General features: G+C 36.8%; 3 protein-coding genes and 1 non-coding gene across 7 annotated transcripts; 1 reads left to right on the forward strand and 3 right to left on the reverse strand.

Moving 5' to 3' along the window:
- Positions 1-28,688: 28,688 nt before the first annotated feature.
- Positions 28,689-31,656, reverse strand: LOC126606952 (uncharacterized). Its single transcript, XM_050274361.1, has 2 exons — positions 31,536-31,656; positions 28,689-31,283 (listed from the first exon to the last, which is right to left on the reverse strand). The coding sequence occupies exon 2, from the start codon at positions 30,604-30,606 to the stop codon at positions 29,206-29,208; it is 1,401 nt and encodes a 466-aa protein (XP_050130318.1). The 5' UTR covers positions 30,607-31,283; positions 31,536-31,656; the 3' UTR covers positions 28,689-29,205.
- Positions 31,657-33,720: 2,064 nt separating this feature from the next.
- On the reverse strand, positions 33,721-35,615 carry LOC126606956 (uncharacterized). 2 transcript variants are annotated; one of them, XM_050274366.1, is made up of 3 exons: positions 35,036-35,615; positions 34,562-34,774; positions 33,721-34,302 (listed from the first exon to the last, which is right to left on the reverse strand). In XM_050274366.1, exons 1-3 carry the CDS (start codon positions 35,453-35,455, stop codon positions 34,153-34,155), a joined length of 783 nt encoding a protein of 260 aa, XP_050130323.1. In that variant the 5' UTR covers positions 35,456-35,615; the 3' UTR covers positions 33,721-34,152. The 2 variants fall into 2 exon arrangements, with proteins under 2 accessions (XP_050130323.1, XP_050130324.1); XM_050274367.1 differs by having other exon boundaries at positions 33,721-34,293; positions 35,036-35,612.
- Positions 35,616-35,739: 124 nt separating this feature from the next.
- Positions 35,740-35,812, forward strand: TRNAK-CUU (transfer RNA lysine (anticodon CUU)). Its single transcript has one exon. It is a non-coding gene; the product is annotated as a tRNA-Lys (tRNA).
- Positions 35,813-35,921: 109 nt separating this feature from the next.
- On the reverse strand, positions 35,922-39,190 carry LOC126606957 (haloacid dehalogenase-like hydrolase domain-containing protein At2g33255). Of its 3 annotated transcripts, XM_050274369.1 has the most exons (6): positions 38,747-39,189; positions 38,047-38,089; positions 37,712-37,772; positions 36,950-37,084; positions 36,648-36,703; positions 35,922-36,476 (listed from the first exon to the last, which is right to left on the reverse strand). In XM_050274369.1, the coding sequence occupies exons 1-6, from the start codon at positions 39,096-39,098 to the stop codon at positions 36,464-36,466; spliced, it is 660 nt and encodes a 219-aa protein (XP_050130326.1). In that variant the 5' UTR covers positions 39,099-39,189; the 3' UTR covers positions 35,922-36,463. The 3 variants fall into 3 exon arrangements, with proteins under 3 accessions (XP_050130326.1, XP_050130325.1, XP_050130327.1); XM_050274368.1 differs by having other exon boundaries at positions 35,922-36,703; positions 38,747-39,187; XM_050274370.1 differs by lacking the exon at positions 35,922-36,476 and having other exon boundaries at positions 36,506-36,878; positions 38,747-39,190.
- Positions 39,191-50,503: the final 11,313 nt, after the last annotated feature.

Here is a 50,503-nt window from a genome sequence, read left to right on the forward strand (position 1 = left end):
AGAATGCACAAATTTACAAGGAGAAAACAAAGGCGTTTCATGACAAAATGATTCGGGGAAAAACATTCTCAATTGGACAGAAAGTGCTACTATTCAATTCCCGTCTACGATTGTTCCCTAGTAAGTTACGGTCTAAGTGGATTGGGCCATTTGTTGTCACTAATTTTTTTCCCCATGGTGCAGTCCAAGTTAAAAGCTTAAGGAACGGCGACGAATTCAAAGTGAACGGGCATCACCTGAAGCTATACTATGAGAGTGGTGTGGGGCAGATTGTGGAAGAAATCCCACTCAGTGCCGTAGGCCCCATCCAAGCTTAGAAGGAAGTTTCGTCCGGCTGCAAGACATTAAAGCAAGCGCTTCTTGGAAGGCAACCCATATTTTGCGTTCCTAAAAACCTTCCCTTTTTCTGCAATTTTATTTTACCATGATTGTCATTTTTATTTGTTGCTTGTTTAATTGTTTTTTGTGTGGGTTTATTTTTGAAACATTGACATATATGCAAGGTATTTTACATTAAAATTCGTTGAAAATGAACAGGAGGCAGAAAAATACAAGAGGGAGCCTTCACAAAGGTTGCTTAGGAGAAGTCTCAATAGTCGGCGGAGCGCCAGAAGGATGAGGTATCGAAGGTTGATCATTTGGAGCTTCATTACGCGGTACAGCCCCAGAAGACAAAGGCAAATGATGTTGGAACAAACCCACAAACCTCTGATGATCAAGTAAAATCTGACCATCAGATTCCTGCATCTGGTCAATCTTCCTCTCCATGTTTGTAGCATAGTTATGTGCAAGCTTGTGCAACTGTTTATTCTTATGCTTGAGCCCTCTAATCTCCTATTTGAGACTCATCACTTCAGCCGCCAATGATTCAACTTGACGGGTTCGAGCAAATAGACATTGGGCCATATTAGACACAGAACCCGCACACTGCACACTGAAAGCCCGAGAATCCTTAACAGCCAACTCATTAGACCGTTTGGAAAGTAGTCTGTTATCTTTGGGAGTGACAAGGTTCCAGGCCACCACCGCAGTGGTCATATCATTCTTCATCATCGAATCCCTAACGGTAAGAGGACCAGTAAGGGATATGAAGGATGGGCGCCATATGTTGTCTAGAGAAGGCATGGATGCCTCTTCACCAAGGTTCAAGTTAAAACGACGGTCAGAGGGGCCAGACATTTTCAAAGGTGTTGAAGAAAGAAGAGGTTGGACAAATCGAAATCTTAGAAGTGCAATGAAGAGAGTTTCTACGGGCAGAGAAATTCAAATGTGCTTAGAAACGAACTGCTTATCCTCTATAAAAATCAACACTTGACGGGATTTCAAAGATCGAAGAGGCGAGCTCAGAAATCGAAGAGGCCAATTCAAAAATCAAAGAGGCGCTAGCTTTCTCAAAAGCTAGGCTTGCTCAGAAACCACGGGCCATCCTCTATTCCAGATTTGTCCGCACTTGTCACATGCAACCGCTGCACTCGACGAAGCTCAGATATCGAAGAGGCAAGCTCAGAAATCGGAGAGGCATTTGCTTTTCCAAACGTGTCAGCATCTGTCACATGCATACTCAGCTTGCAGAAATTACGGGCAATCTGTCGAAGATTTCTGGTGATGTAGAAAGCACGTGAAGATTACTATTCAATTATCCAACAGTTGCAGACAAGAGTGAAAGAATAGTACCGATTATTAATTCATATAAATGTCGACCTTCACCCTCCATTACAAGGCAAACATACATAACCCTTCTTCATCTCCGAGAATGCCTTCCTAACAAAGCCTCTCGAGTCACTCAATCTTCCGATCTGGAACCGACTGCCTGGAAGCCCTTCCTGATTGCTTACCTAGCCTTGCTCTCGAGTACTCATTTTCAACATCTTATGCTTCCTCAAGCTACCACATCTGCCTGGGGAACAGATAAGGGAAGTGAAAATGATACCTCGAAGCATGTGGAGACAATGTGCTAATTCATCCTCAACTAAGGACAAGGAGAAAGAAAGCAAATGGTCGACACTTGGAAAGATTGAAGAAAGAAACAGACCATCACCTCTACTTCGTGCCTGCCTACCGTGCAGAAGAAACAAGCAGAGAAGAATGCAAACTGCACAACCAAGGAACTCTAATATTCCTCACTCAGAATTCCAAACCGGTTCGAGATCAAAGCTGTGGAAGTCAACAAGATCATCTATCTCCAAAACCAAATTTGCGTTCTTAAACTCTACTCTGTCTGGTTTTTACTTTGCTATACTTGTCATGTTTATTCGTTGTTTGTTTGTTTGCTTGTTTTTGTGTGAGTTTATGCTTGAAACATTGAGGACAATGTTTGATTTAAGTGTGGGGGGGGGGGTAACCATTGTTTTGCATGAAATTCGTAGGAGTTTATCACCCATTACTTCTAGTGTTGTTCCTTGCTGTTTTAAGTGTTTTTAAGCTGTTTTGGAGTGTTTTAGTGTGTTTTGACATAAAAATCTGAAAATCTCATAAAAATTTGAAAAATTGTTTTGAAAAACCCAAAAAAAAAAGAGTTGTTTTTGTGTGTTTATTTGTGTCTTAGGGTACCTTCCAACATAATGATGAGGATTTGGTTTTTAATTACATGACTGTTAAAGAGAGTTACAAACATGGATGAAAATTTGATTTACTCTTTGGTGTATGCTTGGTTGTGGTTATAATTTATGAATTCACATGCAATCATAAAGGAAAAAATCAGTTTTTGTAACATGCTTGAAGGAAGGAACTCAAATGAACGTTACAACCTTGTGAGACTTAAGCCTAAACGTTTATTTGAAGAGTTAATAATCTGTGCATCATTGTTTTCTAAAGTCGTTGCATGATCTCATTATTCTTTGCTTGGTTGCTACTTAGATGGCGTTTCATCATTTAGTTCCAAATGCTAGAACTCATGCCTATTTCATTCAAAGCATGCTATTGATTTGCATAACACATATTCAAGATGAAGTTGTGTAGTGACCACCAAAGTCAAATTGTCGTGCCCCTATTTCATTATGTGTTTAAGTTTAACCCCGTTGAGCCTTGTTAAGCCTATGTTCTTTGTTAACCCACACTATCCTTACCTAGCCTAGTTTTAGGATCATCCATACCCTTATTCTTAAAGCATAGTAAAGCATGACTTAAAATGAACTCCTTTTTTATCAATGTATTGCAGAGAGCAAGTGTGGGGGAAGTGATTCTTGTGTGTGTGTGTGTGCCAAAGTCCTTAATAAGGCACAGGTAGAAAAGAAAAAAAAAGAATTGAAAAGAGTATGAAAAAGAGCTCTAAAGTGTTGTTCGTTAAAGAAAGGGTCCAAAATATTGAATTCGGCCCTAAGTGTTGCATGAATCTTCCCTTTGTATTTAAAAGTTGATTCTGCATTCTAAAGTGATTTTCAAGTGTCTATTTCATTGCTTTTCTTGATATCGCTTTAAGAACGTTTGTTATCCCTATCCTTTCTTTGTTAGCCATTACCCCCAAGCCCTGTTACAACCCTTGACTTCAATCTTGAGTGTTGTGTGTTTCAATTTGTGGAGTTCGAAATTGGTATGAGCATATGGTGTCACTGGTTCTCGCATCTAAGTAGTAGCATTCCATTCATGAGATCATATCTAAACATGCTAATAACTCCAGAAAATTGCTTTCTTTGTTATAACATATGTGAGTCCTAGTCTTTCGTGTTTACATCAATCTTCTCACATATAACTAGTGTAGGGTGTGTAGTCAGAAAATATGTGAAAATAGAGAGTATCTTGTAAGGAATTGAGCAAATTCTCTAAGGCATGTTACTACATTCAAAACATCCTTTTAATTGGTTAATTGTGAACTAGTAAGTGGTGACTGTGATTAAGTATGTGCTCAAGTGTGAAGATGACCAAAATCTATGGGAATGATAATTTTTAACATGCCATGTTTCATTAAAAATCCCTGAGGCAATTGTTGGAAGGTCTAGATTTTGTTTTGTTTTGTTTTGTTTTGTTTGTTTTATTTGTTTTGTTTTTTTTTTGTTTTTTTTTTTTTGTTTTTTTTGTTTTGTTTTGCTCGAGGACTAGCAAAAGCTAAGTGTGGGGGAATTTGATAGGAGCATATTTATGCGACTTAGTTAGCTTGTTTCTTGGCATTTATGTTGTTAGTTCGTAGTTATTTTAGTATTTTAAGCTATTTTCGTGTGTTTGTAGGTCCAAAGGGTTAATGTGGCCAAGAAGTGCATTTTGGAGCATTTTGGAGCATTTTTTGGCATGGAATGGATAACATATGCTTGGAGCAAAAGGAATGGATGAAATTTGAAGTTTGTGCATCATCCTCTCCCTATAAATAACCATTTTAGCACACTCATTTCACCCAACACATTCACCTACCACTACATCCACTCATTTCACCCAACACATCCACTCATTACAACCACCCAACACATCCACTCATTACAACCACCCAACACATTCACCTACCACTACATCCACTCATTTCAACCACCCAACACATTCACCTACCACTACATCCACTCATTACCACCACCCACTACATCCTCTCCCTAGCCTATAAATACATTCATCCACCCTTCATCATGGGAGATAGATCAATCCAAAACACACACACACATCATCTACACAATTCTCCACTCTTTGCCGCATTCAATACAACCTTCATCCAAACACATCCATTTATCTTCACATCCACTCCTCCATACAAACAAAGCTTAAAACACTTACCAACACCTTGTGCCGTAGCAAAGGAAGGGAAGGAAAGTGCTTTGATGTGCTCGCTGTCCAACTTGGATCGTTAGAGCGTTTAGGTGTTTTCTTTCTTTTGTTTCCAATGTTTAAATTCATTTTCTTTTGTTTTGTTGTGAATATAAGTGGCTAAACCCCTCTTGGCTAGGGGTGATTTCAAAGCCATGATTATGTGTGTAATATGATTTGATAAATTCCAGTTATGAACTCTTGAATCGTAAATGCAATTGGCTTAACTATTTGATTGATAACTTATTTGTATTTGTTAATTAAGGGTCGACACTTAATTGGCATGCATAAATCCGTTGCTAGAATATAAGGAAGTTTCACATAATCGTTACAAACTTATATTCACATGTAGTGAAGGTCGCTTATAAACGATCGCGTTAAGTTCAATTCCTAGCATAAGCAACATGATGTCATAGTTGCAAGTGCTTTGTCAATGCTTATGATTTTCATTAAACGTAATGATCTTTGATTGTATCTCTATTATGATGTCATGTAGGGAACTTTTGAAGAATGTTTTGGTTGTCGAATGATGTCATCCAATCCAATAAAACAAGGAAAATCTGAGAGTTAACTAGTGATGTCACGGTTAATTTGGAGCATTGTCGTTCATAATTCAATGAAGTAGTAACTGAAAATCGAGTTATTTGCATACATGTCATGTGTGGAGAAAAAGCCTCTAGCTATCTCATCCATCATCTTATTTCTCAAATTTATTTTACAATCTATCTAATTTTTCATACTTGTTTGTTTGTTTCAACTTCATCCAAATCAAAACCCCCCTTTTAGTTTCTTGTTTCAAAGTGTTTCAAATCTATTTTAGTTTGTGTTTTTAAGTGTTTTGATTCAAGTAAAAGTCAATTTTCGTCCAAAGTCATTCCAAGTGTCTAGTTTAAGTTTATTTAGTTGTTTTAAGCTGTTTTGATTATTTTAAGTTTGCTTTGAGTCTTGTGAGTCTTGTTAAGTGTTTTTAAGTTTAGTTTTTTGTTTTTGAGTTAGTTTAGAGGTTATTAGCAAGCCCTCCTAATCCCCGATTCAGAACGATCTCTACTTATACTTATACTACAATTGTCAAAAGAGAGTTAAATTTGTGTGTTAAGTTAATTTTCCCATCAATGGTTCATCATTTTTTGGTGACTAGAGACCAGCTCCATCAACAATTGAAGATGGCTACTCGAGAGAAATACTAGGTAAGCAATCAGGAAAGGTTCCAGGCAGTCGGTTCCATACCGGAAGTTTGAGTGGAGGAGGTTCCGACATATTGCTTTCTTTATCCTTGTCTTTGTAGGTAAGAATAAGGACAAAGGAAAGGACAGGGAGATTGCATGATATGAGATACTCTTGCTCTCGTCCCTGATGATATAAGGTATTCTTGCTCTAGTATGTCTTGTTTTGAAGAGGTATTCTCAAACAGAAAGAAAACTGAGTATGTTGAGAGGTTTGGTTGCAGATGCATTTTCGAAGAGGAAGAAGAGTTTAGATACTTTTGCAGGTCCACCTTGTTATGGAAGATAGAGGTCGACATATATAGGAATTTCTCAATAGCAGGTAGTGGTGTGGATGCGGCTTTGTCATCCACGCTTGTCGGCAATAGTGTTGTAGTTGGAATAGTAAGATTTACACGTTTTCAACTTTGTCAGAGATCTTTGACAAAGTTGCACACGATATCCGAAAAAGCTAAGATTGTGTCTGAAAAATGCCAACGAACTTTATTCAAGAAAATCTGGCTTTTGAAATTCAAAGAGTTGTGCCTCTTCAATCTCTGAACAAATGGCTCTGTTGCCTCTTATTTTATAGAGGTATTGATTGTATTCAAATTTGCACACTTTGAAGATTTCCCACTTGTGAAAATTGTCTCTGCTGTATTTCTGATATTTCACTATATCCAACCTTTTTCTTTCATCAATTTCTGAAAATGGCTTGCCCATCTAACATTTGCTTAGATTTGAGTCTTATGACTAATACAGGTGAGCCACATCAGGATAATATATGGCACCCATCTTTCTTATCTTCAAATGGTCCTCTTACGGTTGGGGACTATGTGATGAAGAATGACCTAACCGCTACATTGGTAGCTAGGAATCTTCTCACTCCAAAGGATAACAAAATCCTTTCAAACCGGTCTGATGAGTTAGCCGTTAATGACTCCTTGGCTCTCATTATTTAGTGTGCGGGCTGTGTTTATAATCTGGGTCAACGCCTACTTGCTCGAACTCACCAAGTTGAATAATTGATGGCTGAGGTCGCAAGTCTTAAACAATAGATCAGAGGGCTCAAGCACGAGAATAGAGTGTTACACATGCTTGCAAATAATTACTCAACGAGCATGAAAAGAAAGCTCGACCAACTACTGGAATCCAAAAGTCGAACTCAAAGTGACAATCAGAGGTTCGATGCTTTATTCCAAATGCACCTATTGGCTTCGTCATCCGGAGTTTTACCAAGTATTGAGACTCCAAATAATCAACATCTGGTGCCTCCCCCTTCTGGGGTACTTTCAAGTACTAAGGTTTCACATGAGCAACATTTGTGAAGGCTCCCTTATGTTTTCATGTATATGTACATGTCTGTAATTTATCGGAGATATCAATAGATAAGCTTTATTTCATTCAATGTATTGTGTCAAATACAATAAAGCATATACTTCACTAAGATGTGGTACTTCTAGACCAAATATCAATTCAACTTTTCCCTCACAAGGATGAATGATTTTTCTTAGTGTCTAAATATTAATAACCACTTGAGTGTTCAACTCATGATCTTCAATCCATATGATTCTTTAAAATCATAAACATCATGGATAAGATTCATGTTGGCATATTGTTCGATATGCAGTTCGAGCCAATATTTCTCTCAACACTTTATAATCTTTCTAGACTCTTTAGGAGTCCCAATTTAATGTCATCGACTCTTCAGGAGTTCTAATTTAATGTTATTGACTCTTGCAAGAGATTTTAGTATGTTGCAACAATATTATAATGATAGTACTCACTAAGGCAATTTATACCATGCATTGGTATTGAGTAAATAATTCATGCTTTACCCTTCCGAGGCTTACTTCAAGCAATTTGAATCTTTCAAGGATTTTCTACACTTCATGACACATTTTCCTTTGGAATATATACAGAGCAATTTGCTCCCATGTATACTTGAGGGATTTACTTATGGAGATATGATGTGGGCGACTCACAACCCTTTGTATATAATTCTCCATTCATATGAACTCGTTTACAAGAGTATAATTTCAGGTTTCAATTAGTAACCTTGTGTCATATCATGTGAGTGTATTTTACTGTATTACAAATGCCCATGTGTAACCTTCTAGGTTCAACATCTTTTGGCTATTTGTATTGTATTCAAGTATATAGGTCTATTTTTCCACGTTCTTACAAAATTGCAATGGAATTGCCTTTCTCCATCTTTGGCCAATAATTTTTCCTTTCACGAAAAAAAAAGGGACTCAATATGAACACAGCTCATTTGATGAATTTAGTAGCTACTTGTAAAAACCAAAATTATCATTGGTTATCATCAATCTGTGATCCCATATTCTCATGTGCATGCGCATGCATAAAAACTTTTCATTTCTTTAGATATCCATTGCCTCTTGAAGGGCATTAGGCTATCTCTTCCAGGATAGTCATAATTTAGAGAATGAGGATCATAACCTCTTCTTGAGTGTTATAGAGCTTGGACTTTAATCTCCACTTCCGGGAGTTGAGTCATTTAGAACCTATACGTCTATCATGTTTCATGCATGAGACATCAACATTCCCATGTCCGCGGATTGTCGTTTCTGGGACATATATCCATGCGGCGACTATCATGCTTCTGGCATGCAACAGTTATACTTCGGGAATGCAATAGTTTAGGAGTGCCATATTCTTCCTCTTTCGGAAGACTGAACCTTTTTTAGTCTGAGGGTCTGCCACACTTCAAGCGTGCAACAAATAAATCATTTGTTGCCTCATTATTTTATCCAATAGGGATATCAATTCTTGTAGGCATATTTGTAGCAAATATATGTGATTTCATCACTTTCTTGCATCATTAAATGCATCTGGCATTTGATTGATATATCGTTGCATCATTCAATTATTTTATCTTCATTTTCATGTTGATTGCTTCGTGAATCAAAATAAGACAAATTCTCTTCGTTCTTCTAGAACGGTCTTTTCTCATCATTCTTCTGGAATGATATTTTCTCATCGTTCTTCTGGAACGATGTTATTTTCTCCCCCTAACAGTAGGAAAATTATCTTATCAAAATGACAGTCTGCAAACCATTTGGTAAACATATCCCCAGTAAAGGGTTTTTAATATTGAATGATAGATGACGAATCAAATCCAACATAAATTTCCAGTTTGTATCGATACCTTATTTTAGTACGTTGTGGCAGTACTACAGGCACATAGATAACACAACCAAAAACTCGTAAATGTTAATGTTTGGCTGGTGCCCAAACACGAGTTGTACTAAGAAATATTGATGGTTGGCAACTAGTATCAACCGAACTTAATAGTGAATTATGTAAAATGGTGTTCAACATCAATGCCCAATGACATGCAATAATCATCAAAACTCTCTTCAGCGAATATGCATTATATCATCATTTACATAAATCAAGGAACTTATGGTCTTTATTTAATAGCCTATGGATTGAGATTCTCATGGCCTTTATTACAATTAAGTTGTGGCACTTCGGCTCTTCAAACTTAAGGTACTCATCAAGGAACTTCATGTCCAATCTTGAGGATATAGGGACTTCATTCTTGATCTTTTTGCATGATGAAACTTCGGGTCTAATCATTTTATGTGATAAGGATCAAGAAACTTCAGGTTCTGATCTGATCAAGAAATTTTGGGTCCAGTATGTACTTATCGTAACAAAAAGAAGTACAATAAATAAATTAAAGCAATAGGCGGTAATTCCAGCCATGGTAAATAAATTGCTTTTAAGTAAATAAAGCTTGTGACAAGGGCTTTGATTCAGCACCATTCACATAAATATGAAAGCTTTAAAGCAAAGGGTAATAATTCTACCCACTGTAAATCAACAGAACTTGTGATAGGGCTTTAAACCAACACCATGCACATAAATATGCCAAAATAGAAAATGCAATGATTTAGTCCCCATCTTTTGCTTTTTCCTTCTTCTTTTTTCTTGGTCTACCACTTTCTTTTGTATCATTCTTTTTATTTTTATTTTCATTTCACAACTTTAAGTCCCTTTAGTTACTCAGGAAGTAATAGTAACAATAAGTTCCAATTGGTGTTCCTCCTCCGGTGAGTTTCGAAAAAGTCGAAACAGTTCCCATAAGTTTTGGAGTCAAGAGTGTCTACAACTTATGAGAAGATCAGACCGTTAGATTTAGTTCAAATTTTAGTATGATATGGATAAGAGGATACTGAACAACTTTCGTGAAGAAACAATTTCGATCTGAGATACCGAAATAGAGTTTTGGTACTCATAAGGTGCCTGTCCAATTTTCTGCGGAAATTAAAAACTGGTTTGGTATTTCAGGCATCTACGATAATCGCACCGTTGGAATGTTCTTCAAGAAGAAAGTATTTCAATCCAGTGTCTGCAAGTCGGAGTTCCAAGGCTGTTTACATGGCTGTCAGATTCCCTACGAATTTTGAGTCTGTACTCTTTTGCTTCTGCAAAAGATGATATACAATCATACAACAACATATATATATATATTTGCTTCAGAAAAATCAGTAGTACAAAGATTTTAAGATGAAATGAAAAGATTTTCTTATCTGTGAGATTTCAGCCGACAGAGGTGAACATGATTTGTGACGATATGCTTTCCACTGACACAAGAGCTTCTTGTGTTGATAACGTGTTGTAAAATCGACGGTGTGTGCAGTGGAATAAATAAACAAGACAAAAAATTTATGAGGTTCCTCTACAGTCAGTGTGACTGGAGTACGTCCTCGAGGCAGTAGTAATGCTTTCATTTATAATCTGAAATAACAAGATTACAAAGATAACTTTCTCTATTCTCTCCTCTCTTTTTCCTCTCTCTTTGCCATAAGCCTTCTGGCTTCTCTCTTCCGCTATTTTCTTTTCTTTATTCTCTTCGTATCTCCTTTGATATAAAGGCAAAGCAGGAGCACCAAAAGCAAGCAGTGGCAACTACTAGTGGAAGGACATGTAGAGTGGGATGAGTGGGATGTAGTGGGTTGGCCATCCACACATTGAATGGCTCATAATATTATAACATCATGGACTGTATATATATATTGGTTAAAGTCAGGTTCATTTTCATATTTGTGTCAGGTTCATTTTGGTTAGCCTGGAAATTCATCTGATGGACGATTATCTTTGAGACGATCAAATAAAGGTTTACATTGCTGACGAAGATGAGGATAGAATTCTGAAACATAGTTTAATGATCCAAGGAATCTTTGTAACTGCTTTTTGTCGATAGACTTCTCCAGTTTCCACTTCATTATCCACGGGATTTTGTATTTGGCCATGAACAAAGGAAGAAGAGTGATGTAGTGGTTGAATCGGCTTCTGTCAAATTTCTTTTGGAAATTTTCCAATAGGATGTGCATGAGATCCTCAGGAAGGAGGCTAGCTATTGGGCTCAGTCTTTCAATCTACAGTCTACCTTATCTGTTAATCTTCTAAGCTTGTTTGTTCGACTCCCCAACCAAACAATAAGGTGTGTTCCAAACAATAAGTCCCAGGAGAGGCATGAGCGGATCGCATGAGCGGGGAAGAAGTTTAGTTAATACGCGGGGAAGGTGAGATATTTAAGTTTTCTGTATTTTGTTTTGCTTGTATTGTGAACTTTATGAGTAGATTATTTAGATCTAATTCAATGGCCAACACTAGCTTTAGATCCAATTTAGGCACAATTCCAGATATTATTAATGAAGAACAAAAACTTGATTCTCAAACTGATGACAGTGTAGACTTTGGAGATTGGAATATCCCCAAGGTTTCAAGTAAAAATATTTACAAAAAGAAATGGTCAGTAGCCTCATTTAGAAGTGAACATCATGTTAAGACAGTGGAAAAAGCTTATGCTCTTAGTAAAGAACATGAAACTTGTCAATTGTTTTCCCCTGAACAAATCAAATCCCAGAGGAAAGATGGTCATAATTACATCCACATCGATTTAGTCCAGATAGCCGTAAAACCATTAACACGTAGAGGCCTTAATACCTCTATTTTGTTGTCTCCGAGATGCTAGATTCACTAATTTTAGTGATAGTATACTTGGAATGATTGAATCCAGTCTTTACAATAGACCTATCCATTTTGATTGTTTTCCAGACCTTACCATAAGTTTTTTAGATCCTCATATGTTGAAAGCACTCACATTAAACATCAAAACTTCAGAATATCAAGTCCTTGAAGGAACATAGCCCTTGGCATTAATTTTTAGAGTCTATTACAAAGTCAATGGCACAAATATGAATTTCCAGGCTTTAACCAAAAGTCCTAGAGATCATACACTTTTAATACAAACAAATCAAGAAAATACAAACATTAAAGTTCCCATAACCATTACGTAGTCAGATATCAGTCTACCTTCATATTGGTGTTTGATCAATGAAAGTAAGCTAATAGCTATCCAGAACAGTCTAGTTAATTTAGACAACATAGAACAATATTTTGACAGGACTGTTAAAATCAACTTTGATCATCCAACCAGAAGATCTTGTGAGTCTATTCACTCACATAAATCATTTGCTCATAGCAGAAATTCTTTTTCTAAATCCATACCAACCGATAGGATGGGTAAAGATCAAGAGTTAATCAATTCATTAGCCAATAGGAAATTAAAAGCGATAAACACTAGTTCATCCGTCACTCAACAAGAATTAATCAATGATTTAATTAATATCAAATTAAAATCAGTAGAAACGACCTCCCAAGTCACACATCCAAGGTACCAATCCCTTACCCAGGACCAGAGAGAACAAACTTCTCCAACAGAATCTGATTTCGAAGCAGGTCAGATTAATCATCAACTTTTAGTTTTAAATAAACCATTTAAGAAGAATAGCAAAATGCTCAATGCTGATATTGAAGCCAAAGAAAATATTCCCAAAAGGAATATATTCCGAAACAAATATACAAAAGAAGAAAAAATAGAAATTTATAATTCATGGAATAAATTTATGGAAACTCACAGGTTTGAAGTATTTTTCTTCGATTATGTTGAAAAGTACTACGTGTCTGCAAATAAATTAAAGGTAATAACCAAAGAAAATTGGCTTAAAGAAGACAAGACTATTGTCTCTTCTAGCCATCCCCCACAAGAAATAATCCTCATCACAACTGCCAATACACAAATTCCAGCAACTCCTTTTAAAATCCCAAAAAATGATGTAGGAACTAAACCTGTCATTGAACAAAATAATTTCACTAATCAAAGTCTTCACACCATAGGAAAACAATTAGATAAAATTGAAACTAAAATTGACAAACTTTCCCAACCAAAACGAACACACAAGGAAAAACCATTAATCAACTTCCCATAATCTTCTTCTAGCACCATTTCTATGAAGGCAATATCCACAAGTCTAAACATTGACCAAATGTTATTAGAATTAAAAAAGGAAAAACAAATTTCATGTCATGAATCGTCCTAGTGAATCTCAATCGGAAATATCTCATACATCCTCTGAATCAGAAGGTGATTCAAATTCCATTAGAAAAGTTGAACAAGCTTTTCAAAACCTTGAACTCAAAAGGATTACCAATAAACGTGTCAATCCGACATCCCTAAAAAAAAATTGGTATCCCAGACCTACACCTCCGGATATTCAGTTTGAAGAACGAAATATCCAAAATCAATTCTCTATCTCATCTAATAAACTCTATGAATGGAATATAGATGGTTTGTCAGAACAAGAACTCCTAAACAAACTCCAACATATCTCTATGGTAGCTAATAGCTATATCACCAGTCATAATCTTAGCCAAACACAAGTTGTCGACCTTTTGGTCACTGGATTTACTGGAATGCTTCATTCCTGGTGGGAGAAACATCTCACTGAACAATCCAGAAATGAAATAAAACATGCAGTCAAAAAACATGAAGATGAAATACCCATCTTCGATGAACAAATAGGACAAGGCATACCTGACGCGGTTAACACATTGCTTTTCACAATTATAGAACATTTTATAGGAACACCTAGTAATGTCACCACTAGGATTCACGACCAACTAAGTACCTTAAGATGTCCAACCTTAAGTGACTTCAGATGGTACAAAGATGTATACATGTCTAGAGTCATGCTCCGAGAAGATAGTAATCAATCTTTTTGGAAAGAAAAATTTATTAATGGATTACCAAATCTTTTTGCTCATAAAATTAGAAATGTCTTAGTAAATGAAGAAGGTGTCATACCATATCATACCCATACTTATGGAGATATAATTAATATTATCCAGAAGGAAGGCTTGAAAATGTGTATAGCTATGAAAATTTCAAAACAAGTTAACAAGGATAAATCCATCGCTAAGTATGAAATAGGAATGTTTTGTGAACAATATGGAATACCACCTATTGCTCCTTCTAAATACAACATATACAAATCTAAAAATAAAAACTTTGAAACTAATAAGTTTTATGAAAAGCCCAAGACTGATAAGTCAAAGAGAAAACTTTCAGGGAAATTTTTCCCAAAAGAACAAAAAGGAAAATGCTACAAATGTGGCAAATTTGGCCATTATGCCAACAAATGCCATGTTAAGAAAACAATTAATCAATTGAAGATCTCTGATGAAGAGAAACTTCAGTTAATCCAAATTTTAGAACTTAGAGACACAGACCATAGTCAATCAGAGGATGATATACAGTCATCTTCTTCAGAAAATAATTCATCCAGTAGTCTTTCATCACCCGATATTAAAATAGGTTGTACTGATACTTGTTGCAATAACAAGATTTCAGTACTCAACAAACAAGAAGAACAAGAGAATCTTCTTATTGAATTAATTAGTAAAGTTGATGACCCAGAATTAAAATCCTTTTACCTCCAGAATCTAAAGAAATTAGTTTCTCCAGAAGAACCTGGCATTAGCCAATCTCAACAAAGCCCGAAAATCTCTCTTAGCACAACCTTAGAAATGTTTAATAAGTCCAAGAAAGAAATCACAGTCAAAGACCTCCAAAGAGAAATTAACAAAATCAAAGATGAAATTAAATTTTTAAAATCTGAAAATTTAGAAGTTCGTATCCGCCTTAGTGAAATCCGAACACAAGCAATAGTCGAAGAGGAAGAATGCAGTAGCAGTTCCTCTTCAACGGCTTAGTCGAGCAAGCATTCCAAACAAGACTTAGTCTTAGGTCTCTTAGACAAGATAAGAATCCAGAAATGGTATTCTAAAATTAAAATAATAATTGAAGATATTCATTTAGAAACAATTGCTTTGATTGATTCTAGCGCATACTTGAATTCTATTCAATAAGGATTAATTCCTACTAAGTATTTTCATAAGTCAACAGAAATACTTAGTGCTGCTAACCAGTCACCAATGCAATTAAAATACGAAATACCTAAAGCACATGTTTGTCAAAACAATATTTGTTTTAAAACTCCATTTGTTTTAATAAAAAACATTTCAGATCAAGTCATATTAGGTCTCCCTTTCATAGCTCTTATATATCTTTTTAGGGTTCATCATAATCGGATTACCACCAGAGTCTTAGGACAAAAGGTTACATTTGAGTTCTGCTTGGAAGCAGATCTCAAAAAATTAAGACACTTCCAAAAAAATAATATATCAAAAACCATTAGTATAATTACTAATAAGTCACAACACATTAATTTCTTAAAAGAAGAAATTAATCACTAACGAATTGAATAACAGCTAACAAATAAGTCTTTGCTAGAAACTATTGACAATTTTTAGAAGAAACTTGTTAATGATATCTGTTCTGATATTCCCAACGCCTTTTGGCACCGCAAGCAACACATTGTTAAACTTCCTTACGTAAAGGAGTTTAATGAATCAAAAATCCCAACTAGAGCCAGATATATCCAAATGAGTCAAGAAGTCATGGAATTCTGCAAAACAGAGATCCGGGAACTTCTTAATAAAGGAATTATTAGGAAAAGTAAATGACCATGGTCATACCTTGCATTTTATGTTCAGAAAAACGTAGAATTAGAAAGAGGCACTCCCAGATTAGTTATTAACTATAAATCTTTGAATGAAGTTTTGGAATGGATTAGGTATCCAATTTCCAACAAAAGAGATTTGATAAAAAGGCTTTCTCAAGCAGTTATTTTTTCAAAGTTTGATATGAAATCAGGTTTTTGGCAAATTCAAATACATGAATCTGATAAATACAAAATAGCTTTTGTAACAACTTTTGGTCATTATGAATGGAATGTACTGCCTTTCGGCCTCAAGAATGCACCCAATGAATTTCAAAATATTATGAATGAGATTTTTAATCAGTATAGCCATTTTTCGATTGTTTATATTGATAATGTTCTTATTTATTCCAAGTCAATATACAAACATTGGAAACATTTGCATATGTTTGTTAGAATAATTAAGTCCTATGGATTAGTTGTCTCTACATCCAAGATTAAACTATTTCAAACTAAGATTAAACTATTTGCTTGTCTTAAAGATAATCCTCCATCATGGTCTCCCATTCATACTTCCATTGTTAAACATATTAAATCACATGTTAAGACATTGCCCTGTCTTGGCATTCCAACTCTAAACTCATTCAAAATAGTTGAAACTGATGCATCTGATATCGGTTATGGAGGTATCCTCAAGCAATAAACTTCTTCCGGATCTCCTGAACAAATTGTTCTTTTCCATTCAGGAGTATGGAATCCAGCGCAAAGTAATTATAGTACTATTAAGAAAGAGATATTATCTATTGTATTATGCATTAGCAAATTTCAAGATGATTTACTAAATCAAAAAAAATTAGTTAGAGTCGATTGCAAATTTGCAAAACATGTTTTACAAAAAGATGTTCAAAACATTGCATCAAAACAGATTTTTACACAATGGCAAGCCATATTAAGCATTTTTTATTTTGATATTGAATACATTAAACGCAGCCATAACAGCATTCCTGATTTCCTAACAAGAGAAATTTTTCAGGCGAAGAATTTTAGGACAACCTAATCAAAGAAGGCTTCCAGCCACTTTACCACCACCAAAACAGGAATCTATTCCCGATTCCTCATCAGCTTTAGCCATAACCAACCGATTCACTCCTTTAGGATCCACAATAGGAAATTTCCGACCAAACTACCAAACACCAAAACCAAATTACCAAACAGCATTAGTCAGTCAATATGATCCATATTCATCCATGCCTTATCCATCATCATCCCAATCAACCAGTTATACTAAAACCTCTCCTTATGTCAACAAATCATCCAAGGAATACCTTTTCAGCATACCTCCCAATATTTCAAAAGAACAAACACCAGCAAAAATAGCCAAAACAGTATTCCCGGCTGATAGGAACATATTTATGCGACATAGTTAGCTTGTTCTTGTGCATTTGTGTTGTTATTTCTTAGTTAATTATGTATTTTAAGCTATTTTTGTGTGTTTGTAGGTTCAAATAACAAAGTTGTCATCAAAGTGCTATTTGGAGCACTTTGGAGCATTTTTGGGCCAAGATTGGATAGTGCAAGCATGGAGACATGAGGATGAACGTTTTTGAAGATTATAAGGCTAGAAATCAGCATGTGTGTGTGCAAGTGTGTTGACCTACAACAACAAACACTCATCCACTACACTCATTATATCCACTCATTACCAAACATCCATCCACTACACCTATTACATCCACTACACTCATTACCACAACCCACTCATTACCAAACATCCATTCACTACACCTATTACATCCACTCATTACCAAACACTCACCCACTACGCCCATTACATCCACTCATTACCAAACATCCATCCACTACACTCATTACATCCACTCATTACCAAACATCCATCCACAACACACATTACATCCACTCATTACCAAACATCCATCCACTACACCCATTACATCCACTCATTACCAAACACTCACCCACTACACCCATTACATCCATTCATTACCAAACATCCATCCACTACACCCATTACATCCACTCATTACCACAACAAACACCACTACCACCTTAATTAGATGGTGGTCCTCTCCCTAGCCTATAAATACATCCACCCTTCACCATAACAAAGGAGAAAGAAAAAAAGATCCATTCAAAAGACCTTACATTCATCCATATATTCCCACATCCCACAAACATATACAATTCCATTCCCTTGCCGTGGCACTCATCCAACCAAAAGGAGAACACAATCCACCCATCCACCCTTCACCATAACTCACCTATATCCATCCACCACCATAATTTACCACTCATCCATCAAACCACACTTTGTGCCGCAACAAAGAGAAGAAGAAGGACCCTTGGACGTGCTTGCCATTCAAGTTGGATTGTTAGAGCGTTTTTAGGTGTTTTCATTCTTTTGTTTTCAATGTCTAAATTTGTTTATCTTTGCTTTGTGAGTATGAGGAACTAAACCCCCTTTAGCTAGGGGGGAATTCGAAACCATGTTCATGCTTGCAATATGATTTGATTACCTTCAGTTGTGATTTCATAAGTTGTGAATTCAATTTGTTTAACTGCTTGATTGATAACTTATTCCTGTATGTTTATTAAGAGTGCGCACTTAGTTTACATGCATGAATATGATGCTAGAGTATAAGGGAGTTTCACCTAATAGTTACAAACTTATATTCACAAGTAGTGGAGGTCGCTTATAAACGATCGCATTAAATAAATTATTAGCAAGAGTTTCATGCTCATCATATTAACGAATGCCTCGTCAATACTTATAGTTTTCATAATGCTTAATGATCTTTGATTGTATCTTTATTGTGCTGTTCACGTAAAGAACTTTTGAAGAATGCTTGAATTGTTGTATGCGCTTTCCCATCCAATTCAATAACTTAAGGAGAACTTGAAGGTTAATTTAAGCAAACTTAATTAACCTGGGGTGTTGAGTTTCATGATTGATCGAAAGAACAACTGAAAATTGGTTTATGTGCAAGCATGTCATGTGTGGAGAAGAACTCCTAGCTAGCCTTCCATCCATTCAATTTACTCAAATTCGTGCAGATTTCATTAGTTCTTTAATTTACTTGTTTTGTTTTCAAATTCGTCAAAACCAAAACCCCCTTTACTTTAAAGTGTTTTATTAGTCAAAATCTATTTTGATTTGTGTTTTTAGGTGTCCCAAAAGTGTGTTAGAGTCCAAATCTGCCCAGTTTGTGTTTTTAGGCAGATTTAAGCGTTTTTAGCTTGTTTTGAGTCCTTTGAGTTTTTTTTTAAGTTCTTTGAGTCTAGTTTAGTGTTTTTAACTTTTTTTATATGTTTTTAAGTCAATTTAGAGGTTTTAGCAAGCCCTCCTAATCCCCGGTTTAGAACGATCCCTACTTGCATTTATACTACAATTTGACAACAAGAAGGTTTAATTTGTGTGTTAAGTTAATTTTCGCAACAAGAAGGTTTAATTTGTGTGTTAAGTTAATTTTCGCATCACCGGCCAATTTCCATTATTTACCCCATGCACCGCATAAAACCCTTAAATATTACCAGGCCATTCTCAGTGAGACTGAATCCATTGCTATTAAGCCAATTCTTAGTACAACTCATGCTAACAAAATACTTTATAATGCCGTTCACATTGGAAAATTCCTAACCGAAACAAAATAGGGATTCCCCCTTTACCAATCCAAACCTCTTCATTCCCAGCATGTTTTTATTCCCAATAACACATCCAATTATTTTGATTATATCAACACTTGGTCTAATATTTTTCTCCATCAAACAGAAGACTTTAGTCATTCATGGTTTGTTACTTTTGATAAGGATTTCAGATTGAATTTCCCAGCATGGTTTCCCAGATGGTGGTCTTCTCATAGCCTAACAGCCAGCCTCCTTCCCGAGGATCTCATGCACATCCTATTGAAAATTTTCCAAAAGAAATTTGACAAAAGCCAATTCAACCACTACATCACTCTTCTTCCTTTGTTCATGGCCAAATACAAAATCCTGTGGATAATGAAGTGGAAACTGGAAAAGTCTATCGACAAAAAGCAGTCAAATGGTGGGACAAGTTCAATCACCAGAAGATCATCAACTTGGTCCTCTCAGAATTTCCCGTCATTCAAGCTCAAGTTCAAGCCATTTCGGCACAACCAGCCCAGCAGAAAAAGGCGCTGCCAACAGTTCTAGAACAAGTCGAGTTCGAAAAAGAAAGAAAAATCATTCCAGCTCAAGGACCTTACCCAACAATTACTTGTAAAAGCAGCCATGCTCCATACTGACGACTCAGACTCCTCAGAATCTTCAGACACATCTTCACAACAACCCTCCAGCAAGCAAAAGGCCAAATAGGCAGATTACCAAGATTCCCAAGACCCGTTTGAACTGTAGAATTCAAATAAGATTTGTAATCATTTTAAAATTTTACCCATGTAAATTCCACAGTACCAGCCATATGATCCCTTCAACAAAACGATGTATGCAGTAACAGCAATCATTCAGACAATTCACTATTCATGAATAGTAAAATCACTTTTACTATTCATCCATCATTTTAGAGACAGCAGCGTGAATCCACAGTGAAAAGAAAATCATTTCTCCAGCTTTTACAGCTAGTAGCACATGCAGACCGGGATTCCCGCTTCAACTCTAATCATTCATCCAACCATCTCCAGCCTATCATCACAATTCAGAACCCATTCTAAGGAGGCTGAAAACTCTGCGTATTCTCTAGAACAAGAACAGAGTCCAGTATTCAGCACTCATCATCTCAGTTCAAATTTGTAAACACTTTTATTTTATCAAGGATGCATGCGAGCTCCATCACCATTTTTCATCATCATCTATAATTGCCAGTAGGCAAAATTGTAAGTCTACATTTCAAAGTTCAATAAACTTATTTTCAAAATACACCTGCATCATTAATTTTAATACATTATTTTCATTATGAAGAATATTTTCATAACCACTGATTTTGAATGGCATAAAATTCTTAGTCACAGTCAATTCATTGAGTATCTCAAATTCAAGGTAAATACCGATCAATCGTTCATCATCTTCTTCCTGTCTGTTTATAATATTTGGTATGATATCTGCACTCCTAATGAACATAATGATTGTAGTCTTGATTGTTGTCCCCATAATCTCTATCATCGTCAATAGATAGGCTTCCATCCCATTTATATATATATATATATATATATAAGCTGATAGAAGAAAATATTATTTGTTAATGGAGAGATCTGGAAGACTGTATTTTGAACAATCGAGAGAAAGAGATTGAAGGATTGAAGAGTATATGACCTAGCACCTCAATAGATGAGGTTGGTTTGTCTTATATTGCTTGGCCATACTTATATGCTATTTTTGCCAGGTTTGGAGGAAAAAATTACGAAAAGGTCGAATCAGTTGAATCGTAATGTGCTATTATACGTTATTATTGAATGATTCCAATTCACATAAGTACAAGAAAGAACTAGCCTTTCTGCACACGCTTAAACGCATGCGAAAGGTCTTTTTTACATAACAGGCGCTACACGCCCTGAAAGATTTAATTTTTTAGATATGTTTGATTAATAAGCAAACGGAAATGATCTTAGAGCATTTCCAGTGTGTAAAGGCTTCACTTGGCAATAGACAATTCAATCCCCTAAAATGAATAGTAACTTTGTTTAATGAACAATAATTGCCTTTTACATTTCAACCCCTAAAGTAAACTAAATAGTTATGGCAATAAGTAAAAAAATATTAGTATTTTTTATTTTCTAAAATAATAAAAAATAATTTTGTTTTTAATTTCGGATAGGATTTTTAAATGATATCGTCACGTCACGGGTCATGATCCGAAAGTACAATTTTTGTGGATAGATTTTGATAAGATTTTTAACCAATTTCGTCGCGCAACTTGTGACGACCTATCACTAATTTTTCGTTTTTATAAATTTTAAAAGAGTGATTTTACAAAAATGCCCTAGAGGCAAGGATTGTGACTTTCATTGACCGTCGGGAGACGTAGGACTCATTCTTTTAGTGTATTGGGTATTACTCGAAGATATGAACGCGTGGGCATAAGCGGATTTGAATTTGGAGAAAAAACGAGGACATTATGGAATTCAAAATGTAAGGGTATTTTGGTAAATTCACAAATGGAGATATTTCTCCATTTTGGACCACCACATGACTAACACGTGGCACCCCATTCTGGTGCCCTTTTTCTTTTCCTTCCCGTGATCTCTCTCAAGAACTCTCTCATCTCTCCTCTCTCATCCCTATCAGCTATCCCTCTCCGCAAGTTCAAACAACATCAACCACCACCCACTGTCTTCTCCGGCGAGCTTCGCCATACCACCACCATAACTCTCTATCTCGGACACTCTCCTTACTCTTAGGCTCTCCTTCTCAAGCTCTCTTGATGCATGCACTTCACTGAGGTAGTGACCTAACCAGCATGACCATCATCACCATTTCATGGTGGAAAAATGGTACAGCCACCACGACTCTCGCGATGGACCGCCATCACCACCCTCACTTGCCATTTTTCATGGTAACTTCCCACCGTTCACAACCAAGGTGATTTTGAACCCCCAACCTCGAGTCTTTCTTATTTTGATCCCTTAGTGATATTTCTAATCTTAAATATGAGGTTTGTGGGTGTTTTAATGCAGATCGCAACTCGGGGAAGGATTTTCCCCATATTTGTGGAAGGAATGAACTGTGTCTGTTGGGCCATTTTCAGATCACTTTTTCAGCCAGCTCCGACCGTGTTTGGACCTCAAAATGGTATGATATTGTTCTCCTCATTACGAGCTTCAAATACATAGGTAGAACACTAGAAATGGTTAGGTAGAGAGCTAGAAATTAGCTCTAAAAGTTAGGATGAAATTTCCTAGAATCTGGAAAACTTGGACCCGTGGCCATTTGGCCACTTTCAGACCATTTCCCCAGCCAATTCTGGCCACTATTTGACTTTAAACTGGTACAAACATGTTCTCCACATTTCTAGCTTCTAGTTGGCTCTTGAATCATCAAATTTTGTTAAGAATCGAGCTCGTTTTAAGCTCTAAAAGTTGAGCAAAAAATCTACAAAATCGTAGTGACGGCACGTGGGCTGCGCGTAGCTGCCTGTGCAGCCACCATGTGACGACGCGTGGTGACACTGAGACGAACCCGAGGTCCCTCCATAGGTTTCTCGATGTGCCGGACCCGAATCCGCCCTCCGCTTTTTGAAATTTGACTATTTTAAAATAGTTTCTTTATTAGCTGTACTTTGTACAAAAACCGTTTATATATTAGTACACTACGTATTTACCTAAATGGTTTCGTTTCTAGATGAAATGCATCACAAGGACTATTGATGCCACGAGGCGGGTTTGACTCAGCGGCATGAACTGTGAGTGGGCATTTGTTTTCTATATATATATATATATAGTTTCCAGAAACATTTTTATATGGAACTATGCTTCGCTTGCCATGTTGTAAATAAGTTACATTTTAAATATTGCATCGTTACACTTGCGAATTGTATTGTGTAATGCTGCAGAGACTCAGGTAAGCTTCAAGTGAGTATTATGTGATTGAATGGGTTGTGTTTATACCATATTTAGGGCCTCGTATTTAGACCTCGTATAAATACTCAGGGGACTTAAATGTAATTATGTAATAAAGGAAAGGGCAAATATGTAATTAGGGGAGGAGCCCTTATTCTATAAAAGGGCCTCCTCACCCTCACAAACCCTAAGTCTCTCCTATCTAAAGCAAAGCTCTCACACTCTCTCCCTCACAAATACTCTCAGAGAAATACAATCAGTGTGGACGTAGCCCAAACCTTGGGGTGAACCACGATACATCTTGTGTTATTTACATTTCTTGCAAATTCACGGTCGGATTTATGTTGTTCCAAGACCTCCGATTTTGTGCATCAACATTTGGCGCCGTCTGTGGGAATCGATACGAAAAGTTGTGTCGATTCTCTTTCATTTTTTTTATCTCACCACCATGAGACCTCACCACTGACCATCGTGAATCTGCAGAAACCCAAGAACCCAAAGCTTTTCCAGAAAACCCCCACAAACACAAAGCCGATCATCCCTCCCTCTTACTCTCTCTCTCTCTAAAAACCCCAGATTCGGAAAAGCTCTATCTCTCTCTCTCTCATTTTCTTTTGCCCGTAAAGAATAAGCTTCTAAAGAAAAAAAAGAAAGGAAGATTCCTCTTGGAGGTAATGGCTACTATCAGAAACACAAGATGCATCCTCATTAAACCCATCAACCAAGGTTCCTTCCAGTCAATGGCATGGAAAAAGCCTAAGAAAGTGTGGACAGCAGGCGCTCATCCACTGCCATTTGATCCAGGCGCTCCGCCACTGCCGACCGAACCCCCACCGTCTCTATCTATATCTCTCTATCTCTCTCTCTCTCTCTCTCTCTCCCATCGCAATCCGCTGCTCCGGTTAACAATGGCTGGCTTTCAGATAACGATCCGTCACAAAATAGCATCTGGGTAAGATTCTGAAACGCCATTCTCAGCTTTCTCGGCCCCGAGTATTGAAGTCCCCTAGCCCCGAGGATTCAAGTCCCCCGAGTATTTGAATCCCAATGCAGCAAAGTTTGTTCCCTTTTCTCTCAGATCTCCGTCATCTAGAAGTACCAGCACAGCTCAGGGCGTAAAAAAAAGTTTTCTTCAGCTGGAACATTTGGAAAAGTAGTACTAGATCGAATAGAATATTCTACATCAAACAATTCCGATGACGAGGCCCACCAGTACTGGCCCCACCAGCTCCCTGATGATATTACCCCTGACTTTAAGGTCATGGGGGAAGATGAGTCGCAAGGCCTTGGGAACCTCTCTTTGGCAAAGTTATCTGTGGTACCCATGAGCTGATGGTACGTGTGGAAAGTAGATGATTGAACAGTAAGATTCACGTGCTTTCTACTTCACCAAAAATCTTCAACAGAATGCCAGTAATTTCAGCAAAGCTGAGTGTGCATGTGACAGGTGCTGACAAGGCTGAAAAAAGCAGGTGCCTCTTCGATTTCTGAGATCGGCCCTCGTGGTCTCTGAGCAGCCCAGCTTTTGAGAAAGCAAGCGCCTCTTCAATTTCTGAGATCTGCCTTCGTGGTCTTTGAGCAGCCCAGCTTTTGAGAAAGCAAACGCCTCTTCGATTTCTGAGATCGACCCTCGTGGTCTCTGAGCAACCCAGCTTTTGAGAAAGCAAACGCCTTTTCGATTTCTGAAGCTCCGTCGAGTGAAGATTTTATAGAGGCTGGCATTAAGTTCCAAAGCACACTTGAATATTCACCAGTAGAAGCTCCCTTCTTGCACTTCTAAGATCTTGATTTGTCCAACCTCTTCTCTCTTCAACACCTTTGAAAATGTATGGCCCCTTCGACCGTCGTTTTAACTTGAACCTTGTTGAAGAGGCAGCCACGCCTTCTCCAGACAACATATGGCGCCCATCCTTCTTATCCCCTACTGGTCCTCTTACCATTGGGGATTCCGTGATGAAGAATGATATGACTGCTACGGTGGTGGCCAAGAACCTTCTCACTCCCAAAGATAACAGACTACTTTCCAAACGGTATGATGAGTTGGCTGTTAAGGATTATCTGGCTCTAAGTGTTTAGTGTGCAGGTTCTGTGTCTAATATGGCCCAACACCTATTTGCTCGAACCCGCCAAGTTGAATCATTGGCGGCTGAAGTGATGAGTCTCAAACAGGAGATTAGAGGGCTCAAGCATGAGAATAAACAGTTGCACCGGCTCGCACATGACTATGCTACAAACATAAAGAGGAAGCTTGACCAGATGAAGGAATCTGATGGTCAGGTTTTACTTGATCATCAGTGGTTTGTGGGTTTGTTCCAAAGGCATTTATTGCCTTCGTCTTATGGGGTTGTACCGTGTAATGAAGCTTCAAAATCAACCTCTGATGACTCCTCCTTCTAGGGTTCTATCCAGTACTAAGGCTCCGAATGATCCCCCTCCGGTGCCTTCTCTTTTTTGGGCTCTACCGACTGCTGAGACTTCTCCTAAGCAACCTTTGTGAAGGCTCCCTCTTGTTTGTTTATTTTGACTCATGTATATGTACATAGTTGTAACTTATCGGAGATATCAATAAATAAGCTTTGCTTCATTTCAACGTATTGTGTTAAATACACCAAAGCCTTCTTCACTGAGTGGGGTCGACTATATGAATCTTAGAACGCCATTGTGCTCGGTCCTGTGTCATGTCCTTCACTAACTTAGCTTCTCTCACAGCTTTCTTCGCCTCTTGCTTCGTTCTTCTATACCTTTCACCATTTTCATCGGTCTTGTCCTTGTATAAGGCTTTACAACATTCCTTCTTAGCCTTCACCTTTGTTTGTACCTCTTCATTCCACCACCAAGATTCCTTTTGGTGTGGAGCAAAGCCCTTAGACTCTCCTAATACCTCTTTTGCTACTTTTCGGATACAACTAGCCATGGAATCCCACCTTTGGGTAGCTTCCCCCTCTCTATCCCACCCACACTGGGTGATTACTTTCTCTTTGAAAATGGCTTGGTTTTCTCCTTTTAGATTCCACCATCTAGTCCTTAGGCACTTCCAAGTCTTGTTCTTTTTTCTCACTCTTTTGATATGTACATCCATCACCAACAAGTGATGTTGATTAGCCAAGCTCTTTCCTGGTATAACTTTGCAATCCTTACAAGTTATACGATCCCCTTTCCTCATTAGAAGAAAATCTATTTGTGTTTTTGACGACCCACTCTTGTAGGTGATCACATGTTCTTCTCTCTTCTTAAAGAAGGTGTTGGCTAAGAAGAGATCATATGCCATTGCAAAATCCAAGATAGCTTCCCCATCCTCGTTTCTCTCCCCAAAACCATGGCCACCATGAAAACCTCCATAGTTGCCTGTCTCCCTGCCCACGTGTCCATTTAAATCTCCTCCTATAAATAACTTCTCCGTCTGGGCAATTCCTTGCACCAAGTCTCCAAGGTCTTCCCAAAATTTCTCATTCGAACTTGTATCCAACCCTACTTGAGGTGCGTACGCACTAATCACATTGATGAGTTCTTGTCCTATTACAATCTTGATTGCCATGATTCTATCTCCTACCCTCTTGACATCTACAACATCTTGTGTCAAGGTCTTGTCCACGATGATGCCAACACCGTTTCTCGTTCTATTTGTGCCCAAATACCAAAGTTTAAACCCTGAGTTTTCTAGATCCTTTGCCTTAAGACCAACCCACTTAGTTTCTTGTAGGCACATAATATTTATCCTTCTCCTCCACTACTTCCATAGATTTTCCCGTTAAGGTTCCTATATTCCACATTCCTAAACGCATTCTACTCTCTTGAACTCTACCCTTCTGTCCTAGCTTCTTCACCCTCCCCCGTCCAATATGATCAAAGTACTTCTTTTGTGTGTCTTGTGTAAAGTTGATAGGAGCATATGCTCCCAAACAACTTTGAGTGGAGTCGTTCGAAAAGAAGTTTCTATGGCCCCCTTGCTCATTTAACACTGCATCCGGGTGCCGATGGAGATACAACGACCCTTGCTCACTTATCACTGTGCTCGGGCCACACAGCGCGCCACTTATGGGTGACGCCCTAGCTTTAGCGCAATTTCGTTCTGGATTCATTTTCATAAGGATTCGACGTAACTGATGAGTGCCGGCTGTCAACTACCTGACGCCCTCCCCCTCCTCCTTTACCCGGGCTTGGGACCGGCAATGTAAGATAAACTTACACAGGCGGAGTTATTACACACACACAAAAACAAAAACTTCAAAGGAAATCCAAGTTGATAACTGAACAGTTTGGGAAAGAGAGGCTAATATAACATGTATAGAAAAGGTTCAAATTAAAATTGACGATATATGGAGAAAACCTTAATATAAAGTCAAAGTTTGCAAATTCGTTATCCTGCTATGAGAAGATCAATTTAAGAAACTAAGAATAAAAACATAATGAAAAGAAGTGCAATAGAGAGAAACTATTTTAGTTCTTTGATAAGGAGAAGTAACGAAAGGAACTAAAACTGCAAACAAAAAAAAAAAACGCACGGAAAAATAACTTGAATACCTGAGATGATCGTGGTTGATGAGAAGCAGCAGCTGCAGTTGCCATGCGAGATGGAGAGATGAGCAGTGAGTGGAGTACGTCGAGTTGTTTCGGCCCTTCTCAAGTCTCAATAGGTTTTTCTCAGATATCCCACAAATAAATTAGGGTTGAGGAAGTTAAATACTTAAGATTATTGAAAAACCCTATTTTATTTTCCATGGAGAATGTGGTGAAGTTTTGTGGGAGGAACGAATAACGTGGTTGAAGTTTTGTATGAGGAACGAAGAGCGTGCTGTCGTGGGAGAAGCGGTTCTTGGTTTTTTCTATTTAGTTTTTACTTTTTCCGTTTAACTTTTAAGTGTAAAAAATGTATTTCTTATTTGTTTAACAAAATTACCGCTGCAATATGTTATGTATTATTTTCGGTTAGTTTAATTTCTTTTTGTTTTAGGGATTTTTTAGTCCACTTTTTTTTTTTTTTTTTGGTGAAGCCTTAGACACCAAAATTGGCTTCTTGGCATTCTATTAGTAGGGATTTGCAATAAAGCAAATCCAAATTCATAACAAGAAAAGGCATGTGCATCTGATATGCTTTGGTGTATTGTGTATTGAATTTTTGTCCATTAAATATTTTACATAGTGTGATATTCACATTCTTTTTTATTTTTTACACATTTACTTAATTTGCAACCATTAGATTGACTGAATTAAAAATATCAAATGACATAGATTAGCAATGTACGTGTGAGAAGTAAAAATGATGTGTGAATGGCACATCTCTATTAATTATTATATATATTGACCAATAATCTAACCATCAAATAAAATCCCTTGAATTTCATGTCATCCTAATGTGAAGAGGAAATGGAGGAGGGCTAGTGTCATAGTGGAACCAAGCACCCTTGTGGCCCTCCTATCACGGGTTGGAGGCTCTGCCACCCCCTTTTTCACTACCATGAGAACCTCACCTAACTATTGATCAGGGCCGGTCCTGTGTTTTTGGGTGCCCAGTGCGAAAGCTCAAAATGTGGCCTTTTTAATACAAAAACATATGTTTAAAAAAAAATATTTAACGAGGGCTGGAACCCAGTCAAAGCTGGGGGGCTAGGCCCTCACGCCCAAATTATATTACTTGAGAAAATATACAACGGGGGGGACATAATACCTAAACCCCGACAATCAAAAATACAATCATATACAACCATTCCTAGCAAAACTCCTTGAAATTTCAACCTTTAAGAAATTGTCTTCTGGCATTTTTTGAAGCAAAATCATCAATTATATCATCATACTCCAAGTCTTCAATCTCATCATTTTCAATGCATAAGATTGCTAATCCATTTAGCCTATCTTGAGTCATAGTGGTCCGCAAGTAAGAGCAATATCCACTATAACAAGAAAATAATTTGTTCTAAATGATTCTTCAGCAGACTGTTGTTCCCTCTCATTACCATCAACTTCATCATGATGTCTTTTTCTAGGTCTATGACGTTTAGTTTGAAAAACAGGGTCAATTTCCAATTCAAGTGCAATTTCTTTAGCATCACGCATGGCAGAAGCAAAACCAGTTTCTCTGTAGTTTTCAAAAAAGGTAACAAGTGCTTCCAAAGCCTTTACAGCAACATCAAGACGCATGTCTTCAGATTGTAATTTTTTGCTCACCATGTTAATCTTCAACAAAATGTCATACCAAATAACCAAACTTAATACAAAATCAAAACTGGAAAGTTCTCCTGATGCTAAACATTCTGCATCCCTACTCAATCGGGGATTCTCAGTAATTTCCACCAACGTAAACAAAGCATTTCTAACTTGGGCTACTTGGGATTTAATTGCTTTAACACTTTCAATGTGACTTTCCCATCGAGTAGTTGACAATGACTTCAAAGTTAAACCATCAATATGTTCAAGCAAAATATTCCAACGCTTTGTAGAGTTGGCAAACACCGTATATATGCATTGACATGCTCCAAAAAAAGATTTTGCTTTAAGACATGAACTTGCCATATCACAAACTATTAAATTAAGACAATGAGAACCACATGGCATGTAAAATGCTCTGGGATTTATGTCTAGCAATCTTTTTTGGACACCTTGGTGTTTCCCTTTCATGTTAGATCCATTATCATAACCTTGTCCCCTCACATTATCAATATCAAGATTAAGAGACTTTAGGACATCTTGCAACTCATTAAAAAGTCCTTGTCCTGATGTATCTTCCACACTTAAAAACTCCATGAAATACTCCCTTATATTTATTGACCTACTTGACAAGTCAACACATCTCAAAATTAAAGTCATTTGTTCCACATGACTTGCATCAGGAGTACAATCAAGAATGACAGAAAAAAATTTGGCTTCTTTTACCTTTTTAATGATTGCGGTTTTGACTTTTGAAGCTAAAGTAGCTATCAACTCATTTTGAATTTTATGACTCAAATAGTGGTGATGAATCTCTTTATTCTCAATGAGTCGAAGATGCTTTTGCATTATTGGATCAAACTCCGCAATCATTTCAAGTAAACCTAAGAAGTTTCCATTACAGTCTTCATAAGGTCTTTCATTTGTTCCACAAAATGCTAAATTACGTATAGCAAGACATTTCACAACAACAATAATTCTAAGCATCACTTGTTTCCAATGATTTGTCTCTTTCTTGATTCGCATTTGAAATTCTTTATCAATTGTCTGATTTGTTGTCAATCTACTTTTCAACTCAACCCAAGTTCTCAAATTAGTAAGATGTTCTTTACTCATTTCATGTTGGTCAAGCTTCACACCAAGATGTCTCCAATCACTAATTCCATCTTTTGCTAACTCACTTTTTGAGGCAATTGTTTTAAACAATTTACAACAAAAGCAAAAGACTTTATCCAACTCTTTTGAGTACACGAGCCATTTCCTATCATAAATTTCACCCGTTGGTAATTTTCAATCATAGTAGTGTGAGGAAAATTTTCTAGAGAGTTTGTCCTTAGGATAAGTGAGATTAGTTTCTCGAATTGGCCCATTTTCTACAAGCAAGTCTCTCATTTCTGCATTAAGACCATCCCAAACTCTTGGATCATAAATGTTTATATGGAAAATAGGTTCAGGAGATTCAATATTTTCCTCTACACCAATATGGTCATCATCAACATTTAAATCCACATCACCACCATTTTCATGGTCTTGTGACTCATCACCAACATTTTCTTCTAACTCACTACCATTTTCATGATCATGAGACTCCCCAATAACATTTTGTGGCTCTTCACCAACATTATTTTCTCTCAAATTTTCAACTGACTCATTCTTTGTAGAGAAAAATTTATTAAGAGATCCTCTTAAACTTTCGGCAATTTCGTTATCCTTTGCCTTTTTTTTTCTTTTCATATTACCAGAGAGTTGTTTCCTAAAAGACATGGCTTCGATAATTTGTTTGCAAAAATTACCTACACATGATATAACAAAATTTTCCTATCAAAATTATCATTCCAACACATTATATATTATAAAAACACTAACACATAGTCAAACATATTATAAAAATTGAACCTAAAATTGGGTTTGAAATGAAATCAAATAATTCAATAATCAATTAGTCAAGAATTCAATTCATCATTCATCAACAACAATAATTCTATACATCATTGCAAAATTTTATATTAAATTATAAATTGAGAATTAAAATTTTAAAAATTTACCTCAAAACTAATTTTGTCTCCGCGCTTGAGAGTTTGGAGCAACCATTAAAGCTTGTAGCAAAGAAGTTGGGACGGCAGAGCAAAGCACCAATGATTCAGAGAAAGAAAAATAATGATTCAGAGAAAGAAAAATAAGGGGCAGGGAAGGCAAAGTGAGGGATGTAGGGAACAAAAGGGAGGTGGGTGGGTGGGTGGGTGGGGAATCGGGAAAGGTTGGAGTATATTAGTGATTAGGGTTTGATTGGGACCACTGGTCCCTGTTATGTTTTGTTATGTTTTTTTTTTTTTTTTTTTTATTCTTCTTCTTCTAATCTGCGGCTGGGTCTTTCTGGGCCCTTTTGTTGCCTCTTGGGCTCTTGCCAGCCCTTATTTGGGCTGTGAAATTTTTTTTTTTTAATACTTAGTTATATGGGTTTTTTTTTATTTTGGTGCCCTCTTCATTTTGGGGTCCTGGACAGTTGCCCCTGTGGCACTGGGCCTGGGCCGGCCCTGCTATTGATAAACAAAAATATGGAGAGGAAGTGACAAGACTTGAATAAATAACGGATAGTGCTATTCATACATTTATTTTTAACCTCTCTCACACCCTTACTAATTTTTGTCCTTTGATATTCTACAGTCCATTTGATCCAACAATCGAAAATCAAAATGAGTACGTGAGAGGCAAAAACAGGTGTGTGGATAGCACCACCCGCTTACCTATTTTATCAATCCGTCGTTGAAGGAAGGAAGACTCAAGAACGTCTAACGTCTCACTAAGGTTAGTTGAGAGTATCTCCAAATGAGATGTCAAAAATAATATGTCAAAATTTTATTAGGAAAACTAATGAAAATGGCTCGAAAACTTTGAATTTTAACGATAAGGATAAAATAGAGAGTAAAGTGAATAGTATCAGGATTGACTTTTTAGTGTGAAAATATGGTTTTTCGTTAAAGTAAATAGTACCGGAAGCTTTTTATTAAAGTTCCCAATTTTATTTGATGGCTAATGTAGCAAATTGAAGACAAGTGTTAAATCCTCTTCTTTTCCAATAAATATGTCAAATATGTATTTTATTATTTTATTGGACCCAAAGTTACATTAACTATTAAAAAATAATCAAAATTAATTTTAATTTTTATTTTATTGGTTATTAATGGGACCCATGAATTAAAAAAATTAAATTAAAAATATTTGATTCTTTCTTTGTTTGCTGTCAAAAAAGACAGCTAGGAAGTAAGGAGTCTAATCTTGTACATTGCTTGTTCAAACCTTTCTAGATTTGCAAGAAACAAAAGAGCACTCATCAGCCTGCTCTGCTTGACCTATTTCTGCAAACCTTTCGGCTATCGTCGTCAATTCTGCAGGCATTACCATATACTTGTTCAAATCTGCACTAAAATCCCATCCCCTAGACGACATGTTTTTCTTGTGCTTTCATTTGAATTCGGAGAGAACATGAAAGTTTTTATGACAATCTTAGTTGGCAGACCTATCTTTAACTCGTAGACATGTCAAGAACTAGAAGGATCATTTTCCAACTCAAGATGCATTCACTCAAAACAAGAAATTCATCCAAAAAGACTTTGACAGCGAGAAAAATTGTATGTTTTCTGTCCAAGAGGGTACTTTATTAGTTTTCCCCTTTTCTCCCCATCATTGTGCAATCAGCAACGTCTAACGCTACGGTTGCGGTGCAGTTATTACTCACGAGTTAGCGGAGACATGAGCATATGCAATTTCAATCACAATAGCAAGCACTCAGATTCTACATGACACTCAAACCATAGGGCACCACATATCCTTCCCCCAAAATTGTATATGACAAAATATTTCCATTGCTTTTTTTCATAAGTGGCTAATGACTACTTGGAACCTTTTTTTCCACCACATATTGATAAAATATGAGCATAAAAGCTCAAATACACAACAAAAAATTCCATTTGACGACTTCAACTCACAGAACACAAGTAGGAACTTGTTTTCCTCGCGATTTCATTCAACTTGCGATGATACAATTCAATTGAAGTGTGGAGGTTATATGCTTACGAGCTTAACAAAAAAGCACCTATGACGATCTTAGTATGCATGCAGAATTCTAAACAATCCAATGACCAGATGCGGTTGAAGGATTGGGAGATGCAAAATGACTGAAATCAACAGGAAAATGTTACTGACATGCGAAATTTCATGACATCCGAAGAATAAGGATCATGTATTCATTCATATGAGAACTAGGAATTTTTTTTCATTTGCTTCCAAACAAGAATTGCAACAAAGTACATTCCATATGTCTTTTCGCCCTTGCGATTAATGCAGTATTCCACCCCTTCTACTTCATCACAATGAAAAGGAGAAGAAAAAGTAAAAAAAAAAGGTTCGCCCAATTGATTGGTAATCCAGCTTAACCAGATGATTCGTTAAACTGACACCAATCAGGGCACTGAGTACTTCATCCAAAAAGAATCTATGAAAAGGGTACTATCTAAGACGAAGATTTTAAACAACCTAAGAATGAGGTGAGGGTGACTGAGTTGAGTATCAAGAAAAGAATTTAACCTATGTCTATGAAAAATCCGAACCCGAGAATGAAGAGTGCTCGGTTTATCCAGTGGGTTGGATAATTGGGATGGATATCTACATGAGCTTGTAGTAGCAGTCACCTCCACTGAGAAGGAACTGATACGCTTTGTCACAGTGACACCTGAAGTGAATTACCAAGCAGTCATCCTTCTTCTCCACACTCACAGATTCCGCAAATTCTTTCCCCCCGTCATCCTGTAAATTCTTTATGCATCAAAATTAATTGACATTTTAATCACAAAAATACCAAATCATACTTGTTTTGACTGGTTAATTAAAAAATACATGAAACATGGAAAAGAAATCAAATTGTTTAGCTTTTAGTGTTAGATTATTCAGACCCAAGACAATAGAATGGCCATATCTTCTTTCTGATCTTGTTTGTTCGAAGAAAATCAAAATACCAAATCTTACTATCTATGATTGATTAGTTAAAAAATCATATCAGTTTCAGACCCAATACCTCAGCAGTAGCAGTAGCATTGTCATGAAAATCTTGATCAGTAGCATCAACAGTTTGCACTTGTTCTTCTTCCGCTTCTTCTTCTTCTTCTTTTTTTTCTTCGGCCGCTTGCTCCTCGTGATCTTCATCTTCTTCCATTAAGTCTTCTTCCCGCATCAGTTGCTGGCACCACAGGCTCATCTCTCTCAATCGGCCCTTCATCCTCTGCAGCCTCTGCAATCATTTTCCCCAAAAACCAATTTCAAAAACAATCGAAACAGAAGAAAAGAATCAAACTTTCGAAGATTAAAGAAAAAATCAACAATTTCCGCAAAACCCTATTTCATCAACAATCCAGAAACAGATAAAGAATTCAGCTTTTCGCAGATTAAAGCATAAAATCAAAAAATCATTTCATCAGCAATCCAAAACGAGAGAAAGAAATGAGTTTTTATAAAGATTAAAGAATAAATTAATTAAAGAATTTGTCATTACCTTAGAATTGGGGGTGTCAATGTCGGTGGAGAAGTGGAAATCTTGGGAGGAGGTGGAGGAGCGGGAGGAGGTCTTGGCCGGAGAGGGGTTGAGATCCGAGACAGAGCGCTGGAGAGTCTGCGGTGGAGGAAGAGGAGGCAGGACCGCTGCCGGGGAATGGAACGGAGTCTTGGGGAAGTGGAGTCGGTCAGGAGAGTAGGACGGAGTCATGTTGCACAAAGAACCGCCACAGCGAGAAGCAGAGAGAGAATGCTCAAATGCGTAGTTGGGGGTGGTCGCAGACGGAGGGTTGTAGGGGTCGGAGATGCAGCGGCGGAGAAGAGGGAGGGAGATCCTGCGGTAGCCAGAAGAAGATGCAGGGAGAGAAGAGTCTTGTTCTGGGTGGTTGGATGGAATCTGGTGGTGGTGGTGGTGGTTCATGGTGGCCGGCGGAGGAATTGGGTTTTGGGATTTGTGGGATTATTTGATTTCTTGGAAGCTGTTTGGAATTTTGGGGAGTTTTGATTGGGAAAATGGAGGGAGTGTGGTTGGTTTTTGTAAACAGGGAGAAGGAATTTGCAACGGATTAACAACCGCAACACTCATCGAGATTTGAGAGTCAATCAGTCAACAGTTAATCCGTTAAGTTTTGGCGCCAGATTAAACCAAGGGTTTAATCCCCGTTTTACCGAATAATTTTCCAGCTGGAAGGGTTTAAACAACAAGCCCGTCTAGCTCAGTTGGTAGAGCGCAAGGCTCTTAACCTTGTGGTCGTGGGTTCGAGCCCCACGGTGGGCGATCTATTCTTTTCTTTTCTTTTCTTTTTTAATTTGTACACACCTTTTTTTCCTTTACACTCCCCATTTGTTTTAAACTTTAACGAATCATAAGGAATTCGAACAACTGCTTCAAATAAATTTGCTTTTTGACCATTAGCAAGAACTTGTTTCAGCTACAGATCATAAGGAATTCGGACAACTACTTCAAATACAGTGTCAGGAAGTACTGCTTGTGGAACCTCGACCGGACAATATTTTCAGACAAATTGGCTTTAAAATCCATTGCACTAACCACTACATACTGTGGGCATTTGATCAATCACACCCAAAGTATTTTCTAAGTCTGATGCTGGTGATGAGCTTTTACTATGCCAGTAAGTAGAGTAAAAAAAAAAAAAAGGTCGTACCCAGTGCACAAGGCTCCCGCTTTACGCAGGGTCTGGGAGAGGTGAATGTCGGCTAGCCTTACCCCCATTTATGGAGAGGCTGCTCCCAGTAAGTAGAGTACAATTATAATATTTAAGTCTGATACAAGTTGACTAATGAGTCTTCTGTCCCGCCAAACAAAGGTTTTCTACAAATTTGTTCCTCTTCATCTTTCCGGTTGCAGTTTCTTTGCGTGTATTCCTCTCCAGGAGCAACGAACAAATTATTATACAAGCACTGCAACCTATACTTCTTTCCTAGATAATGCACAGCGACAAATACAGTGAAATGTGAAGATTGTCCACAATCGGTTTGAGGATCAGGGTGACAGGTCAAAATGTGCTTCCAATAGCGTGTGAACTTCCCTTAGGGAAGTCACCTTGAAATCTGGTTTGAATTCGACATTGGCATATTCTGGAGAGTCATACCTTCCACTTTCATCGAGCAAGCATGCAACAGCTCCTGCCTGCTTCCCACAAGCCACCTGCAACGTCAGGCAATTGTTTGTAAGCATCTCCAACATCTAAGGGAAGCAAGATTTGACATAAACTCAGAACTGTAACACAATGCAGAAATCCAGCTTCCTTAATTATCTAATCATCTTTCTTCTTTTGGAACATCAATAAGTCTACCTAAGGTCCATATGTTGCTTGGTCATCCTATCAAATACAAGGAACTAGTCACAAAACAAAATACTTTGAAAAGAACTAACAAAACCCCAAACGCTCACATCATCTTTGAGGGAGTCTCCAACCATCATTACTTCACTTGGTTTAACTTCCCAAGCTGAACATATATGCAGTAGTGGAGATGGATCCGGTTTGTAAGGTCGAAATTCCCTGCTCAACGCTGGAGAAAATGACAACTGCAGTAATGACACAGAAAATAAGATCTCAAGAGTCCACTACAAAGAAGAAAGAACGATAAGAAATGAGATGAGCCCCAAACGTACATTACATAAAGTTAGGGGTTCTCCTCAAGTGATAACTCATATATTTCATACATTTAGACCATCCCTTTCTACTCTCTTTGTGATGTTTTGGAGTTAAACTGGTTGCATTTTACCCTACTTGGATCTAACGGAGGACATGACACAGAACCGAGCGCAATGGCGTTCTAGGATTCATATAGCCGACCCCACTTAGTGGAAAAAGGCTTTGTTGTTGTTGTTGTTGTTGTGTAGTGTTAGTGTGCAGTTAATTGTATGTCAGGATCCATTTGAAGTAAAACAATATGGCATTTTAGGAGTTTTAGAGAGAATCAAACGTGGAGAGGTGAGGAATGGTGCTGATTTGAAGTCCAAATAAGCTTTTCATGAGCGCATAGGAGTTGACTAACTTCAGCTAGTAGCCAGATCAGAGTAAGGCTCAACCAAGAAACCGTAATTTGTTCTTAAGACAAGAGAAACAGTAATACGGAACAGAAATAGAAGAATAGCTTTATGCTATAAGAAACTTTTTTTATACCAACTTGTGCTCTTCAATATACTTACACTGAACCGATCATGAAACAAATCTACAGCAGCCTTGACATTACGTGTGATTAATCCCCTCCTGTAAATAATCCAAATAAAAACAAAAATAATATTGCCATCATTCCCATCTTCATTGGTAGAAAAACTTATGACACGAAGTAGGTAAGAAAAAATGAAAATCTTGCAAGCAAAATAAGATTATGAACTTCAGTAACATGCATATACGCATAAAAGATAAACCACACTTGAAACGCCCTAAAGGAGACATGCATATAAGCATGCGGCCATTAGTTATACATACAACAAAAAATGAACGACTATCAAAGAAGATAAAGACTTAAGTTGAGCATGACCTTATATTCTTAGAATCTAGAAAACCACAAAGTTCTGCTGCACCTGCACCGCAATTAATCCAGATTTTAATGAACATCAGTTATCGGATCTGTCAAGTGATGATGGGAAAAAGAACAAAGCACTCTGAAATCTGATTAAGTTCATGTGAATAGTAAAGTATAAATTAAATTCTCACATTAATATCACCCCAAATCTCACTTCGGAGAAAAAGCAAAGGGTGGGAAGCAAATAGCATCCTCTTGCTTTACGAATATCGCTTTTAGTTTTCAATTAAACAACTTTCAATATTCAAAGAAAATGTGTTACATTGTTCCAAAAGTAACAACAAGTTTTCACATTTCTTGTTATGTTACATCCATCTACAAGCAGATAATATAACACAATCATTACTCATTAATCATATATCACCCGAAAACTTGCACGAGATAACGAATTAAGAACACAACATAATCCCAGTCGTATTTAACGAAAATCATAGATTAAAATCCTAATCATCACTAGTTTTGTATATCTCACTTGTAAACAGTAAAATTTTACGTACTTTGGGAAAAGAAATTAAATGGCAGCTATGCAATTAGCAAAATAAAGTAAAGTAATTGAAGATAGTGTGTGCTACTGCCACATTACAATTTTCCTAATCCAACATTTTCCCGGGAACCAAACAGAAAATCCAAAACCAAAGTTGGAAAATTTTCTCACCAGGCATGATCTGAAGGCGATCGCTCCCCTGGCGCTCAAAATCGGCGATAATATCATACGCCTTCCGCTGCTTCTCGGGGCTCCAATTCTCAATGTGGTGCAATATATCGATCCCGGAAGGGTTCTCAGCCTTGATTCTGACGTACTCGTCTTCGCCGAGCACGGCTCTGTACATTGCGGCGAAATCGATGACGGGGACCGTTAGGGTTCCGTCCATGTCGAAGACAACGCCTCGGAGGCGCGCCCTGGGTGGTTGGGCGGTGGTGGTGCCCATTGTGGCCATGGGTCTTTTGGTGATTTTGAGTTTTGGGTACAGGAAGAGGAGTGTTCTGGGCAGTAGTAGTAGTGGCATGGGGCAGGATTTGAGTGTATTGGGTATTTGAAAGGGAGGTATTTGGGTTTAAATTGAGAAATTGAAATTTGTGGGTGTGTAATTGAGTGGCTTGTAGAGCCTCTTGGGTTGTGGGTAGTGTTTGGTTGGTGAGAAAATTAGTGAGAAAATGGAGGTCAATATAGTGATTTTACATTTCTTTGGGCACCCGTTTGACAATTTCTGATGACAGTTGGGTCCATGACTTGGGCCAGTTTAAAGGACTGAAAAGGAAAACAAAACCTTCATCAGTTGGTTTGTTACCAATGGATTTTAATATCTCTCACACCATTGTTGATGGACAACATAAAAATGGTATGAGATATTTAGACATGTTTTTAATTCTCGTCGAATGAGAATATAAATTACATTATTGATAATCAATTGTGAGACTATCATAATTAGATAATATCGTTTATTAAAAAAAACAAAAGTACTTACATTTTTAGCGGCAGTGTTTTCCTTTTTGTATCCGGAGATTGAGAGTTTAATTTGAAATCGCTTTTTGAAAATTTTGTAAAAAGAAAAAGAAACTTAATTGCCACTAAGTATTATGGTCTAGTAGTATTCTTCTTCACCTGTAAGTGAGAGATCTTAGGTTCGATTCTCATCAAAAACGAGTTTGAACCACATTATTGCGAAGTTTAATCACCATATTATACTTAGGTAGCTAAGCTTGAGTTATGATTTTCGCGGATTTTAAATTTTCAAAATTTTACATAAATATCTTTTGTTCAAAAGAAAAAAAGAAACTTGATCATTTGAAGTTTAATCACCATATTATACTTAAGTAGCTAAGCTTGAGTTATGTTTTCGTTGATTTTAAATTCTAAAAATTTTACACTAATATCTTTTGTTCAAAAGAAAAAGAGAAACTTGGTCATTGTGAAGTTTAATCACCATATTATACTTAGGTAGCTAAGCTTGAGTTATGTTTTGGCGGATTTTAAATTCTGAAAAGTTTACACAAATATCTTTTGTTCAATAGAAAAAAAGAAACTTGATCATTTGAAGTTTAATCACCATATTATACTTAGGTAGCTAAGCTTGAGTTATGTTTTCGTGGATTTTAAATTCTGAAAATTTTACACTAATATCTTTTGTTCAAAAGAAAAAAAGAAACTTGATCATTGTGAAGTTTAATCACCATATTATACTTAGGTAGCTAAGCTTGAGTTATGATTTTCGCGGATTTTAAATTCTGAAAATTTTACACAAATATCTTTTGTTCAAAAGAAAACAAGAAACTTGATCATTTGAAGTTTAATCACCATATTATCCTTAAGTAGCTAAGCTTGAGTTATGTTTCCGTGGATTTTAAATTCTAAAAATTTTACACTAATATATTTTGTTCAAAAGAAAAAGAGAAACTTGATCATTGTGAAGTTTAATCACCATATTATACTTAGGTAGCTAAGCTTGAGTTATGTTTTCGCGGATTTTAAATTCTGAAAATTTTACACAAATATCTTTTGTTCAAAAGAAAAAAAGAAACTTGATCATTTGAAGTTTAATCACCATATTATACTTAGGTAGCTAAGCTTGAGTTATGTTTTCGCGGATTTTAAATTCTGAAAATTTTACACTAATATCTTTTGTTCAAAAGAAAAAAAGAAACTTGATCATTGTGAAGTTTAATCACCATATTATACTTAGGTAGTTAAGCTTGAGTTATGATTTTCGCGGATTTTAAATTCTGAAAATTTTACACAAATATCTTTTGTTCAAAAGAAAACAAGAAACTTGATCATTTGAAGTTTAATCACCATATTATACTTAAGTAGCTAAGCTTGAGTTATGTTTCCGTGGATTTTACATTCTAAATATTTTACACTAATATATTTTGTTCAAAAGAGAAAGAGAAACTTGATCATTGTGAAGTTTAATCACTATATTATACTTAGGTAGCTAAGTTTGAGTTATGTTTTCGCGGATTTTAAATTCTGAAAATTTTACACAAATATCTTTTGTTCAAAAGAAAAAAAGAAACTTGATCATTTGAAGTTTAATCACCATATTATACTTAGGTAGCTAAGGTTGAGTTATGTTTTCGCGGATTTTAAATTCTGAAAATTTACACTAATATCTTTTGTTCAAAAGAAGAAAAGAAACTTGATCATTGTGAAGTTTAATTGACACACCCCAACCCAGAATGTCCACTGGGACTTCGAATCGAGCCGTGCTGGTTGACACCTGGAAGGTGACGAAGCCATAAAGTGTAATAATGTATAAAATGTGAATAAATTAAAATCTAAAATTTCATAAGTACACAAGTGTGCGGTGAGCGGGTCTGGACCCATTTCACGCGTGATACAGAGCATAAGTAAAGTACAGTAAGGTAAAATAATGATTATACCATCAAAAAAAGCCACCTACACTAGGAAGTGCCCCGAATCCTCGTCAATACGGAACTCTGCTGCTAGAACCTGGAGGGGTACAAAAACAGAAAATGTGAATGAGTGAAACAAAACTCTTCAAACCAATTCCAACTACCAAAGATAGTAGCCCCTCGCCGCAATACCTGTTTAATTTCCCAGAAAATGATAGGATGACTATAAATCAAACCATAACCAAAATGATAGTCTTACGGTTATGTTACGTCAAATATCTTAACAGGAATGAGTAACCCAGGTGAAATAAATCAATAGGAAATGGCATGTTCGCTGGATCCACCCATCATGTATGGTTGAATCAATATCTCATCCCTTATATGCTAGCATCTCATCACATATATCATCATAAATATATGCTAGCATCTCATCATATATCATCACATATATGCTAGCATTTCATCACATATCATCACATTTATGCTAGCATTTCATCACATATCTCATCATAAATATATGATAGCATCTCATCACATGTCATCACATATATGCTAGCATTGCATCACATATCTCATCATAAATATATGCTAGCATCTCATCATATATCATCACATATATATATATACACACACACACACACACTAGCATCTCATCATATATCATCGCATATATGCTAGCATTTCATCACATATCTCATCATAAATATATGCTAGCATCTCATCATATATCTCATCACAAATATATGCTAGCATCTCATCATATGTCATCACATATATGCTAGCATTTCATCACATATCATCACATATATGCTAGCATTTCATCACATATCTCATCATAAACATATGGTAGCATTTCATCACATATCTAGTTGGAGTCACCTCTAGTGACCTATACAGCACTACTCCTGCACACGAGTCGGAACCACTGTAGTGGTCTGTACGACAGGACTGGGTGTAAATGAATACGCTCAAGTGCTACAATCATGTGAAGAGTCACCTACGAGTCGGAACCACCTATAGTGGTATGTACAACAGGCCTATGCACCTACCTTGAATTCAAGGTGAGCGTATGGTGCGGGAGGTGAACATTACGTGAAAAACCGTACCCTAGCCACGAGCAGGAGCACTAACACCGGGGTGCAGGTTTATGAGCTTTAAATGCATCTAATACCACATGTATGACTCATAATCAACCTGTACGGAGTTGCCTACTATTGCAACCTGTATGACCGTGTCGGAGTTACTTAAAGCATAACTATAGTCATACCATAACCCCATCAATTCAACTAATACTGTATACTTACCTGTACGTCCTGCGTTCATTCTTGCCCTCCAGAGCGTTCACAATAATTATGTGCAAGGAATATACATATGGATACATCATGATGTAAATCTGAATTTCAACCATATCATAATATTTCCAGATATATAAACACATAAACAAATGGCTTAAAACGCAATAACAGTGACACCCGACTCTTGAACCATTTACTTTTGGGAATAATTATCAGTGATAAACCAATTAGACACTAGTTTAATTAACTAACATTCCTTACGTTTCCTTACTTCAATTCCTTGATTCTTTACACATTGATTTATAACCAAGATGTAACCATCAAAACATAGGTTAAATCTCACATTTTGCACCAATCTCCCTCACACTGTTCAATTCCCCAAACAGAGCTATTGTCTCAATTATTTAGTCTCAATTATTGTATGGCTGCATCTAACGTCTTGTTAGACTGCCTATGTACCCTAAACAGGGATCAAGCCATTCGTATTCACAATAATTATTTGTAGATGACATGCATAACTCAATTTAGAAGAGTTTATGGCACAATCAATTATATACATATGTTAAAAAGGAAAAGATCCATTCACTTGGAGTCCACGCTATGATTCTCCAGCTCGCACATCGAAACGTCCCGAACGATTGGCACCTATAACAATTATCGAACCACATCTCAGAACTCCTGTCAATAGAATACATAATTCACATAAGGCACATCCTTAAGGACATTCTAAAATAGTTTGAGACTTATTGACCATAAGTCAATCGTCGACCAAAGATCGACGGTAGGGTCTACAACTCTGTATAACTCGATCCGGAAAATCTGCACATCAGATTTCCAATCCGTAACTTTCAAAGATTCACATTATGCTTCTAGAATAACATACTAAAATTTCATTACGATTCACCGGTCGGATCTCCGCCAATTGCCCAAAACCAAGTGGCGGTTAACATTTATTTTATAAACTTACAAATCCAATTCGAGAAGATCCATAAGTCGGATTCCCGATCTGTAGGTTCCTATGATCCTGAAATATTATTCATTATAACATATCAAAATTTGGTGACTATTCAACGGTCGGATCGTCGATTCATATTTTTACCAAATAACGTATCGTAATGAATGTAACTTCAATTAATCAGATTACGACATACATACATCACCTATGAATTCAAGGCCTCTAATTGAACTTAGGAAGACACCATCGGCCCACTGGCCACGCGCCACCGCACGCGCAGCCGTGGGTGGCGGTCGGTCGCCACAGCTCGTTGGAAAATCCAACTATTTTCAAAAATTACCAAATTTTACAGAAATGAAGATCTCAATGAGTAGAGAAACTTTCATACCTGTGGCCAAGACCAATTTGGCTGGGAAACACCTCAATTTCATGAAAATCCGACGGAAACCCTATAAAGGGTGTGCTTCGATTCTTCCTCCTTGACGTTCCGTTGTCCCTAAAACCTATTGGGCTTTGTTCAGGAGTTCAAGGGAAGTCTATTGGTAGTGATAATTGAATGAAATTGTTTCAGGTTTGGTGGATTTCGAGCAACCATTACCGCGGCACCCATGGTGGTTTTTCCATCAAACTTCAACCAAATTCCTTATAATTTTGGGTGGAAATGGAAGAGGGGAGGTCAAGGGATAATTTCCAGGTGAAGAATGGGTGACTTTCATCGGAAAAATGGTGGGATTTAGCTGGAATTGGAACCAGGTCGAAACCGGTTTTGTTTTAGGTGCACGGGTCGGCTGGGTTGGGTGCTCCACACCTCCCTCCTTTCCCTCTTGGTTCTTCTCTTCCATTTTTCACTCTCACTCTCCTCCTTCCCTGATTGGGCAATGCCCATCTCTTTCTCTCCCTCTCCACTTCGCTACCATCAGGCAGCCTTCCTCTTTCTTCTCTTCTTTTTATTTTTTTCCCTCATTTTTCTAACTCCTCCACTTAGTAAAAATAACAATAACCACAAAAAATGAATAGAATAATGAATAACGACCCTTAAAAATTTATAAAATCGTAAAATTTGGGACGGGTTGTCACATTAATCATCATATTATATTTAGGTAGCTAAGCTTGAGTTATGTTTTTGCGGATTTTAAATTCTAAAAATTTTGAAAAAACTTTACGAAGGGATAGGAGATTGGATTAATTTCATTGACATCCACCTTTTTTTTTTCTATAAAAGAAACTTCATTAAAGAGAGAAACCATGAATGCAAAGCTCCCATATTGTCCAAATCAAAGGCTGCTCTAGCCAAAAAAGGATACAAAAATCCCATAAATGATTATTTTGGATGAGAAGACCCTGACGAGCAAAAATATCCGTCACAAAGTTTGTCTCTCTAAAAATGTGCTTCCACCAAATGTCAGTAAAGTTCAATGCTAATCGTAGGAAATCTTCAATTATATAAATGAGATTTTAGCGAAACTCGCAATAGCCTTGGGCTGGCTAAATAATAAGACGAGAGTCACGTTCCACCATGATTTTCTTGAATCTCTTCCGCTTTGCATAAACCGGACCCTCTTTTAAAGCCCTCGCCTCCGCTTCATTAATTGTAGTCCCATCAAGATTAAACATTTTGAGAACAATTAGTGATGTAACACTTTTTTTTATTTGGTCAACGCTGATGTAAAACATTTTAGTACAGAGAACTTTAATGAAAAGTTTTTGGTACTATTTACTTTAACGAAAAACCAAATTTTTATACTAAAAAGTCAAACATGGTACTATTCACTTTATCATTTACTTTGTCTTTATCATTAAAACTTAAAATTTTCAAGCTATTTTCATTAGTTTTCGTTTTAGTATATCGTAAATTGAGCTTGTAAAATTTTGTTTATAAAATAGTTGTGAGTAATCAGGATTCAAGACTGACAAATCGTGAACAAATCTATGTCCCTTGAACTACTTAGCCAAAAACATAAGGTCAACCAGTTTTTTTTTTTTTTTTTTTTTTTTGTAAGTGGCCCTCTACCATAGTGGTGGAGAAAAATGTTGTCCTTGCACCACACCGTGAATTCGAACCTCGTCGGTTTCTAATCTAACAAATCTATTGTTTGACAAAAAAAAAGTTTTTTTTCTTTTCTTTTGGTGAGAGTCAACTAAATTTTTATGAGACCAAACTCAAACCATAATTTAATTCAATTAGTTAATTGTGTGTGTTCTTGACCTTTAATTTTATATATATATATATATATATACTTTATGTTTTGTCACAAACATTCATCAAAACTTCTTTTTTGTTAGTTTAATGACTTATTACATGACAAAGTTGTCCTTCATTGGTTTTCATTTTTCAATTAGTTTAATGTGGTTTAGTTTATGAACCGTTGACATTTAATTTATATATAGAGACGTTCAGTACATACAGATGCTAAGAGAAGGAAAAATCGAACCTAGAACTTCAAATACAAGCATCTTGTAAGAAGTTGACGTTTGGCATTACGATTAACTAGCCATGAGCGATCGACCAGCCGTAACCCCCTGCGAGCTGATTCTAAAGATTGATTAATTGGGATTATGCAAGGTTGACAATCAAATATCATATCTTGTGTAATCCTATAACATAACTATGATCTCACTCAACATATTTTCTTTTCTCCAACTTCCATTGAGAGCAACTCCACCGTTACCTTGGGGATAGGTAACTCAATCCACTCCCCCCTTCACCCACTTCTCGAGGCGCCGCCTCCCCAAAACACTCCAGTCCACTTGGGCAATTGGGCTCAAGGCGAGCACGATGGAGAAGTCAGACAATAATCTACTAGTCCAACGCCTGAGCTATATGATGCAAGGCTAACATCATCGTGACGTCAGGCACAAATTCAAATTATTAAAAAATTATTTCAAAAATTATAATTTTATTCTATAAATACCATGTTCTTCCACTTGACATTACTTTTCAATATTTTCAAGACTTTCAACTAATCTTGTCTAGGATATTCAATTTAGAGATAGAGATGCACTTGGACAGTAAGGATGCGTTTGTTGCACCAAACTATCTTGGACTGGATTAGCTTTAGGGACTAAGTTGGACTGGCTTGGCTTGGACTAAGCAGGATAAGATTAGTGAAGTGTTTGATGCAGTGTCATGACTAAAGTCTGGACTAAAATATTTTGCTATTTTATGTTCACTTTTACAATTTAATCCACTATTGCCATTTTTTTATTTCATTCCAGTATCATCTAGTCCTTCTTATTTTAATCCACTTTTGCCATTTTTTATTCTATTCCATTATCCTTTGGTCTTCGTCTTCAATGATACAACTACAAGCACTCCATCCACCATCCTCTCTCTCTCTCTCTCTCTCTCTCTCTCTCTCTCTCTCTCTCTCTCTCTCTCTCTCTCTCACAAAAGCTCAAATTACCTTTTTGATAAAAACCTAGATCAAAATTCTTCATTTCTGCAACTGGATTTAGATAAATGCCAAGGACCTTGTGTCGGAGTTGGTGCCGAGGTTGATTTGGGCGATGAGGTTGATTTGGGCAACTTGGTTAATCTTGGTTTGAACTAGCTTTTGCAATTAATTCGAGCATTTTGGATTCTGAAATCAAAGCTTCTGGGGACAACCTACAGGAATTTATGAGGTAATCGATAGTGAAAATTTGTTGGTTTTTTGGGGATTTTTGAGGTCCTTTGGTCAATTAAAGCATTTCCGATGCTGCTAGCATCTTTGAGATTAGATTCATGTGGGTTGGTGTTAGGTTGGTTTTCTGGGCATCTTTGAGAGAAGCATGTTAGTTTCAAATGAGGTGCGAAGCAGACAAGTCCACCATTTTTCGGGGTGTCTCACTAAAACCTCCTAGTGAAGCATTTAGTCCGAACAAGTGAGACTTGGGATGTATTCAATTGAGATTTTGAGAGATTTTAATTCTTTTAATGAATTTAGGGATATTCAATTAGGATTTTAAGTGATTCTCTAAAATTCAATATTATTCAATCAGGATGTTAAGATAGTTTATTAAAATCCTTAGAAATTTGGTTATATTCAATTAAGATTTTAAAGAAGTTATAACATTCTAGGTGTATTCAATTAGAATTTGATTTTAAAGAATTTGAAAATTTTAAGGAATTAGAGGGAATTAGAGAGATTTCGTAGTGTATTTTTGCATCTACAAATTTCATCTCTCCCCATGAGATTTCGGGGGAATTGAATCAACATTTTACATGAAATCTCTACAAATCAATTAAGGGGTATAGTATTGTAACAGCCCGTCCCTAAAAATTATGGTTTTTATAATTTTAATACATGAAATGACAGAAATGCCCTATGGGCAAATCATGATTTTTTTAGGACGTATGTGATTCTCATATATTTTGTCATGTTTATTGACATATTCGAATAGAGCTTGATCTTACATACGCGCATGCACATGTAAAAGTGATTTTGGAGTTACGGTTAAGTTTTATTGAGTTACGAACCCAAAGGTATTTGGAATGAAATATTATTTTAATTATTTCTACACTATGTTTTTATTATTATTATTACAAATATATGCATTGGGTGAGTGGGTGTGTGTCAGGGAGAAGAGGAAGAAACAGAAAAAGAAAGAGGGAAGAGAGAAGGAGGACTATTGCCCAATTGGGGAGGAGGAAGAGATGAGACTGACTAACCAGGAAAAGAAGAAAGAAGGGAAAGGAGAGGAGATGAGGGGCATGGGATCATGGATCCCTCACGCAGGATCACGACCTGACCCGGTCACCACATTGGTTTTCTACGGAATTCTGTCTCTCTAGCCGGTGTTTCCTGACCATCCACCATTCCCAAACAATTATTCGGCCTTCCTCCTTCAACTTTCAACCTTAAAGGGGCGGGATTCGAACTAATTTTGTGAGGAACAAACCCACGGGTCCGAAGAGCATTCGTCGGTGATCCACCTTATTATGAAACGTTTACCTTCGATTAGCATCACCAAAACACTCCTCTAGAACCCAAGAACAAAGCCCAAGCAATGGTCGAGGCATTGGAGTGAGTATGGAGGTCAAATTGAAGCACACCATTTTCTAGGGTTCCGGCGGGTTTGAGTAAAATTGGAGCTTTTCCTGGCCAAATTAGACTTGGCCGCAAGCGATGATGGTTCATGATATCTTGACATACGTGCTAGGGAGTTGTGGCACGGACCTTAGGTGAGTGGGTCTTTTCCATTTTATCGTGTATTTTATATATATATATATATATATATATGATAGACAATTCTATAAATGTTTATAAATCGATTATTACTTATGATTAATGTGAATGCTTTGAAATACTATTGTGAACTACGAATGGTTTTATCCTTGTTTATGGTACGTAGGCAGTCTAACGAGACGTTAGATGCAGCCATACAATATTTGAAACAAAAACGTTGTTTGGGAATTGAGCAATGTGAAGGAAATTGGTGAAAATATGAGATTTAACCTTATGTTTTTAGTGATTGAATGTTGGTCATAAATCAATGTGGAAGGAATCAAGAAACTGAAATAAGGAAACGTAAGTAATGATAGTTAATTAAACTAGTGTTTAGTTGGACTTATCCCCGATAATTATTTCCAAAAATAAATAACTCGAGAGTAGGGCGTTATAGATTGTGCATTTTACGCCACATTATATATATATATATATGCATATATTGGAAAATACTATGATATGGTTGAGTTTTAGATTTGCGTTATGGCATATCCATGTGTATACTACTTGCACAAAATTATTATGAATGCTTTGAAGTGCGAAGATGAACGCGGAACACACAGGTAAGTTCAGGTGAGTTATGGTATTAGTTGAAATGATTGAGATATGGCATGATGACATTATGTTTTAGGCAACTCCGACATTGTCGTACAAGTTTCCTATGAGTTGTATATGTCACATGAGATGCATTTAGAGCTCATAAATCTGCACCCCGGTGTTAGTGCTCTTGCCCATGGCCAGGGCATAGTCTTTCACGTGATGTTCACCTCCCGCACCTTACGCTTACCTTGGATCCAAGATAGGTGCACATGCCTGTCGTACAAACCACTATAGGTGGTTCCGACTCGTAGGTAACCCGCGATTATTCGCACAGTCTTCACGTAATCGTAGCACTGAGCGAATTTATTTACACCCAGTCCTGTCGTACAGACCACCTTAGGTGGTTCCTACTCGTGTGCAGGTATAATCGCTCTTGGCCTTCACTTTTCCAATTTCTTGTTGTTCGTCTCCCATTTCTAATTACTAGCATGTTGGAAGCAGTAGCAGTAACAAAAACCATTTAGGACTTAACAAAAGCCATTCGAATCATTATAATATGCAATGCATTAATAAAGCAACAAAATACCTCATCAATTAACCAGACAATGACAATGGAGAACTAAATACAGATTAAGAACTAAACTCAAATATATTACCAATAAAAAATAACAATTCTTGAATTCTCAGACCCCAGGCTATATATTACTAAACAATAAAAACTAGTTAAATATATCCAATCCCCTTTCAATTATTTGAAGTAAAATATCCAAACTTCTTGTTGACTGGTCAAAAAAGCATGTATATTAGCTAATCTATTGCATGTATATTAGGTTTTCTCTTTTCATTGCATACATATATGGCTTAGCAATCAGACATAAAAAAATAAAAAAAATTAAATTAATCAACTCAAAATGCATGAATTTGGAAAAGCTAGGATATGTGATATTATATATGTATGAGAAGGAAGGGAGTAATCGATATATATAAGTACCAATGGAGCAGTAATCTGTGAAACAAATAAACCATACAAGAATTATACAAATTGGGAAGAAACCTGCAAT

This window comes from Malus sylvestris, chromosome 16 (genome assembly GCF_916048215.2).
Source record: "Malus sylvestris chromosome 16, drMalSylv7.2, whole genome shotgun sequence".
NCBI classification, from domain to species: domain Eukaryota; kingdom Viridiplantae; phylum Streptophyta; class Magnoliopsida; order Rosales; family Rosaceae; genus Malus; species Malus sylvestris.

What these genes read in the sequence shown, in the direction of transcription:
- LOC126606952 (XM_050274361.1), bottom strand. Translation starts at nt 30,606, where the DNA reads ATGAGTAAAGAACATCTTACTAATTTGAGAACTTGGGTTGAGTTGAAA.
- LOC126606956 (XM_050274366.1), bottom strand. Translation starts at nt 35,455, where the DNA reads ATGAACCACCACCACCACCACCAGATTCCATCCAACCACCCAGAACAA. An exon ending in TTGACACCCCCAATTCTAAG is followed by an intron (nt 34,775 to 35,035) that starts GTAATGACAAAT and finishes AAATGATTGCAG; the next exon opens with AGGCTGCAGAGGATGAAGGG. An exon ending in ATGCTACTGCTACTGCTGAG is followed by an intron (nt 34,303 to 34,561) that starts GTATTGGGTCTG and finishes TGATGCATAAAG; the next exon opens with AATTTACAGGATGACGGGGG.
- LOC126606957 (XM_050274368.1), bottom strand. Translation starts at nt 39,098, where the DNA reads ATGCCACTACTACTACTGCCCAGAACACTCCTCTTCCTGTACCCAAAA. An exon ending in TCGCCTTCAGATCATGCCTG is followed by an intron (nt 38,090 to 38,746) that starts GTGAGAAAATTT and finishes ATTGCGGTGCAG; the next exon opens with GTGCAGCAGAACTTTGTGGT. An exon ending in GAGACTCCCTCAAAGATGAT is followed by an intron (nt 36,704 to 36,949) that starts GTGAGCGTTTGG and finishes CTGACGTTGCAG; the next exon opens with GTGGCTTGTGGGAAGCAGGC.